At 32.6% G+C, this 59,040-nt stretch overlaps 6 protein-coding genes, 2 long non-coding RNA genes and 1 pseudogene across 9 annotated transcripts in view; 4 read left to right on the forward strand and 5 right to left on the reverse strand.

Annotated features, from left to right (window-relative positions):
* Positions 1–479: 479 nt before the first annotated feature.
* On the forward strand, positions 480–2,114 carry LOC145639341 (pathogen-related protein-like). Its single transcript, XM_081690570.1, has 4 exons — positions 480–691; positions 955–1,087; positions 1,441–1,742; positions 1,849–2,114. The coding sequence occupies exons 1-4, from the start codon at positions 554–556 to the stop codon at positions 1,990–1,992; spliced, it is 717 nt and encodes a 238-aa protein (XP_081546696.1). The 5' UTR covers positions 480–553; the 3' UTR covers positions 1,993–2,114.
* Positions 2,115–2,258: 144 nt separating this feature from the next.
* Positions 2,259–3,846, forward strand: LOC145639333 (F-box/kelch-repeat protein At3g06240-like). Its single transcript, XM_081690557.1, has one exon. It carries the CDS (start codon positions 2,346–2,348, stop codon positions 3,546–3,548), a length of 1,203 nt encoding a protein of 400 aa, XP_081546683.1. The 5' UTR covers positions 2,259–2,345; the 3' UTR covers positions 3,549–3,846.
* Positions 3,847–4,497: 651 nt separating this feature from the next.
* On the forward strand, positions 4,498–5,649 carry LOC145563754 (F-box/kelch-repeat protein At3g06240-like). The gene has a single exon (XM_081624183.1). The coding sequence runs from the start codon at positions 4,498–4,500 to the stop codon at positions 5,647–5,649; it is 1,152 nt and encodes a 383-aa protein (XP_081480309.1).
* A 332-nt stretch (positions 5,650–5,981) lies between these two features.
* On the reverse strand, positions 5,982–10,798 carry LOC145613859 (agamous-like MADS-box protein AGL30; annotated as a pseudogene). The gene is made up of 12 exons (XR_014107047.1): positions 10,767–10,798; positions 10,521–10,590; positions 9,071–9,256; positions 8,216–8,275; positions 8,107–8,125; positions 7,932–7,999; positions 7,810–7,825; positions 7,646–7,707; positions 7,261–7,477; positions 7,008–7,117; positions 6,470–6,823; positions 5,982–6,360 (listed from the first exon to the last, which is right to left on the reverse strand). The product of XR_014107047.1 is annotated as an agamous-like MADS-box protein AGL30 (transcript).
* A 7,663-nt stretch (positions 10,799–18,461) lies between these two features.
* On the reverse strand, positions 18,462–21,462 carry LOC145614717 (uncharacterized). Its single transcript, XM_081670116.1, has 3 exons — positions 20,513–21,462; positions 19,835–20,320; positions 18,462–19,122 (listed from the first exon to the last, which is right to left on the reverse strand). The coding sequence occupies exons 1-3, from the start codon at positions 20,979–20,981 to the stop codon at positions 18,839–18,841; spliced, it is 1,239 nt and encodes a 412-aa protein (XP_081526242.1). The 5' UTR covers positions 20,982–21,462; the 3' UTR covers positions 18,462–18,838.
* Positions 21,463–38,532: 17,070 nt separating this feature from the next.
* Positions 38,533–41,698, reverse strand: LOC145563764 (putative calcium-binding protein CML46). The gene is made up of 3 exons (XM_081624192.1): positions 41,281–41,698; positions 40,450–40,498; positions 38,533–38,584 (listed from the first exon to the last, which is right to left on the reverse strand). The coding sequence occupies exons 1-3, from the start codon at positions 41,696–41,698 to the stop codon at positions 38,533–38,535; spliced, it is 519 nt and encodes a 172-aa protein (XP_081480318.1).
* A 3,207-nt stretch (positions 41,699–44,905) lies between these two features.
* On the reverse strand, positions 44,906–47,475 carry LOC145615699 (cyclic dof factor 1-like). Its single transcript, XM_081670859.1, has 2 exons — positions 47,067–47,475; positions 44,906–46,404 (listed from the first exon to the last, which is right to left on the reverse strand). The coding sequence occupies exons 1-2, from the start codon at positions 47,271–47,273 to the stop codon at positions 45,202–45,204; spliced, it is 1,410 nt and encodes a 469-aa protein (XP_081526985.1). The 5' UTR covers positions 47,274–47,475; the 3' UTR covers positions 44,906–45,201.
* Positions 47,476–53,155: 5,680 nt separating this feature from the next.
* Positions 53,156–59,040, reverse strand: part of LOC145617579 (uncharacterized) — an 8,282-nt gene continuing 2,397 nt past the window's right edge. The window contains exons 3-4 of the long non-coding RNA XR_014107810.1: positions 55,556–55,655; positions 53,156–53,265 (exon numbers count right to left, since the gene is read on the reverse strand). This is a non-coding gene — a long non-coding RNA (uncharacterized LOC145617579). The remainder of the gene's footprint in view (positions 53,266–55,555; positions 55,656–59,040) is intronic.
* Positions 54,304–55,235, forward strand: LOC145616751 (uncharacterized). The gene is made up of 3 exons (XR_014107681.1): positions 54,304–54,461; positions 54,567–54,625; positions 54,730–55,235. It is a non-coding gene; the product is annotated as an uncharacterized LOC145616751 (long non-coding RNA).

Below are 59,040 nucleotides of genomic sequence, written 5' to 3' on the forward strand. Positions count from 1 at the left end.
GTTAGAAATTCACTCGAAGTTTTATAAGATCCTGTGATTGATTTTCATCACTCGCCTAATGGCTCTCTAAACACCGCACCAAATGAAAAAAAACTCGCCTAGTGGCTCTCTAAACACCAAATGTTTTTTTTTTTTTTTTTGATATTTATATGAAATAAATTTTAGGACGATGTTTAACACTTTAACGTCTACATACAGCTTATCCCCAAATCGAGTCACACCCTAAATGACTTTTCAGTATCCTGTGTTTGAGAGCAATTTTGGCTGCTAGCGTTCTCTAGTCAGCTTCATCGAAACTACCTTATATAAATAAATCAACAATTAGATTACAAATAAAAAAAGGATGTAGAAAGGTACACTATCGAATCTTTTAGTAAACAATTTGATATGGTACAAAAAAAAAAATCAACAAGGTTCCAAAAAAATAAAAATAAAAGTAATACTAGTACATGATTTGTTCTTGTAAGCCGAATCAAATTGACTAGTTGGTGATAAGTCTAACAACTCCATTATATAAACCTGAAACATAGTAGTGTTGTACTACAAACAGAAAATGGAGTCATCAACCGAGAAAGTAGACAAGTACCGTTCTTTTATGTATGGAGAAGGTGAGAAGAACACCACATGGGTGTTTGGAGCTCCTCCTAATTTCGATATCGTCGACAAGTTCTTTGAACAAGGCAGGACTAAGGTAACTTTCTTTCGTTGATATGTTGACTCGGATTTGATCTAAAATCCGACCCATTTAATACAAATGCCAAATAAACATGAGCAATTTGGCCAGCCAACCCCATAAACCAATACAACTCTTGAAAAACCGGCAAAAGATAAGTGAAGATTTTGTAAAACATGAATGTAGTACTAGAAATAATTCAAGGTTGTTGTATTCTTTACTTCGTAATTTTACACTTAAGTCAGTGTGTATCTTATGTTTAAGTCTTTGGTGATTACAAGATATGGCCTGCTGGTTCACTAGAAGAGAAAGTGCAAAATCTTGTGAAGACAATGGAAATGGAGCTCTTCCATAAGGCCAATCCCCAGGACTATAAATCCTTGGATGCTTCCAAATATACATTTAGCGTTAATGGTATCGCATTTCTACTTCACTTCTCGGCTTTATAATTCTTTTAATTGAAATCATCTAGCTAAAATACAACATATAATCTCAATATTGTAGACTAAAAGGAAAAAAAAAAAAAACAGAGTTATTAAGGTTCTTTTTATTTACATGGGTTTTGTTACATTGGAATATTACTTGAAAAGCCAAACACGGGTTTTGTTAGTTTCGTATTAATGTTTAGTTTTACCATAATGATTGGTGCATGGTGTGCACCTAAAGAGGGAGCTCTAACATCTTACATAGATATTCTAAGTTTTGCCTTTTATGGTTTATTTGATGAGCTAGTAATAATATTCTATGGTCTTAAACTCCAATGAAAGGAAGGAAGCCTTTAACATTGAAGGAAGTAGGCGAAATGGGTGGAGGATATAATGGGTTTCTACAAACTTCATTACCAGAGGAGTTACGCTTGTATGACCCAACAAAAGAGACTAGAGAATCAGCTCACCATCTCTTCAGAACTGCATTCCCTCGAGGGTTCGCCTTTGAGATCCTCCAAGTCTACTCGGGTCCACCGGTGATTGCTTATAAGTTCAGGCATTGGGCTTACATGGAAGGTCCTTTCAAAGGCCACCCTCCTACTGGAGAACTAGTTGAGTTATTTGGGTGTGCTATTTTTGAGGTAATTTTTTTAATATGACATCTTACTATGTTAGGCTACTAAAGTTGGACCAACCTAAATCATCCTTGGTTTTTCATAATTTGGCATGTTTTGTGTTTGTAAATAGGTGGATGAGCAGATGAGGATAATCAAAGTTGAGTTCTTCTATGATCGCGGCGAGCTGCTTAGTGCTCTTACAAAGGGTACTAAAGTGGATGATTCTGCTGCTGATATGAAGATGAGTTGCCCTTTTTTAAGTAAAACAGGTTAAAAAAACTGATGCAGCTGAATAAAATCAATACAGAAATTAGTTGGTCCAATGTTCAAGCAGGAAAAGATGCATTTCTGCTACTATGTAAACAACTTATTTCAATCTGTGCTGTATTTTCCATTCTTACTGATGTTTTGGTTTGAAAAAGAACTTTGCTTAGAAAAGGTCAACTGTAACAATAATCTTTACAATAACAGCAAAAAAAAAAAATCCATAAAATAATAGCAATGAATTTTAAGTGCTACTAAACAATTAGTTGGTCCAATGTTCAAGCAAGCAGATCTGGATACTCTGTCTAACATGTTCTGCTTTAAGTGCAAATTTGCTGTCAACAAATATATAAATAAAAACTGATGGTTGAACAAAGAATTCAAGCATTTTACAAAATGTCTGCTAAAAAAACTGAACAAGAAAATTTGAAAATGATTCCAGATGAGATCATAGTAGAGATATTCTCATGGCTACCTGCTAAATCCATTGGTCGATTTCGATGTGCATCAAAGCCATGGAGATCTCTTCTTACCCAACCCCAGTTCATCAAATCCCACTTGACTCGAACCAAACGTCTATCAACAGAAGAAGAATCACTCATCCTTGTTTCCAATGATTCTCACTGCCTCTACTCTATCCAGTTTAATAATGCCAACCTTATCGACGAATTAACCACTGTTTTAGCAACAAAGCTTACTTTTGATGATCACCGTTTTCTCCATTCTTCTTTACAACTAGCTTCTTGTGATGGGTTGACCATAGTTAAAGATGAGGAAGAAAAGTTTTTGCTGATGAATCCAACTACAAGGGAGATTAAGGTATTACCAAGCTCGCCTTATGCTCCTAATCCTCTTACTTGTGGACTTGGGTATGATTCAGTTAATGAAGATTATAAGGTAGTTATGATTTCTCATAGTGGCAGTGCTGATGCTCAGATGCTTGTTAGTGTTTATTCTGTTAGAAATGGTACTTGGAAAAGTGTTGAAAATTCCTCGTTCGATCATAGTGAATCCAATTACACTTCTGTTGTTTCTGTTGATGGATATATAAATTGGGTAGCTTATAGGCCTTCAGATGATATGTATGCTATTGCAGCATTTGATTTGGAGAAAGAGGTCTTTCAGGAAGTGCCACTTTCTAGTTTGGTTGATGATGATGATGACAAGTCCGTGTCAGACGATTCTGAAGAAGTTTCAGATGCTGATAGTGAGGAGTTTGAGTTCGATCAGCTGACTAAACTAGGAGGATGTCTCTGTGCCTATCCTTCAAGTATTTCGGACACTTGTCATGAGATATTTGTCGCGATGATGAAAGAATATGGTGTCAAGGAATCTTGGACTAAAATCTTTGTAAGTAACTTTGATGCTGAGATTAGGCCTCTGTGTTTGTTGGGAAAGAAACAACTGGTGCTGGTGCTGGATGAGCAGACAACTGGTGAGACATTGGTGATGTACGATTTGGAAGAACGAACTGTCAAGGATATTGTAATTCATGGCATTCCGGAGAGATTTGGTGTTGGAGGGAGCTTCATGGAAAGCCTTGTCTCGCCTCATTGCAGCAACTAAGCTGTAAGAGAATGTTAGGCTTTACTTCCTTCAGAGCAATATGTTTCTCTTGCTTGATTGTGAGATTTCTTGTTGCCTAGTTTCTTTAAAACAAAGTTGTTCTTTTATCATTTCGAGTCACATTACTATTTATATTTTCTTAGGCCATAACAAGTTCTCTTTAGGTGATTTGTAAGTGTCAGTGTGACATGTTTATTGATGCTTCTGGTGCTGTATTGCACCTCTTGTGCTGCACATTTGAGAATTCAAGTTGCAGGTTCATTTCTGCTATAATAAATATTACTGTACTTTTTATCAAGGAGATTGATAATTCTGAGCAAATTAATGAATGTAATTTGTACATTTTTATAAGAAACACCTGTTACTGTCAGGGCAGTCTTGAGCTGAGTGTAGAATATTGATATGGCATCCGAATAAGGGGTAGTCAGAGAAGACGTGGATAGTGTTAGAGTATGCATCATCTGCCAGACACTTTGTAAAATTTATAATGGGAAATTGGAAATACAAGTAGAATACATGTCTTTACGCCATATAATTAAGTAGCATTTTGCCTCAATCAGACTGTAAAGGGCTTAATATTGGAAATACAAGGCGGAAGCTTAATTAGAATACCTATTAAAATCAGATCTCAATATCTTATGGAACCGAAAAGGAAGCTATAAGCCTCGAACTACTTGAGTTATACCTCATTCTTATTTATAGACATGATGATATTTACGACTTTGCCATACTATTTGTTGTAAAATAAGAAAAACCTACGCGCCAAGAGTTATTCATTAAAATATGACCAAATATTAAACCATCATGGTACACGTTGAGTCGTTGATGCTTCTAATAAGTATTTGTTTTTGTGTGCGAATTTGCTATTAAAAAATTGAAGATTGACATTGAATTTTAGCATTTTACAAAATTTCTGGGAAAAAAAATCGAACAAGAAGAAGAATTGAAGATGTTTCCAGAAGAGATCATAGTAGAGATATTCTCATGGCTACCTGCTAAATCCATTGGTCGATTTCGATGCGCGTCAAAGCCATGGAAATTTCTTCTATCCCAACCCCAGTTCATCAAAACCCATCTAGATCGAACCAAACATCGCCCAATTGTAGAAGAATCACTCATTCTTTTATCCCCTGAATCTGGTTCACTCTATTCTACCCAGTTGAATAATGCCCACCACCTGCTCGACGAAATTACCCTTTTTGCTAAAAAACTCACTTTTGATGATCATCGTTTTACTTTCTTCTATCATCGATTGGTTTCTTGTGATGGGTTGATCTTAGTTTCTAATGATGACAAAAAATTGCTGCTAATTAATCCAACTACAAGAGAGATTAAGGAAATGCCGAGTTTGAGCTTGCTTTTTGATCTTAAACCTCTTTCTTTTGGACTTGGTTATGATTCAGTTAATGATGATTATAAGGTAGTTTTGATTTCTTGTATTGAAAAAACCTTTGATGCTCAGATGTTTGTTCATGTTTATTCTGTTAGAAATGGTACTTGGAAGAGAGTTGATGATTCACCGTTCAAACATTTCCCATTCGAGGACACCTCTGCTGTTTTTGTTGATGGGTTTATCCATTGGGTTGCTATGAGCTCTGATCGCTCATTCGTTATTGCAGCATTTGATTTGGTGGATGAGAAGTTTTACGAAGTACCGCTTTCGAGTTTGGCTGATACTGACAAGGTTGACAGTGAGGAGTCTGAATCAGATTATTCTGAAGTTTCTGATTCTGATAACACTGATGAAGAGTTTATGTTTGATGACCTTGTCGTACTTGGAGGGTGTCTTTGTGCTTTTCCTTTATGTATTTCTGATACATGTCATAACTTATTTGTTGCAACGATGAAAGAATATGGTGCCGAGGAATCATGGACTAAAATCCCAATCAAGTACTCTGATTCCGAGATTAGGCCTTTGTGTTTGTTGGGGAAGGAACAAATGGTGATGATGATTTGTAGGAGAATTAATGAGGTATTGGTGGTGTACAATATGAAAGAAGCGACTTTAAAGGATATAGTAGTTCATGGCTTTCCCGGTAAGATTGGTGTTGGAGGGAGCTACTTTGAGAGCCTTGTCTCGCCTCATGCCTCATTGCAGTAATGAAGCTGTGACTACTCTGTGAGAGAAGGTTAGGCTGTTCTTACTACGGAGCACGTACATGGCAGTTAAGTAGTATGTACCTCTTGTTTAAGTTATATTACAGTGTATTTCCTTCATGATTGTGGAATTTCTTGTTGCCATGTTTCTATGTTATATGTATGACAGTAATTTCATTGCTTATGAGAACCTTGCCTGAATAAAATGAAATCTGGATTCATAATTTCTTGGCATCTATCACTGCCATCTGTTTACTACTAGGAATAAAATGAAATCTGGATTCATAATTTCTTAGCAAATGCGAAATGTATTTCTTTATACTATGCAAACAGCAATTCTTTACACTATACGTTACTTTCATTTCGAGTTCTGTGTACCAATAGCTGATGCTTTATGTAGTAATTACATCAGTCTGAAAGATTATAATGTAGAGTAGGCTATTCATTCATTCCTAAAAACTATGATGCAAATTTATTTATCTAATACAGAAGTGCTCGAGGTGCAAATCACCTCAGCAACATTCACTTATATTGGGGTGTACAATCGCCCATAGTAGAGTTATATGTATATAGTAAATAAGGAGTAGGATCAGAAAGAATGTCAACTACTCAAGTATTATGAGGAGTATTGTCGAATAGTAGATGATTGGAATCTCCTGTCATTCTTTCGTACATAGATGGCATTGCAGGAGCAGGAACAACTGATTTCTGCCACCAAAATGAAAAATATTACAGTAATTAGAAGAGCAGGAAGATGGTGTTAAAATGAAAAATTTCTCCGAATGAAGGTGGAAAACAAAAGCAGGGAGAAGACGGAAAATACCTGGTAGTTAGAAAGGTCTCCATATCCAAAATCAGCAGGAGTATCTGGTGGAAAGTTATTGCTGGTATCATGGTACGGGAAGGTTTGCTGATAATTTTTACCAGCATCATAAACAAGAGTGTTTTGTCGTTGGTCCAAACCTAGCATAGCCTGAAGATTACTATTATCACCTGGCATATTGAGACCATACGGAAGATATGAATACATCCCGCCAAATTGAAGCCCCTGAAATGCATCCTGACCAATGTTGTCTATCCCACTTAGTTGGCCGGGGCTGTTTGCCTCCGACTTACTACTTGTGCTTGGACAACCAAAATAGCTTCCAGAAGTAGAACCAGTGCAGCTCTCTATATCCCTGGCAATGCAAATACAATGGAAATTGGATTATTATCTTAAAGAACAGATGTGCCTTTCAGAATGGACAGTAAAATTTGTGCAGGCATTGATTATCCAAAATTAATGTCTGGGTTTTGTAAATCAAAAGTTTTACACTAAAAAATGTGAGTTTCTTTGTGAAAAGTATTCATACTATATCTGACCTTTGGGTAGGTAACTTTGGCTCCTGAATAAGAGCCATATTCTGAAAACTATCACTTGGGGTCCATAATAAGGGCTGAAGCTGTTGTCCACCATTTGATTGAAAGGGCAGCTGCATGCTCTCTTTTAACTGCGAAACGATAGATAACAAGCATTTACTGTAACTTTTTCGATATGGTTGAAAGATTAAGGGGAGAGAAGAAAAGGTGATCAAAGCTCCCAAAAACTTTTCTCAAGGTGAATGGAAAACATTACCTCATTCTCCAGGGCCAAACGACGCCTCTTTTGAAAATTTTCCTGCAATTTTTTAAAGTATTTAGTACTTTATCTAGAGTTTGTCAAGGAAAATATGAGTTCTTAGTTGAGGAGGATTACCTTTTCCCTTTGAATTTGGCCAAGTGACTTCTCAAGTGAATCTTCCATTTGCATCAGAAGTCCAAAATCACTGACACAATCAGGGTTCGTCCAATACCTAAAGGCAATTTCATAAATTAGATAAATGTAACATTTAAAAACAATACTCTGAACAATATACAACCAGAAGTTGTGGCTGGGGGAAGATGCAGAAGAGTACAGAATTTGAACATGATCAGGTAGCTATATACACCCAGAAGCAGCGCGAGGAGGTTTGAAATATTACCATAGTCTTTCATGGATCTCGGCTATTCTTGTTTGTAGTCTAGAAGCCTGGTCAGTCACATCCTGTGGAAAACAATTTTCTAAAGAACCGACCCTGGTTCAAATATTAAAATATGTGCATATCATATCATAGATAATCATTAAGTACCTGGGTTCCATGCATACCTTAATTGTTGGTTTACTGGTGAAGGAAAAGAAAACACGTTGAAATTAGGAAGGCGAAAAGGAAAAGTATGCATGTATTACAACAATTCCAGCATAGGAAAACAAGAAAAATCGGATTGTACCTTGAATCAAGAAAATCTTCTATATTTACATCATGTTCGGACTTCTTCCTGTATGCTTTCTTCAGTGCCTAGACTTTCAAAGAAGAAACATGAAGCTCTTAAGCAGGCAAAGCTTGCAGCTGTACATTAACACTAAGAAAATCAACAATTGAAGTGTATTGGATGCAAGGCTTACTTCAAGACCTTCCAGCTTTCTGTTTCAGTTCAGAGAACAAGGAAAGATAGCTAGGTTAGTATGCATGTAACGAACTTTATTATCAATTTGACAAACATTCAATTCATACCTTTTTGTCCTCTCCTGTGGAGGTAACTGATTAAGCCTTGCAATAACCTCCTCGATGCTGCTACGTAAGAAAAAGTGTGCTCAGAAACCGAGTAGTTACAATCTAAAATCAACTCCGTAACACTTTATTTAACAGTGATCTGATTATTTCTGTCTGAAATCTCAGAAACCTTAGACCGAAAGTGTAAAGATCATAAGAAACAACATTTTTTGCCTCAAGGAAGAAGCACAATAATTGTAGCATCAATGCAAAACAAAAAAATGTATGTCAAAGAACATAAATAATGATTGTTTGAAGAATACTAACTACAATAGGCAACTCTGAGTATCCTACTTTCTGTTTCGGCATCATCAAATTATCTTCTCTGTATGTTTGTTTTAACTTTGTACTATCAATGCAGACTTGCAGTTTTCTAGGCCATCGTGTACTATATGGCAAATCAACTTGGTTAGCACTGATGCAATCCTCAGAGATATGGAAAGTAAAAGATTGGATGAAGATCATTAGGTTACTAAATTGTCACAAATTAAGGAACCATAAAACCTCAACTGTAAAGTTCTCTGTTACAACCTTAATGCACACAAAGTTCTTAACACTTCTATTCGACGATTATAAGAATACACAATGATATCAGGTTGGTCAAACAGTATCTATCAAGTGGATAGAGTAATAGGCCTTTCTGCATAAACCAGAAACACCAAAGTACCAAACACAGGCTGATTATAATTTGGTCAGTAATTCTCACATAAGAAAATAGGCAACAAGCAAACCTAGTATGTAATTACAATGACTAATGACTGTTAAAATGCAGCAAATTATGCATACACCAAAAATGACATAAACTGTTATAAGTACCTGTGCTTTCCACAACATAAACTAGGTTTGCCACCCGGTGAGAACATGACAAGGGCAAGGTCTATATCACACAATATAGACAGCTCTTGCGCCTTTTTCAGGATTCCATGTTTCCGTTTAGAATAAGTGGCTTGACGGCTGCTTGCATTCTCTAGTCTCTTTATATCCAGCTTAACCTTTCCCATCCTGCATCATTTACCATAAAAAAAAATAAAATTTCTTCAGATTAACCAGTGAACATCTTAGTTTCTGCCCTGAAATTAAAATGTATCAACTCAACCATCCATTAACTGAGAAAGCTGCAATACATCAACATTTCATATGGCTTAATCAACAGTTCCCATTAAATATCCATGTTTCGATATGCACCACAAGATAAGCTAACCAAGAAAGACATAAACACAATAACATCATCCCAATGCCTCTAATATAACAGGCTTAACAGTGATCCTGTTCTGATGTATGCAGCCTTATCCCTCCGATAGCAGAGAGACTAGTACCCGAAAATGAAACTAACATAGTCAAGGGTCGAACAAGAGTTGAGGATTTGTCTTGCTTGCTAGCAATAACCACATTGTAAGTGGGAAAGGCCACCTTGTCAAAAGATTATGATGGGAACAACCTTCAAGAATAGGCGAGTTCTATAACTAAATGTTAACTTCATCTGTATGAGCTTCATAGCAGTGTCTAACATTTACCATATCTTGTCAACCCAGAAGCCTTAAGGCCACATTGTCAAGTCATAAGATGATGAAAACCTTCTTTAAAAAAGGTCGAGTTTTGTAGCTAGCTAAATGTTACGAATCTAACATCTACATTAACCTGTCAACCCATAAATCAGAAGGCCACATTGTCGAGTCATGAGATGAGATGATACAATAAGAACAACCCTTTAAAAAGGCGAGTTTTAAATGTTACCAATCTAACATCTACCTTTACCTTGTCAACCTATAGACAGGAAGGCTATATTGTTAAGTCATGAGATGATCTAATAAGAACAACCCTTTAATAAGGCGAGTTTTAAATGTTACCAGTGGTGAATCTACCTTAACATTGTCGACCAATATTGTTGAGTAATGAAATGATAATCCTTTTAAAATCTCGAATTCTAGAGGCAACCTTGTCAACTTGACCTTTGATATTATATCAACATCGTTCAAATTTAAACCCAATTGACACTTCAAAATTTTGCCATGAAAACGTTGATTTATTTTTTCTTTTTATAAACTAACGCTTCCATTTAAGTCCATCCTTGATGTATTTATCCTAATCCAAACAACATATTTTGTTACCCTTTTTCATAAACATGATCAGAAAACTATAATGTCAAAATACACAATAAATAAATTATATGTATACCTAATAACCCAAACAAATCATTCAATAATAATTCAATTAAAAAAAAATTGAATGATTATAAAATAAAAAAAAAAAACAATTAAAAGAATACCCAGAAAAGGAAATACGAGATTGAGTGCAACAAAACGAAATCCAAAAATCTGGGATGAGAGACAAGCACACTGTTAAACGGAAAAATGGATATAAAATTAGTTAGCGAGTAAATACAATTATTTAGAAACCGAGGGAGTAATTTATTAAATCTAAAGCGGGTTTAAAAAGAGTGAGTGAAAGATGGGGGATGGGTTATGCTACAAATTCGGGTCATCCAGAAAAAGCGGGAGGATCGGGATCATACTTTCTCTCTTCATTGAATCCACTTTACGTTGCTCTTCCACCTTTCATTTTTCCAACTAAAAGCTGGATTCTTGTAATTTTTAAATTATATAGATAACAAAGAAAAGGATAACTAATGATGCTACATGATTTGGAAGGCTATGAATCCTATGATTAAAGTTAATAAATTAATTTTTTAATATTTTTATTAATATAAAAAAGTTATTACGGGATAAATGATATGAACAAAATTTGATCTCACTTTTAATAACTAACTAGACTAGTTGCTCACATTGATAAGAACTTTTTATTATTCATCATTCACCCTGATCTAAATAAATGTACTCCATAGTCCATACTAGAGGAATCAAAACCAACTCGACCCAAAACACACAATCCACGATTTGACCTGAGAAATTCACGATCAACCTTGATATGTGATCAGCCTGAACTCAACCCAGATCTAAATTTGACTCAACTCAATACCACACCAACATGACCCGACTTGAATTCTAACCAACACTAGTTTGACCAGACCTAACAGATACTCGATTTAATTTGATATGTATGTTTTGACTCGACCTGAATTTAATTCGACATGATTTCAAACCAAACATAATTTTAAACTTAACCTATTATTGATAAGTCATGATTAATTTGATTTAGTTTGGCTTAAAGATAAAATTGATACAAGAACTAATAATCTAACTAAATAACTAATAAGTGTTAATGATACGATATGAAAAATGATATATCAATGACCCCAATAGTGACTCAATAGTAAGGTAATAACTCAATAATTACTCTGGTTAAACGTTAAGGGGTCGTTTGGTTCGTACGAAGAGAATGGAATAGAATGGAATGAAAATACCTTATTTTTGCTTTGTTGTTTGTTTTAAAAACAAAGGGAATCAATCCCACATTCCCACCACCAAACCACCACCCCCACAGCCACCACATATTTCAATTTTGTATATTTTCCAGCCAAGAAATCGATCGCCGCCCTTCGCCAGCCCTCCACCACCCCTCGCCGCCGTTCGCCATCCCTCTCCCACCCCTCGCTGGCCCCACCACGACACATCTTCCCTCGAAAAACCTACCTTAAGCAAGAAAAAACCCTAAAAACTCCCCTCCTTCCCCGTAAAACCGCTAAACTACCTTCCCACCACCCTCGAAACCCTAGGAGGCTCGTCTGGTGGTTTTACGGGGAGGGAGGTGAGTTTTTAGGGTTTTCGGGGGGCTGGGTGAAGAGTTACGAGGGGAGGGAAGGCAATAGAGGTGCAGCGCGGTGGTCGGGGAAGGTGTAGCGGTGGTCGAGGGAGGCTCGGCGGTGGTCGGGGGAGGCTCGGCCGTGGTCAGGGTAGGGACGGTGGTGGTCTGGGCTGGTTTTCTGGTGGTGTTGGTAGGTGTGAAGGTGGTGATGTGGTGGTGTGAATGTGGGTAGGGAAAGGGAATGGGAAAGTCTAGGGGGTGGGGAATGGAGTTGGAAGGATTTGGGGTAATGAGGAGGGTAAAGGGAATGAATAAAAGTACTAAATAAACATCAACAAAGGGAATCGGGCCAGTTGATTCCCATCCCCTTTTCTGATTACCCCAAACCAAACGGCCTCTAACCTTATTTCAATATTAAATTTGATCAATCCGACCCATATTCTACCAAATCTGAAAAGGATAGAATTTGAAAATTGAATTGACCTAATGAATCAACCTTATCCTAATAAAACTGAGTTGAACTTAAATTGAACCGAAATCAATCGAATTGGAATCAACCTAACCCTGAATATTCTCATAAATAATTATGTTTTATTTTTGGCGCACTAGCCCAACTATTTACTACATTCGTTTCTTTTTGTGTATGAGAGATATCTCATGTGGTTAGAATTTCCCACCTGATTTTAGTTGTTCTTGAGACTGTTTCTTATCACCGTCCCCTTGTGGCCCTCGAAGCACCAAAAGAAAAAAGACAAAAAAATTATTTTTTATTTGTTATAATATTGATATTTACAATCTCAAATGTATGTAATTGATGATCGTGAATATATTCAATTAAATTTTCATACAGTTATAAAATAAAATACTCCGTAGACATTCATCTCAAAACGAATTTAACAATATCCCACACATGATATGATTTTTAATCTTTATAATGGCTTTCGTTCATAGTCAAAGTTTTTAAAAGTTAACCACAAAATTCGAGTGAGGGAATATATTACTTATATAAAAGTAGTTAATTTTTTATTTTTATTTTTTTTTTAAGTAGCGAGAAAAACTCAAAAACATGTCTATTCTAGAGGCAAAGAAACATTAAATGTAGAACAAGCAAAATAAAACGTAGTAATAATAAAACGTAGTAATAATAACGATATAATAAGCATATACTCGTAGTATAAGCGAGCTTATTAATAGAGCAAAAGACCATTTTCAGAACTTTTCTGCAAGCATATTCATCTTTGTACGAACGATACATAACCACAAAATTTATAGAGGAGCAACAGAAATTATTCACTCCCTCCGATCCGGCTCAGCAGGGTCAGGCTCATCATATTGATCTGATGCCATTGTTCGTTATTAATGCACCAATAAATAAATCCATCGTTCACGACATTATATAAACTCGGAGGTTTAATTATCTACTTTTAGATACATTCGGGACAAAATATAACGTGAATCATATTATTTTCAAAACTCGAGGGTGCGTGAATTCACCTAGTTTTAGAAACATTTAATAGCTTATCTTGATTGTGTGGACTTAGAATCTGTTCTGTTCAACTTAATTTCAATTCAGTTTCAATCTATTCAATTCAGCTATATACAGAGATACATACTTTGTTTGGGCAAGGGCTAATACATACTTAGCTTGCTCAACCTTGAAAGCTATGTACTGTTGTAGTTAAACGATGAGCTACAAAATTCCCTTCCTTTTTCACATGAGACCGATCGATCCACATATTCAAAGGAAGAGCTAACAAATAAAATGTTATTCGAAATATTGTCTATTGGATCGCCATGCACTTAACTTATTAGAATTTAGAACTTACTTTTTATCTTTGACTTTGAAATAAATGAAAATAAGATAAGATGAACATATCTTAATAAACTTTTTTCTAACCAAACTTTATTTTTAAATCTAGGTATGTAGTAACAACCCCTACATATATGTTCGAACATGAGTAATCTCAATCTGATCCTCGCATGCATTTGGTAATTCAAACATAAACTAGATATTGAACTTAGTAATTGATAAACCTTTCATTCATTTTTTTTTATTGTCGCTGGAATCATGAGGAAAGCTCTAACCACTTGAGATATCCAATTATCCATCACTCTCACTGTTTTTCCTTCAAATCATACAAAGACCAAAATTTAACCCAAAGTTAGACAATTATACATAGTATACTATACAATGTTCATAGTATAAGAAACCTTTGTCAAACAAAAAAAAAGGGAGAATTAAAGATTTCATATAATTCTATGATATTATATGTTCATGATAAGTTTCATTTTCCATAACTACTTTGTATGTCAAGTACCAAGTAATTATTTGAGATTTGTATGTGGATTATTTCTATTATGATCATCGATTTCTTATACCATGCCGACGTCATAATAATAAAATTAAATCAATGTAATAATGACACTGAATATTTCTGGGATTCTTTATAAAAGTTGTTTGCCACTTTAATATATTTTCTTTCTTGTACGTCCGGCCTATAATTTCTCAACAAATTATTCAATCATACACTGCACACTAGTATAATACTTCTGTGTAGTACGTACATTAATTTTATTCACTAGAGTAACGTTAAACCTTTCATTCTATGTCCTATATACTAGTCGTTGCTTGATTATAGTTGATGAAAATTGGAGCTTAATTATTGTGCTCATGGCCTCATGCCAATGCGGATATGGGCTAACCAAAGTCGATTTTGACTCGATCATATACCAAAGTCGGCTATGTCAAACAATGCGTGGAGGATGCAATACATACAATTGCACGTACCTCCACTCTGGCTTGCATTTAAATATTAATACATGCATGTGTTTGTATAAATAGATATAGATATAGATAGATTAAAGGTCTTTTTTAATACTAAAATGATGTGATATGTACCTAAGAGCATCATATAACATATCATACTTAGCTTGAAAATAATTGAAAGAAGAAGAAAACAACTTTAGATTATTATTATGGTTCAAAACGGTCCCAACCAAATAACCATATCTAGATGCAATAGGTCAAAAATTATACTTCTTTTTTTGGGTCAATTATCATCAACAATTCTGCAAGACAAACGTGTGTATGCCATTGAAACTCAATAAATTCTCTAGCCAGTACCATAGTACAACCTGAAATTTAGTGCTATAATAAACAATGCATGGTAAAGAAAAAAAACATTTCATATGATAGATATTTCACCACAATAGTATGATATTGCAATATCACAAGTTGGATGAAGAAAAGTTTGGCAGTTTATGTTTGGCTCTTTAGTTGGCCCAATTCATTTATAATAATAATGGGCTACCAATATTGTCTTAGATAATTTAATTCAAACTGCAAAAAATATGAAAAAAGAGTACTAAAATGAAATATAAATTAATTATAAACTGTCAAGCATATAATTTTGCCTCTAACAGTTTGCTGTTTTCATTGGCCCATATATCACATGTCTAAAATTAACTCTTTATATTTATTTACTATGTATATATAAATAAATAAAAAAGGACTTGATGAGAAAACTCAAAAATAATTGTTGTATATATATTACTTGGCACAAATGCAGTGAGTGTGTACTCCAGATGAAAATGAAATATTAATAACACCGAGTATTGGTTTCTGAGCTGTGAAATGGATAGTTACATAATCAATGTTCCCCTTTTTAAAACTTACATAAATAGATGTTGGCGAATATTTATACTGGTCCTATTTATGAGCTATTGAAACCAACCATTCAACCCTAATGGGGCCAATTAGGACCATTGAGTCAAATTAGTACTAACATTTGTGTGTTGGTTTTCCGCCTTTGTTCATATAGGAAGATACATACTCTCTCCGGCCCTTTTCAATACTACAGATTGTGGTAGCTAGCTTGTTTTCATTTTATATACTTACTTCATTCACTTATAGTTGCTAAAAATTGATTAAAAGTAGGAGCTGAGAGTTGTATGTCAAACGGTTTCAACAAAAAGTAAATGGAGATAATACTGTGTATTTTGTAAGTTCAATTTACTATGTTAAAATTTTGTTTCTAAGAAAGTTTGGGAAAACAAATGAGTGAATAATAAGTAGAAGGCAAATATACTCGGAGATATAAAGTAAAAGTTGAGTTAATATAAGTAGAAGGCAAATATACTCAGAGATAGTTTATAGTTAATAGAAGATTTAATGAAGGGGTAAGAGGTTTTAATTATACAATTGTTCGCCAAGTGAATCTAATTTAACTACTTAAAACGCTCAAAAGCGAAAAGTGATCTTAGTTTATCTTTCAGTTGTTGAGGACTGGAGGGAGTAAGATTAATCTAAGGGAGTGTTTGGTTCGAAAAATGAAAACGAAGTGGAAAGGAAACGAGAGTAAGAGGGGGGGAAACCGGAAAATGAGTCATTTAGGGTTCGTTTGGCATCGTTGTGGTTTTCTGTTTTTTTGTTTTTGGTTTTTTAAAAGTATACAATATATGTCACATAATGAATCAAATATTATTTAGAATTATTAAAATCGTGATAATTTTGAAAACTGACAATAGAAAAGTGGAAACACCTTTTTCTTGTTTCCTGTTTTTGGTTTTTAGTTTTCAAAAAAACAGAAAACTGAAAACCAAAAATGATGCCAAACAAGCCCTTAACTATTACTTTTTCATTTGTTTAGTCTAACTATGGAAAAGGTATTTGTTACCCTAAGCTTTTGAGAGGTAAATGATGAGGGGTAATTGTTATCCTTAGGTAATAGTAATTGTTACCATGCCTTCAAACCAAACACATGATAACAGTATCGATTTAATCGAATTCGTTTCCAATCCAAAAAAATACACTAACCAAACGCACCGTAAATTTATTCCAAATTCTATATCAAAACCCAAAAAAAAAAAAAAAATTGATAAGTTACCTCCCATGTGGTTGGCATGAATAAATCCTTAAAGATTCTGCTCAAGGTTAAGGATGTTGAAGCGTTACCATCATATTGCTTCGCAACTGCTGCAATTTCCCTACCTCTTTGTTTAAGACAAAAGCTAGACACAAACTAAATTCTTCCCCACACTCCTTTTAGCTAGCTACCTTCTAATTTTCAAAGCTTTGTGTTGTCTTGATCCTTTATGTTATTATCATTCTCATCAATCATCATGTTTCATGGTTTTCACCACCACGTAAATACGAATTTACGGCCACTCTAGAGATTGTATAGGATTGATAATAAAAATTTATACTATCTCTAAAGCCCGAGGAAAAGATAAGTTATCTCACTACGCGTTACCCCTACATTATCTATTGTAGGCAAAGATAAGTAATTAAGTATACACCACCCGTTACCCCCTATCTAATAACCTAACGTTCATATGTAATCCTCAGCTCAATGGTACAACTTCAGTATTATGAACACATCAAAAATTTATTTGTTAACCATAAATCTTGACAGAAAGAAATGGTGTTTTAAAAGTAAAATGTCAATATAATAAACTTGATGTGAACGGAGCTAGGCTTATTTTAATTATTCTCTTAAATGTTAACCATAAATCTTTTTTTTTTTTTTTTTTTTTTGAGGAAATAACCATAAATCTTGGTATTGTAGTTTATACGACAATCATACTCAACCAATAAAACACAAATCAAATTTATGGATTTTGACCCATATATATTCATGGAAATCACAAAGTAAAAGTTTATGAGGCAAATAATGATTGGAGTTATATGTAATTAATTAGATAATCAACAAAAAAGCAAAAATTAAAATGGCTTTTATCGATCCTAAATTGATTCGATTGCAATCTTGCTCAAGTAATATTTATAACCCTATAAATAAAGTTTCTCTTAACAAAAGGTGTTTCTTAAGTGACCTTAAACATAAACCCAATTGTACGGTAATTATCTATCTATATACACATATAAATACACATATAAGGGTCTGTTCATTTTAGCTTAATTTCAGTTCAGTTTAGCTCATAATTTTATTCTCTCATAAAATATTCATTTCAGCTCTATTCAGTTCTGTTCAGCTCCAATAATTAGTTTAGTTCAGTAAATGTGAACAAGACCTTGGTCTATTCCTCACAATTAAGATTTACTGAATTGAACTGAATAGTTTGTGAGAAAAGGAAATTAGGAATTAAACTTAACTTAAATTAAGCGGAAGATAACCGCCCTAAATTGCATTGTATCATGTTATTTACGGGGTTAATATTTCTTTATATGACTTTCAAGAGAGATGTCCCTTGATATTAAATATATGTGACCTTATGAGCGTGATCCAAAAAAAAAAAAAAACTTTATAATAAAAATAAACACATAATCCTAGTAAATAAAGCTATCACATCTGAGATCAGTTGTTACTTTTCCAACACAAGATGATGATTATAACTTAACAGAAAACCATATTTGGACCGTTGGTTCTCCTGCAAATTTAAGACCTTCTATCCATCCACAACGTATTGCAAGAAAACATCGACAACGATGGTTTTCATTTTCCAACATAACTTCAACTCTTTAAGCTAGCACAAGTGGCCTCACCCATATAATAAAAATTAAACTTATAAATAATGTCATGATGATTTATGATATGATATGATTAAACTGTCATATTTTTTAACTGATACAAGGAAAACACCTCCCACTTTTTTTTACCATTAATAGTAATTTCTAAGTTAATTTAAAAAAACACACCATACCACATAATCGATTCATCATATTCTTTCTGCATCGTTCCAATTTTATCAGAAGTTTTTGAATAGATAGACTTGTAGACGATCATATCATATCCAATCCCTTAATTAACACTATCTAATTTCTACAATTTTTTCTTCCATTTTCTTAGGGACAATAATAATTAAATTAAAAGTTAAGATTAAAAAAAATGAAATAAAATTAAAATCTTCTAATAATTAATTTAATTAAGTAGCACCAACACCAAGGAAATCTATGAAAGGTGGTGAAGAAGAAGTAGGATTATCATCTGATCTGCCTCCAGCTGCTCCAATTGAAGATTGTGAGGAGAGAGAATAAGGGTCTGTTTGGGGAAGTGAAATTAGAGGAGAACTATTATTGTTATTATTGTTGTTGTAGTAGTAGTAACAATAGTAAGACTGCTGTTGTTGTATTTGCATTTGTATTGGCCTATCCAAACAGCTGCTTTGACTGAACATGCTCACCATGTTTTGGTTATTATTATTTGGACCTGCCCAAAATATTATGCACAAATCAACACATATACAGATATACTAAAAATATTATAATGTAACAATATTTGAAAAAATAACAAAGGAATAAATGTGGTATGATATCAGCATACATATAAGTATATATGTTGGTTAGTTTTTAAGATTTGGTGTATCTTATGCTTTTATTCGATCTCCTTAGCATAGACCAAGTAAAAGTATGTATGTACATATGGTAGGGGTTAAAAGAGTTATGCTAGCTATATATTAACTGTTGTTTACCTAACTCATTATTAAATCGATATTAACATTATCTTAACTTGTTTTTCTCTCGCGGTTTTTGGTTTATTTAATCTCATGTTAACAATTTTGTTTCTCCAATTGACTCTTTTTACGTTTTTGTCATTTAACTTGATAAAAAACATTAACTTATGAAATAGTCCATAACTAAGCGATTTAATTTTATTCTATCATTCTATGTATGGGAAAAACCGTTATACTGTTTTACTCATTAATCTAGATTATAATTCCTAATTTTCAAAAAAGGTTATTAATTCATGAATTTAGATATAAAAGCACGGCGTACAATATTTCTTTAAAAACAACACACATAAACATATAATTGAACAAAATCAACCTAGAGAGAATAACTCTACAATCATACCAAATATTAAATTATTATTATTATTTTTAATTTTTGTTGCAACTAATATGAAACGGAGGTAAACTAACCTGAGAAATAATCGAAAGGAGACTGCTGCCCACAAAACCCATTACCATTACTTGGAAAAGAAGAAGATTGATTATTGTTGATCAAATTATTAACTCCACCATAAACAACACCATTGTAAGCACTAGGAATTTGCTCATCTTCCTCCATAGACGACGACGACGAAGAAGACCTCATGGGATTAAGATGATAACTGTTAGGAAAACTCGACGACGAAGACGGTAGTGGTTGTTGTTGTGGATGAACAATAAGATTTCTTCTCCGACGATAGGCACTAGATTGTTCCCTATACTTTCGAGCCATAATAACGTGCCAATGATTTTTAACAGCATTATCAGTTCTTCCTGGAAAGAGTCTTGCTATCATTGCCCATTTGTTACCGTACACTCTATGTGCTTGCATTAGTCTCTCTTCTTCTTCTTCTGTAAATGCCCTTCTGTTTATTCTTGGGTCTAATTGGTTGAACCACCTTAACCTGCAACTTTTACCTGCAACATTTCATTTTTAATAAAAGATTATCATAATAATTCATAAAATAAATATTATCATCAATACATATATACTAGCCATGATATGATGATGTCACAATATTTCCAACAAAATATCTTGTAAATAATTTCAGGTAAACTTTTATTATTATTATTACAAAGAATAAATAGAAGGATAAAAATAAAAATTACCTGATCTTCCTTCTAATTTTTCAGCAATGAGGTTCCAATTTTGAGGGCCATAAATAGCAACAAGTTCCTTGAGCTTACTATCTTCAGCAGGTCTCCAATGTCCTCTTGCACAAACCTTACTACTTTCTTTAGAACAACCCACTTTATTAATACTATTAGTTTCATTATTAAAGTTATTATTTTCATAAAAGTTTTCATCTTTATTATTAAAATTTGCATTGAGATCCATGCTAGAAATCCCATGTTTTTCAACAAACCCATCTCCAAAATCACACACTTTACCCTCAATTACTTCTTGCTCTTCATTAATTTGAGTGTGGTCTGATCTTGGGATCATAAAACTACCCAGAAAGGGGAAACCCCTGCTCTTCGAGGCGGTCGGCTGTTCCGAAGCAGCCGGCATTGCCCCGAACGAGCTGGGTTTCCTAAGCGAGAGCGAGGTTAAATCTGGGAACGCGCTCATACCCATTTACGAACTGAGTAAACTAATCTGTAACGGAGGAAGTATTTTTTTTTTAAGGGGATTCTAATAGTTGTTGATGAAGGAATTGGAGTGTGGTTTTGGTTAATAGTAACAACAACTACTACACTTGTTGGCCATGCCTACATTTGTTTTTCTGACAAACAAATTTTGTAGGAAAAAAAAAAAACTGTTAACAAAGAAATTGTAAAAATTTCTTGAATTTGTTGCAAAATTTTCTAGAGAGAGAAAGAGATTTGAAAATCAGGATTCAGAAAGAAATGAAAGGAATGATTGGTGACAAGTTTTGGGCAAAGAGAAATATAAGGGGGTAGGAAAAATAAATTAAAGGGGGGATATGATTTGATTTAATTTAATTTAATTTAATTTAAGAGAAGTTATATGAATATGTGAGAAGAATTGAAAAATGGGAAGTGTTTGTAACAGAAACCTACAACAAAGCCTTTCTCTCTCTATCTCTATCTCTATATTGATATCTCTCTATTGCTATCTCTATCTCTATTGTTGAGTTAAAATAAATACTACTGGTTCCAAGTTGTTAAACACCCTGCTGACTGATGACCTTTTGATGTAACTCCCAACCAAAACAAAACAAAATTTTAAATAAGGAGTCCTTTTTTGGTTGTGTGTTTTTTATTAATTTAAGTCGTAGGATTATTTACTCATATTTGAGAGATAGTGTCGATTTAGGATCATTTAGTAAGGGGTTGTTCTAACTTAATCACATACACTCAAGAATGTAATAATGTTAATTTTTTAGAGATTGAAATTGTTTTAAATTTGAATTTTTAGTCAGAGTCGAATAGATTTTAAATTACTAAGTAATTATAAGGACCATGTAAAAAGAGTTAGTTTATGGGTTTGTTGACTGAGTAGATAAGGTCGTAGCCTTAAAAATGCATTACTCCGTATTGTTTTGAGTTACATAGTATATTAATTAGTTGGAATCTGATACGTTTCCGATTACTGGGTAAGGAACCTAATATATATACATAGTATTTTTTTTTTAATAACAAGGTCATAAGAAATTCAAAATGGTAATAATTATAATAAGCAAAGTTGAGCTACTTTATAACAGAAAAAGAGAAGAAGAATAGAAGTAGTAGTGAGAATAAACAAGTCAAGGAAGTTAAGTGAGTCAAACCTTCCAAAAAATTGGCAATGGAGGCATTGATGACCAACCACAGGAAAGAAATGAACGTGTGTAGTAACTAATAAGCCCCACTTTGCAAATCTAGTTTAGATTAGGTCTGACTATTTTTGTGTTTGCATTTTAATGAATCTTCAAAAGTTAGGCAAAACGGTCCTAAACTTCACACACGTGTGTGTGGAATTTTAAGGGATTATTATTCAGAAGTGTATTATTACTAGTACTCTTTTCATTCTATTTTTGCAATTCACTTTTCTATTTTTTAATAATTAAATTAGAGTTGCTTAGCTCGGAAAATTTTTATTTAATAAAAAACAATTAGCAAAAGAGGAAGTTATGCGAGGTTTGATTGTCATTAGAGTATTTATATTGGGTCCAAGGATCATGTAAGGTTTTAGATCATATTTGGTTTAAGTCATGTCAAGTCTCAATCTAGCCTCCAAATTGAGTTTCAATTTGTGTTATGTTAGATTGTTTATCATCTCGGGTAAAAATTGTGATTGGTTTAAGGTAGATATATTCGGGCTTGAGTCAGATAATTGATATCTCTCGACGAACCGGTATCACTTAATATTTCACTGTGAGCAACACCAAGATCAATCTAGACCACCAATAATAATATGTAAATTAAAGTTAAAACTCAAAAAAAGGGTTTAAAAAAATAGGGTTGTCTCTCTCTTAAATGACAAGAATGTGACGGTTTTGCGCAAGCAAGGGGTATGTTATGTAATGTACAATTCTGGAGAGCTTTCTAATCAAAAGCCCACAAAAATAAAAACTAAAGAGGTCATTGACATCAGATTTCTGCTAACATTAGTTAATATAGGCTACCCCCTTTACTTCTCTCTTGGCTCACAATCTCAATCAATCATACATTATCTCTCTCTTTCAATCTCTTTCTCTGTCTCTTTGCTTTTCAGTTTTGTAGAGTTGGGCACCTGAGCTTGACCCACCAACCTATAAGTGAAGTATTTATTTTGCCTCTATAGTGCTCTATCTTTCCCAATTTTAATTTCTTGTTAATTAATCTCTTTAATCTATTAAGAATTTAAGAGTACTTACGAGTTGCTATATGTGTTCAATTAAAGTTCCTAGTGAGGTCGTTGTCCCAAACCTCATGAAAAAATTGCCAGATTTATGTTTCACAAAGGTTACCGCTTCTATAGAATCCGTCTTTTCTTTATCTCCTCGACAATCAGCTTTGGGGCAATCGCAGCAGGGAGATCACACCTTTGCTTGGTTTCGGGCGGTTCCTATTTCAAGGTTAGGTCAGACGATGAACGCAAAGACATACCGATGTGTGTTGTGCTACCGGTTGGGTGTTCCATTGTTCAATGTCTCGACGTCGTGCTCTGCTTGTTTAAGGGTCTTTACTAGGGATATTTTCGGTAATCACGCGGTGTCGTGTGCTGGTATTATCGGTATTAAACATCGACATAATGTTTTTCGGGATACCCTTGTTGATGTTTGCTACAGGTTTGGGATTTCAGCGAGAAAGGAGGTTGGCATTGGATTATCTAGAGGGAATGACGGGGCCTTTAGACTTGCATATGCGTTACTTTATTCATGGGATTGTGGTCGTGATGTATGTATTGATTTGACAGGGTTTTCTCCTTTGACTCGGTCTGGGCCGATGCGGCTCATCCGAAGCGGATCAAATATGAATTTAGTTGTCAAACAATTGGATATGAATCATTCCCTTCTCCTTTTATTCGATCACTTGGGGAATTAGATAAGGCTATCGCGTTGTTGAAGCGGTTTCAAATATTCTCGATTACTCAAGACATTGGGGCTCGTGCTGCTGCTCATATTTTTACTAAGATAGGTTTTTCTATAACTAGAGGATTAGGTGTCCAGATTGTATCTCGTCTTTCCACTAATTTTCTATAAGTTGTAAAATTTTATATGTTTTTGAGATATAATAAGGAAATTTTGACAATTATCACCTTCTATTATGTCCATTTTAGCAATTACCACCTTGTATTTTTTTTTTTTTTGAAAATTACCACCTTCTACTTTCAAAAACATCAAAAGTTACCACCTTCTTGCCCCCCAACTACCACATGACGTCATTTTGGGCTCATTCTTTCCCTTCCCTCCCTATTTTCTCACATTTCTCATTCTTATTTGGATTCTCATCTCCCTTTTCACTTTTTTTCCCCCAAACCACCAATAATTGTTCGTCAATTTTGATTTGGAGGAGTGAATTGAAGTGTTTTGGATTGTTTGGGGGAAAAAAAGTGAAAGGGGAGATGAAAATCAAGTTAGGAATGAGAAATGTGAGGGAAATAGGGAGGAAAGGGAAAGAATGAGACCAAAATGACGTCATGTGGTAGTTGGGAGGCAAGAAGGTGATAACTTTTGATGTTTTTGAAAATAGAAGGTGGTAATTTTCAAAAAAAAAATACAAGGTGGTAATTGCTAAAATGGATTAAACAGAATGTGGTAATTGTCAAAATTTACATATAATAATAATAATAATGTTCGTTAGTTCCTTTGAAATTTTCCATTTTATTTGTGTTGTGTTCATATATTTTAATGCATATAAAAATTTAAATTATTAGTATATCTAATTTTATACGGAATATTAGTTTAAAAAAATTATAAATTATACTTGTAGAAGTTTTCTGTCAAAATAAAAAGTTACTCATATACAAGTAGAAGTATGGCATTTTAAATTTATTGAGAGTACCAGAACAATAGCTCCCAAATAAAATTTTATATAACTATATTTTTAATATTGGAAAGAATTTTGGAGTATGCTTTAGGGTGGACGAGTAATAATATTGAAAAATGAAAATTAAAGTTCCATTGATAAGTCCAATCACCGAGTAAAATGGTTGAGGGTTATTTCTTTGTTTCCTTTAGAAGTGGATGAATGAAGGAAAAGCAAGCTCTGCAAATGCATATTCCCCAAAAAAACAAACTACTATTTAAACCAGTTAAAAGGATGAAGGTATATTTCCATCTAAGGAATGTCTTCCTGCTTGCTTGTGTGTTATCTCACCACTGTTTATCCCCTTCTTGGAATGTTTATCTTTTAGAGAGATAAAATGTCATGTGTCATGTTGTTTTACCTTAACAATAACATGGTCAATTTTATTTTTTTAAACTTTTGGATATTAATAATCAAAGTATTTACTAGTACATTAAGTTATTTACGTATCATGCACATATGTCCATAATTCATCACCAATTACATCAATAAGGGCATGTTCTCTTCAGCTTAATTTCAGTTATTTATTTCAGTTCAATTTAATTCTTAATTTCCTTCTCTCATAAAATATTCAGTCCAGTTCAGCTCCAATCAATTCATTTCAATTCAATAAAATCAAAACAGACCCTAACTTAGTTGACTCATGACATATACTGTAGGTCTAAACTGTGTATAGGTTGACCTTTTGAAAATTCTAGTCTAACTTGACAAGTAACTCATGAGTCCAGCCTAGATAATTCCAAAGCATGTTGACTTGACATGCATGATGTTAGGCTCGTCGCAACCCGGCCTACACCGTCTTTAAACCAAATGTTGCCTATGTTACTCGAACTCTTCATTTCACCACATGTATCCGTATCGGACCCTCGACACTCGTACTCGGATATGACTATGACACCCGAACGTTTCACTTTTAGTTCAAAATTATGAATTTTTTTTTACAAAATAACCGAGTCGAACACTTGTACATGTACCTGGGTCGAACATGAGTTCCCGAGTCCAAGTTGCATATATATAAAACCCTAGTATTTCTCCTATAAATTGTATAGGTTTTTATTGTATTAGTAACTAAATTGTGAACCATTAAATTTATACAGTTGTTTTCTTACCAGTAGGGTAATAATAAGCTACAACAACACAGCTGTCCAAAGGACATGGGGTTTTACTATTTCCTTCTCAATTTCCAAAGTAGAAACAAATTTGTAAATACATTAGTCAGTAGAAAAATCCGGTGACAAACATTTTTCATTAAATGCAAGGGTCACTTTGCTAAAATAACAGAATTGACCCCAACAAATAAGCATAAAAAAGGGGGAAGAGGGCACTGTAACTACAATCTTTACTGCGAGTGATTCAATAGGTTCAAGTCAAAGCTTCATAAAAAAAGTCCTGTTTTTTTTGTTCAAAAATCAAATTAAGGGTTTGTTCTCTTCAGATTATTTTTAGTTCCAATAAATTTAGTTTAATTCAATTCATTTCTTATTTCCTCCTCTCATAAAATATTCAGTTCAGTTCAACTCAACTCATTTCTTATTTCCTCCTCAGCTCCTCTCATAATAGTTAGGGCCTGTTCTAATTGACTGAACTGCGCTAAACTGATTGGAGCAAAGCTGAACTGAACTGAACTAAATTAAATTGAACTGTATATTTTACGAGAGAAGGAAATTAGGAACTGAACTAAAGGTGCTGAATTGAACTGAAAATAAGTTAAAGAGAACAGGACCTAACTATTATTAGAAGAAAACTCAAACAATTTTGAGGTGACATGCATAAACTAAATTATTTACAAGAAAACTGATATTTGTCTTAATGGTTCTAATTATTGTACTTAAACAATGAATGACCTAATTAAGGGCCTGTTTATATTATGAGAATAGACAAAAATTACAATTGTCTTGCATGCACATCATTGTTTAAACCTCAACCTCATTTTAAACAACTAAACAACTCGTTCATTTGGAAAGCTATCCTCTGTTCTCAGAATTTCTCCGAAAATAAAGGTAAGGAAATCTAAACAGCTCGTGATAATCAGACTTAATAATATCAATGTGAATACGGAGTAGCATTTTACCTAATGAGTGCACAATTGAAAGAAAATTTACTATGTACTCCATATAAATTATTACTTGAAATACTTTCCATTTCATGCTTGTCAATACGTCATTTTGAATCATTAATTTTCTTTTATTGCAAATATGTGAAAATTACTAGAATTTAATATTAATAAAATATACTTCATATAGAATAAGTCTATTGAAATAAATATAACAATATCTTACATGACTATAAATCTTCTTAACAGTAAACTACAGAGTATTAAAACTAATTAAAGTAAAATACAGATACTACTGTACTTCGTATAAAAGTCAAAAAATACAATTATACGTAGTATAGAAAAGTCAAAGGGTAAAAAGTGTTAAAAAAAAACGGAGAAAGTATCTGATAAAATAGTTGTGAAATATTTGATGACGTCATAACCTGTGATAAACAAATGCACATTGGGAATCCGCAAGTAGTTGTTATTTTAATGCTGTTACGCCTTCAAATTGACCCTGCAGATGAGTTACTAATGCCTACTATTTTCCTATTTTTAGCCATCTAATTTATTATCCTGTTTTCAAATATTTGTGTATTCTATCACACCAATTCACCATAATTTACCCCAATTTAGGAAACAGTCCTCTATCCAGGGGTATGTAGTTGTAATTTGAAACCAAGGAAACTACATTTAAAGATATTTTCTTTAAAAAAAAAAATGTTTTACTCCGTATTAATGAGAGGTTAGTTTGCAACAAAACATAAAAAATATGAAGGTAGTATTTGGTAACTAGCTTATTTGAGCAACATTAAGAGCCTGTTCTCATACGTTGAAATTCAGTTCAGTTCAGTTCAGCTCAGCTTAGTTCAGTTCAGTTCAGTTCAGTTCAATTCAGTTCAATTCAATTCAGCTCCTAATTTCCTTCTCTTATAAAATATTCATTTCAGTTCAGTTCAGCTCAGCTCAGCCAGTTCAGTTCAGTTCAGTTCAGCTCAGCTCAGCTCAGCTCGGCTCAGTTCAGTTCAACTGAGTTCAGTCAATGAGAACATGCCCCAATTTATTTCACCAACATTAGTTAATTTAAGGTATTTGGTGGGAAGCTTATTTAAAGAGCTTATCCACTAAAAAAAATTTAAGCTCTATTACAAAAAAGCTCTTTTTAGAAGTTTTTTCAATTACTAGTAGCTTATTCAATATCTTACGGTAAATGACACTTATAGCTCCATTTAAATTAAAATTCCACCACATTTTCCTACCCTAACAATTAGCTTATTAGTCATTTCATACTTAATAAACAACTTTAAGCAATCATTCATTTACTAAACATTTTTATTTAATTAGCTAATAAAATAAGTTAGTCAAATCAGTTAATACAACCAGCTAGTCAAAATCAACTAATAAAATCAGGTTCAGCTTTCAGTTTTTCACCAAACACATCCAAAGTATAAACAGAAGTCACTCACTTTAGTGATTGTAATATTATAGTACAAAGTATTATTTATGACGTGGTTTAATCCAAACTTTTTGTTGCTCATTAATTCAAGATTAATCTCCACCCAATATAGATCGATCAATGGCCTAGCCTTTGATTGTTGTTCGTTCAAGATTAATCTCCACCTAATATGGATCGATCAATTACCTTTGCAATAAGCTTTCTAATGATATATTATAAGCTCAAAACATGTGCATATTAGATTTGAATAAGATACATCATTTTAAAAAAAATGACAATTATGTATTATTAGTGTCATAATTTTATGCTTTGATCCATATCACTTATTAATGACTCGTACAAAATTTCAATCTTTATTTAATATTAACACCAATATGCAATCCAAAACAAGAATAGTTATCTATTAAGAATTGAGTATAACATCTGAAATTTTGTTAAAGATTTACTAATAATTAAGTGTATTTTTTTAAAAAAAAACATTATAATTTATTAAATTATGTATTCAATATTCATGCATAGCTAATGATATAAACATTTGTCATATTACACAAAAGCTTCAAAAAAAGGATCAAGAAAAATTAATCTTAATAAACTAAAAGCTAAATTTTTATTACATCGATGAATGTACAGAGCTTTTTTGGTGCAGCAGGTCACACCGTGCGGCCTGCTGACAAATCAGTAAAAATAACGGATTACGCAGTATAACGGGGTTATTATTCACTCGCATAACGGGGTTACTGGTTTTGTCAGGGTTACTTGTATTTTTTTTTTCAGGGGTTACTTGTATTTTTTTTTCAGGGGTTACTTGTATGGATTACTTATTCAAGGGTTACTTGTATTTTTTTTTTCAGGGGTTACTTGTATTTTTTTTTCAGGGGTTACTTGTATTTTTTTTTTCAAATGTTACTTGTATTTTTTTTTTCAGGGGTTACTTGTATGGATTACTTATTCATGAGTTACTTGTATTTTTTTTTTCAGGGGTTACTTGTATTTATTTTTTTCAGGGGTTACTTGTATTTTTTTTCAAGAGTTACTTGTATTTTATTTTTCAGGGGTTACTTGTATTTTTTTTTTCCAAGATTTAGTTGTATTTTTTTCAGGGGTTATTTGTATTTTTTTTTTTGGGTTATTTGTATTTTTTTTTCAGGGATTACTTGTATGGGTTAATTCAAGGGTTACTTGTATGAGTTATTTATTCAAGGGTTACTTGAATGAATTACTTATTCAGGGGTTACTTATATGAGTTACTTCAAAGGTTACTTGTATGAATTACTTATTCAAAGGTTACTTGTAAGCCCCATACCAAACCAGTAACACCCTACAAGTAACCCTTGAGCAAAACTAATTATAACATCACTCTACAAGCAATCCCTAACCAAACCAGTAACACCCTACAAGTAACTCTTGAGCAAAACTAGTAACACCCTACAAGTAACCCCTAACCAAACCAGTAACACCCTACAAGTAACCCCTGACCAAAACCAGTAACACCCTACAAGTAACCTGACCAAACCAGTAACACTCTCACCAAACCAGTAACACCCTACAAGTAACCCCTGACCAAACCAGTAACACCCTACATGTAACCCCTGACCAAACCAGTAACACCTACAAATTCTCATAACCAAACTAGTAACACCCTACAATTTTTGACGTAGAATGTTTGATCTAAGATTCCACGAAGAAAACGAGCTCACATTTCTTTGATTCTCATCAATTTCACTACTTTAAATGTTGTTGATGATTTTAAGGATAATTAATCACAATTTTTCACAGCAATTTAACAACCAATTTCTACAATTTCGGGCTTTAATTGCAGCAATTTGGCAAAGACGAGAGAAAAAAATGAGTGGAGTAGAGATATGGTTGTTGGTGATGTGTGGTTTGGCTTGAAGAAGAAGCTAAGAAAAGAGGAGAGAGAAAATGGGTATAGTAGAGATATGATTGTTGGTGATGTATGGTTTGGAGAAGAAGATAAGAAAAAAATAAAGAGAAGAGTTGTGGTATTTTTTTTAAAAAAAAAATTAATAAAATTTGTGATGAATTTATATTTTTCACATAAATTTCCAAATATATATACTTCAGTTCTATAGATTAAAATCATATGAATTTGATTAAAAAATTATATGCAGTCATTTTCAACAAAGATCTTTCTAGTTATATATCATCATTATCAAGATATCTTCTCCACTAGTAAAATTAGATCTATAAAAAGGCATATATTTGCACCCAAGACGAAAACAAGATGATGAAAGCATCAAAGAATTTTCATGATGAAGTGAGATTAGTTATAGGTAAATACAAAAATATTTGTGTAGAGTGAAAAGGACAAGTTTATGTATGTGTCCCTCAAACTTCCATCATCGCATGTAAACTAAAGTGTAAAAAAGCCCAAAAGATCAAACAAAAAGAAAAACAAACATAAAGCAAAAATACAAGAAACAAATAAGAGTAACAACTGTTATTTCTTTGCGCGCTTTTTTTTTATTTTTTATTTTTTATTTTTTATTTTTATTTTTTAAGGACGACTACTTTATACAAGTATATTATTGATTATTCCTCTAATTTCACACTCTCTTCATTCCCTTTCTTAATAATTGCAATATTAAGTGTTGTAGAGTAGGGATCAGACTAAAAGGAGAATTTTACACTATAAAGTATAGTTAGTGGGATAATATTATAATACATAGTAATGTTAGTTCTGTTCTCATTGACTGAACTCAGCTGACTGAATTGAATTGAGCTAAATTGAACTGAACTGAAAATAAACGTATGAGAACACGCCCTAACACGGAGCGCAAGTTTTCTTTTCAAAGGCGATGAGAATTGAAGCCACCTAAGCGACTACAATGCAATTGCATTATTAGAAGATTGTGGTATTTGTGGCAAGAGCTGAATTGTCAAAATGTCAAATACCATTTTAATCATCAATTCACACATTGATGCCTATAAGCCATTCCACTACACACAAATCATAATTTCTCATTTTAAAAATGAGATAAATAAAAGAAAATAAAAAAAAACCTTATTTAATTTGGGACCCAAGATTTTAAAGGTAGTTAGTTAACATCTCAATCCAAATGTAGTAAATTTCACAATCAACACATACATAACGTTAGTTGCAGAAAACATAGGGGGCAAGTAACAGTTCATTAAACTCTTCATAGTCATACATAATATAATAAATAATTTAAATATAAATAAATAAACTAAATAAAGTATGATATTGACATTAATCAGTTTAATAAGTTGGTGCAATATTGATGAAATGCATGAGACTAATTACCATGTTTCTGGGATTATTAGTTAACTTCCTTAAGATAAGGACATCCTATTTGCATTTTTTAAGCCACCTTGCCACATAATGAATTTGCATGCGCCCACATAATTTATGTATATAATAAAGTTTTTTAATATAATATGTTCAACTAACTAAGCTAAACTTATATCATATCTAGTACGTGAAATTGACATTCTCCTTAAAATACTTTTTTGGATAAGTTGGAATAAATGGCTTCACTTTTAAGTAGGTAAACAGTTTATATACATAATTTAGCTAAATAATATATTTTAAAGTGTTTAATTTCCAACCCAAAACATACTTCCCAAAATGGTAGGCCAAGTAGTTGGCCTTGTTATATGGTTTGCTTGTATTAACTAACTTGTGCATACAAGTTAGAGGCATTTCATCTGTCTTTTCCAAATATAATTATAAGCATACATGGAAATTTCTCACCCACCTAGCTTATAATTTGTGTATAGTTATTCAAATTCAATAACAACTTCTGAATACATAAATAAGTAAGTGACGTGGATTAAATAGTCTACTTAGTTAGTTAGAACTATGGTCACATCAGACTAACTTTTAGAGTAGCTAATTACTATAATTAGGAACCATTAATATATAAGCACAAAAAAATCATATTTATGAGGATACTTGTAATGTAAATACCGAAATTATTATTGGAACAAGCAGTCTTAAAACATCAAAACCTACAATTAAACATTGAGTACTTGTGAGTTGTGACATTTGAGAACCTAAACCCTACTTGTAAGTCACTACCACACGTGCAAATGAGAGATCCAGCATCATGAAATATAAGTTGGTTATAATTTGAACCATATAAGTTGGGATGAGCATGCATTTAGAATGATAATAACTTCCACCCCAACCCCCTTTTCCCCCCTTCCATGTAAAAATCAAGGTGAGAGAGAATAAATGCATGCACCATAACTTTCTTTGTACTAAATCAAACCCAAAAAAGTGATGAAGTAAAAATTGCATGAATAAGATTGAAGGGGGGTCACATAGAATATATGAGTTGGCCCACCAATATAACAATGGGGTATCCCCCATAAGATTCTGTTAAGAAGCTGCTCCCTTACAAGCCAATTTTAAGGGGCACTCAACCAACTACATGGATGGCCTGGGGTCACAATTATGCCATATTCCTTCTTATTTTGTTTGCCCCATTTTACAACGATATTATTCATCTATATTTTTAACTGAAAGGAGTTGATGAGTCTGAAATGAGTGTGAGGCAAAAGAATAAACGTTAAAGAAACAAAATTAGAAAGAAAACCGATGTAAACATTAAGGGACAGATAGAGAAATATCGAATAAAACTAAATGGTAAGACTTTAGTGTTTAGGGCAACAAATTAAAAAGGAATAGGCGTTGGTTTCCTTACCATCAAACAAATGTGGGAGAGATAATGAAGGGCGGCCTATTAATATGAATATATAAGAAAGTCGGTTACCCTTGTCTGTGGACAACATCTAATGACAAAATTCAAACATTATAACAAAAACCCATGTGAGTTAGATCCTAAGCACTTAATGTTTGTTAACTTTGTCTAAAGACAAACAACAAATCAAATGACCATACTTAGCTAATGTATTGTTTCCCTTTTTTCCCCAAACCTTCACTATCTTATCATGTTTTCATAATTTCATTTTATCTTGTTTCTTTCCATATATCCCTATTCAATTCTATCGACCAAGACAAATATTGACAAACAATGTTTTCCTACTTGCTAATATTGTCTTAATATTTTCCTACTAGCCTAGCTTGGAAGCATCAATGCCCATGAAAACCTTTGTTTATAATAATAATAATAATAATAATAATAAGATCAAAATTAAAGATCTAGTCCAAAATTTTCTCATTTGATTTGATTTCAAAATATAAGAGGACAAAAAAAAGAATTTAGATAAGTTTAATAATCGTACCTAGTATAATTTGTACAACCTTAGTGGTGAGAATAACCGGTAAATTGGTAAGAGTACAATAGTAACAGTGAAGATTTGGAGACTAGAAAACAGTCATAAAAGAAAGGGTAATCATGTGAAATTATTAGGGTTTCATGAAATGCCAAACAAAACAGCAAATTGTTCACTTTCAGATGCAAATCATGCAATAGGCTTTCAGAGAGCAATATACTAGATTAGGACCAAGTCTAAGCTAGAACAACAGGCCATGATGTACATTTAACTCTTGTGCCATTATTTAATTTGGTCAAGCACAGCCTATGAACGTACTAATGGTACTATATGGATATATATGGTTATAGGGTCAAGCACTCAAGAGCCATGGACATGGTGCCAGGTTAATCAAACCACGTTTCCGGTTGTACCTTGTAAATTAAAGTGTAACAAAATATAGTCGTACCTATATTTTGTTTAGGCCATTTGCTCACAAGAAAGATATCTGGACAAGAGAATAATCTTTATTGTACCTTACGATGTATACAACTAATTGTTTAGAGAAGAATTATTGGTTGGAGGATCAAGGGAAGTAAATAATTATAAATCATATATCAAAAATGAGCTGCCACGTTTTAAATTCCTTCAAAGTTGGGGTAAAATAAAATGCAAGAATCCTGAAGTAACATAAAGAGGGGTAATTGCAATAATGTAACGTCTGAAGGAGGGCATCAAAGAATTCTTCTAGGAGAGTTATTTGTGAATAAAAACAATTATGGCTAGAAACAACTTTTGATGCAGTGAAAACTTAAATTAAATCACTAAAATAAATCCAATAATATTTGTAATATGATTAATTAGTTTGGTTTAACACACTCTTGCATATGCACTAGACTCCTTGTTGATTCAAGAAATAAGTGCATACTAGATCCAAAAGTGTACAACCTTTAGATAGTATGGTTAAAAAATTAGTAACGGTCTAACAGGGTGTCATGAGAGAAAAACGACTACTATAAAGGATCATATATATTGTGAAATTGCATTCTAAATAAAGAGGTGAACATTACCGTATTTAATATGACAATACATCGATAAATTATTTATGAACGAGGGAACGAGTAGGGCTAGAAAGAATTGATCAAGTGTGCAAAAAACTTTGAGAAAGCAACCCTGAAACATATATGCGCATGGATGCCAAAGAAAGAAATGAGAAAAGGATAGAAATATGCATGCAATGTTGATCTCTGAATAAAGTTATCTTCTTTATCATGGCTTCTAGCTAGTACACCTGTCATTACAATTGATAACAACATTCCTGTAAAAGTAACACGGTAAAAACAAGTTTATCATCATCCAATATGTGCCTAGCAACAGTATATTTTGTTGATTATTTTCAATTCTACCATACAATTTACTCCTTCCTTTTTCAATGTCGAACAGTACTACCACTCTCAGCTCGTAATCTCGTATGACTTATTATTCCATCAAAGTTAAATTTATTTTGCCTAATGCACATCTAGTTATATTGCCGCGCACTTAATTAATTCAAAAAAAGATTATATGTTCAGAACAAATGTAACAATATAAAGTAAAATAGGTTAGCTATATATATGGCCCCGTTCTATTGAGCTTCAACTCTGAGTAGAACAGAGTAGATTTCAGCATAGCATAGCAGATTGAGTCAGCATAGTTAAGCATATTGCTCTAAAAAACAGGGCCATAGTATGATACTACTCATGACCAAATAACCTACAATCAAGATATGACACACTAAAGATAGACACTAAACATAGACCATACAGATGGACACCATTTCAGTTTCAGATTCCAGATAATGAAAATGAGAGTCATATTAATATTATTATCATTATTATTAGAGGACATGTATATATCAATAATATGCATCATATACAAGTATGTGTTTGTGGATGGGCTGCTTTCTAAAGCATTATGAAAGTGCACTACACTAAACAAGGGATGTACCAAAACCAATTACATGTCTACATTTAGCCAATTATAATACTAAGACTGTACTGTACCTAAAACTATTATGGCTTTTTAACTGTCAGTAATTTCTCCTCTTTTTCCTTTTTCTGTAACAGTATGACTTCACAGTAGATACTTACTGCTAAAGTTAATGACTTACATTTGCATTTACTACTACATATGGTTAAAATATGATGTAATAAATATATTTATTTATATATTTGGTTTTTTTTTGGAAGGATGTTAACAGCTCAATACATAGTAGCTTCAATAAGCTTAAAGTATATCAACAGGAAGCCATTATATCAGTGGGTTTCAGTTCATCAACCTAAGAGTAACTCCAATTTCTAATAGTGACTTACAGATGATTCATTATTACTGCCAATGATTCAGTTACTTTATCTTTTGGGTGTTGGTGTTGGGGTTGAAAAAACTATATCATCATATCATTTCCGATTTTCATTTATTTGAACTTATTATCTAATATTGCGTGTGTAGAGTATGAGTGCATTAGACAAATGTGTAATTAAAGATATTTAAAACTCATTCAAATACAAATGACACATAAGATATCTTTTACTTATTATAATAACATGCACCAATAAAATGAATTCTCCATTTGAAATAATGTACTTCAAATTATATTACCATAATGTATCCTTTAAACTCTTTAACATCCTAATCATTTGTAATACATGAGCATAAAAAAATGACTTTAGAGAATATAAAGATAAAAAAATTCCCTCACTAATCACAAAAGAAAACAAAAAATAAAGTAAAGGGGAATGGAAATTGTAGTTCCTTGATGAAAAAAGTGTGTCATAAATGATGTAAGAAGTTATTTAACTGTGTAATGCAGAGTAGCAGTAATAAGGAAGTAAAAGGACAACCTTTGATTTAGGGGTCAAGATTTTCTTTTCATTAAGTGGGGAAATAGTTAAGCGAGTAACAGTTACTATCTGTTGTATCAAACTTTAACATTTTATTTTTCATTTTTTCTCCTACTCACTTTATTTGTATAGTTTGTTTTTCTATTCTTTGCAAATTCAAATAAGCATATGAATAGTACCAATATAACATAAGAATGATGCTCCGTAACATATTTGGATAGTGTTATATGCATCCTTGCATATATATAACAAAATCACACATAAATCAGTTTTGTATAGAATATATTAATGTTTGATTAGGTTTAATAATATTTCTGGTTTAACTCTATATTCTATACAGCATTAAATGATTAAATTCAGAATAAATTTTAGCTTGTGAGAGTAGGGGGAAAGAAAGGACAGAAGATTGTACCATTCCCACGTGCGATAGACCCAGTTGTTTAAAACAAACAAAGGCAGGCCCAACGGTTGATATAGTCCTTTCTGACATTACCTTAACATAATCCTTTCTTTCTACAACAATTATTTATCTACATACACCCCTTAGCTATTCTCTTGGATTCCCACCATTATTGGCCTATTGCTCTCTTCCCTCATCTATTAAGTTTCATATATGCTATCACCTATGTCATCAATCATGCCCCATATAGGTGGCACTTCCCTTGTTATATTATGTATGTTGGGCCGCTTATATGCCTTGAATATGTTAGCCTCTAACGCACAATGTTAGCCTATTATCATTGAGTTACCCTACCCCATAATATAACCACCTCTAATTGAGGCCATGATGACGCTAGTCATGCTTAGAGGCGGACCATTGTTATGGCAGGCGAGATCTTGACCCTCCTAAATTTTTCATAGTTGTTGATTATAACAATATAAAGTAATAAAATCACATAAAAATTAAAGTTTTTGCATAATAGTTAACTACTACCTCCGTTAAATGCTATGTGCAACTTTGGGGATTTGTGAGATATAAAATATTCCAAAGTTGCACATAACATTTAACGGAGGTAGTATTATTATTTTGGTAATGTTATATGTAGCCCAAAGGGCTATATATAAGCATTAAGTTAAGTCTTGAAAATTGTATAAAATTAGGAATTCATGACAAAAACAATCGTAAATCGGTGTAATTAGTGTTTATATGTTTTATGTTTTATGATTTCTTAACTTTTTACGATTTTTAAGTGTAAATTTAAAGCTTATATATAACCATAAGGGTTATGTATATTATTTTCCTTATTATTTTTTAAGCAATAGATTGGATGATCAAACTTGTCTCACCAACTTTTTGACCTAAGATACACCACTAGTCATGATGGAAAACAAGAGTTTATGACCCTAACAAAAGTCACCATCTTACCAACATGGATGCTCTCATAAGTTATAGTACAATATATCTTCTTCATAGCCGCTCCAATTCAATTGCAAGTTCGATCTTCTTCGGGCCATTATTATCAATGTTGTCTACCAAATGTCCCACCATTGTCAATATCATGATTACGAGTTTTGCTCGCGTTTTCATTAACACCATAGCTTCAGTCTAGGACAATACACTGCCACCTTGATTGGATCTTCGTAGGGTCTATTGAAGTTGGTTCGAAACACAAACGGCTCCAACCTGTTTATTTGGGTCACACGATTTCGAAATAAGATCATCAGTAGTTATCCTAGTTCGGGACGTGTTAGGAAATACTAACACCATTTCTTATCTCATGTTTTGTCCGAGTTAATTATATATTCCACTTTTATCATCCTAGTTAGGACACTACGACTCAAAATCAAATTCCGTCTCATCACTAGCCTTTGTAGCTCTTGCCGTAATTCACTACTGTAATAGTGAATCACAGCGATGTCAAAGCGTGTGAAGCATGTTTGCAAGTTGGTAACATCTATACACAGCATCACATACATAAACATATGTAGAGCAAAAATAGACAAGGCAGAAAAACCATAGTACAAACAACATTAACTAGATACAGAAAAAAGGGGCCCACTTATAAAAAATATAAAAATGGACCTACATAACATTTTATTAGCACCCACATTATAGCAAGTGGGCTGAAACTGTTAGGTGTTACTGGGCAACCATATTGTCTCATTTCACAAACTTAGCCTGGCCTCCAAAAACTGATAGCTGTTCCTGAAATCTGTAACAAACTCAACAGTATTATTAGTAATAGTAGAAGTTCCAATCAAACTTCATTAATGTATGATTAAACTTGAGGATGTACTGTTTTTAATTTGTTGTGATTCACTACTTTATTTTGATTATGTAGGGTATAACACAACCAATTTTTGGCTCTTGTTTTTGCATGGATGTCACCCTTTAACATTTGCTTGTCTAATCTGTTTTTCTGCCCCTTCAATTAAATTAGTCCCACCTTAGCTTGTATGTGTATAGCTAGCTATTAGAAGTGGATAGGTGATTGTTTGAATAGGTTATGGTTTGTATCGATTTGATTCAGGGTATATTCGCTCGGGTGATGATGCATCATTGGAGTTGATTTGATAACTGTTGTTAGATTTCGGGAACACCCCGATACCATTGATTCAATATATATAGATCTACATGACTAGTCACAACTTTGCTAGGAAACCTATTATGACAAGGATTACAAAGTACAAAAATATTCAAAGATGCCCCTTATCAATTGTATACTAGTATTTGGTTCGTGTAATATTTATGTGATGAGTCACTTGGCATACATACAATTTAAGGGTGATTGAGATTTTTTAAAGTTGAGTCATATAAGTGTCCATTATCGTTTTTCTTATTTTATAGTAGCACTTTAGGGCCTGTTCAGATTTATTAAACTGAGCAGAACTAAACTGAACTGATTAGAGCTTAATTGAATTGAACTAAAATGAATATTTTATGAGTGAAAATTCTATAATGGTCGTTTGAAATATGACTATCATAATATTTTAATAATTATATAGTTCACAATTAACGTATTTTTATCCAAGTAATTAAATATATTACTCTATTTTTGCTATAAAATATATTATCAACATTTTTTTTAATTTATCATATTTTTAGTTTTATTTATGTAATTTTTACTCTTATTTTATAGTTTTTCGAAAAATAATTATTTTATGTTGGATTAAAATTTTCAAAAATTATATTTGCATTGTAGAAAAAATGAATCGCTCATATTGTTTATCATTAAAATAATAAGGTAGTCATATTTCAAACGACCACTGTAGAAACATCCATTTTATGAGAGAGGGAAATTAGGAGCTGAACTGATTGGAGCTGAACTAAACTAAACTTACCTGAACTGAACTGAATTGAAATTAAGTAAATGTGAACATGCCCTTAGTCCTAAACTCACTTAACACTTCTCATACTATATATTATTATATTTTATCTATTTTTAATACACTCAAGTCTAAGTTGAGTCTTGAATATGAGTCCTGAATTTTCAAGACTTAACTTGAGACTTAGCTAAGATGTCCGTGGACTATTTTAATGTTGAATGCAGAAGGATGAAGTGGCGCCTGAAGAAAGCAAATGGAGGTTCCCTGAGTTAGGCCCCGTGCATAATGCCATTGGCAGCATCACCCGTGCGCACTGAGTTACTGACTAGTGTCCCTTGCTAAGCTTCATGCATGTAGAAAGCCCATACTTATTACTGTCATTGCACAAGTATTAAATTTCAAATCATGTTAACTGTTAACAAACTAAAAAATATGCCTTTACTAGAAATTTCAGCCCCATATGATCTGATCATGTACTGTTATATACTGTGTGTAATTTGTGTATTCTGTAAACAAACAATAAAATGTGGACTAATATGGTTTATGTTAAAAATTGATCAATTGTTTTAAGTGGGTCTTGGAATGGGCTTGTGGAATGATTTTTGGCTCTTATCAAGGCCCAATATAAAAAAAAAACAATAATAAAGAAAAAAACCCAATAAGCCCAATCAAAACTATTATATAACCCCTGTAATGTAAAAAAACTGACGAGTATTCAATGGCGCAAATTTTAAGATACATAATGGTGTACCTAGAAATAAGTGCACCATGCCTATACTTTTTAACATTTAGTAAAAAATCTGAATAATTGCAAATTTTGAACATGTAGTAAAAACATCTGAACATTGCAAATTTTGAACATTTAGTTAAAAAATCTGAACAATCGCAATGCATCACGTCTATACTTTTAAATATTTAGTAAAAAAATCTAGACAATCGCGAATTTTGAACATTTAGTAAAAAAAAAAATCTGAACATCGCAAATTTTGAACATTTTGTAAAATAAATCTGAATAATCACATTTCACCGCGCTTGTACTTTTGAACATTTAGTAAAAAAAAATATGAACGATGATAAATTTTGAACATTTAGTAAAAATATTTGAACAATTGCAAATTTTGAATTATTACGAGTCAGACAAATGTTGAAAAAAGTTTGTCTAACTCGTAATAATTCAATAGATATAAAGTGAACATTTACGTATACAAAATGAACATTTTTTTATAAAATATGAACATAAAAATTGCATGTTTATGTTTACTTTTTGTGACGTGTTCATATGTATAGACGTGGTACACCTATTTCTAGGTGTACCATGGTGCATGTAATACTAATTGTATTCAATGGTTTTCCAATTACCAGGCTAACCTACGACGGTTAAATGATGCAAATTAAGGATGTCATAATCTCAATACTGAAACTTCTTAATGTTCCGATCTTCCTACTTCAATAACAAATTACGATGAAATAAAAGATACAAAAGAAATCCGAGCTACATAGTGAAACATAATACGGAGTATGAAGATATTGATACAAACGTAGTCATAAGGAGTAGCTAGTAACCTAGTTAATTAACACAAACAAGTGTGCATAAACGCGAGGAAATCATTAAAATCCAAAAGTCCATCATTATCTCTATCAAAACCTCTAATCATCTTCTTACATCTTTCAACATTTGATCCTTCTTTGAGATACCCTAAACTACAAAGAACTCTTCTCAATTCCATAGCATCAATAAACCCATCTTTATTTTCATCAAAAACTTGAAAAACTTCCCAAATTTCCTCTAAACATGGCTCCTCTTCCTCAAACAATCCCTCAAAATCTCCCTTGTTGAATACATTCATATCAATCGAATCCTCGATTACTCCATTACACATTCCTAGACTTTCCATCACCATATTAACATCATTAACACTAATGACTATCATTTCAGCATTACCATCACAATCGTTTATTGGCCTAGCCACACTAGTATTCGTGACACTACTCGACTTCATTAAGTAGCATAACTTCGTATAGGAGGAGATGAGTGTATTTGAGAGTGAGCTTAAGGGTTTCAAGTAATTGGATAAATGCATAATTGTTGTTAAACTAAGTATGAATGAAATAAAGGTTAGTTCCACCATTTGAAATGATAAAAAAAAAACTATGTTACCTTAGTGATGACTTAATTGGTGTATGACATGCATGTATACGAACATATATATATATATATATATATTAAGGCACAAGATAATTTATTTAATTATTCTTGGAAATTATGCAACATTTTCCATGAAGTTGCGATGATAGTGAAACGAAAGTAATTTAAAGGAAATGTTTAGTCAATCTAATCTTCCTCCCACTTTCATATCATTTTACAGTAATCTTTAAAGTAGGTCAACAGATAAAGTACGAGTAATACTTTTTTGGAGGGAAGTACGAATAGTACGTACTTAGAAATCGGGAAAAAAAAAAAAGGAAAATTATTTATGTTTTTTTAGACTAATAAGTCTTGCAAACAAATGCCGACTTATTTCAAAAAAAAAAAAAAAAAAAAAAAAAAAAAAATGCCGACTTAATTCCCGTTTCACATTTGCATTGTGTTATGTTTTACTTCGCCCTAAATAAGGGATTTGCAAAAGACTTCCAATAATGCTTGTTCACCTTTGATCTTCTCTTTTAACTTGAATAAACTTCGAGTCTTTGACATTGTATGTACCTTGGTATATTAGAAATAATTGAAATAATTATCATGTGAATTGTGAAATAGTGATGAATTAGTTAAGTACATCTTGATGCGTATTTTATCCTCAAATATTCAATTTTAAAATTTTATTACTCCCTCCATCATATAATATATTCATGATGAAATTTGACCAAAAATTCTTAATATTTAATATTCAACGACAAATATAGTCATGTGAAATAATAGCTTGCTGGAAAAAAAAGTTTATCCATATCTCTCTCATTGGCTATCTCTTTAGAAACATCTAATAAAACAGCCCGTCTTGTACTGTGTGTGGCCGGCCACTCCGCGTGGCCACTTAAAGTAACCCCTATAATATTGATGAAGTAATCCCTATAATACCGATTGAGTAACCCCTATAACACTGACCGAGTAACTCTATAACAATGACGAAGTAACCCTTTAACATTGACCAAGTAACCCTTATTACACTAGCGAAGTAACCACTATAGTGGCCAGCCACATATAAGACTTTGTGCTAATAAAATTGGAACAATACACAGAAGATTGGCATGGCAGATGAAATGCACAAATCGAGAAATATCTCTCTCATGGGCTAAACATGTATAGATTTCATTAGGCCCTGAATCGTAACTATCACCGAACATAATCTTTAGGCCCAAGGTTCAGATGAAAGCCATGGGCTGGAAGGTGGGCTAAAAGTAAGTAACTTTCATCTTGTTATATTCAAGCATAATTATATACGAATTTATGCATAATTATCATAATTTTTTTTGAATTTATTTTCGGAGTATATTTTTATTAGGTCTACCTTTTTATAAGTGATATATAATTATAAATATTAATAGTCAAAGTTATGCATTGTAAATGTGTTATGTAATATTTTATCAAATTTATTTTATAACTGCATAATTTGAATATTAATTGTAACAAAAAAGCATTTTGATCGTTCATAAAAATTCATAATTTTTTGTCAAAAAAAAAAAAAAAAAATCATAATTTTTTGAACCGCGTTGAATCATTTTTTGTAAGCGTATCAGGAATCAAGAATATAATTTTTTTAGTGTCTTAAAATGAAAAGAGTGGATTTTTTTGGTGGTTGTACAAGAAAAGATGCTTTTGGTTTTGGCCTTTTTACACCCCAATTCGAGCTTATCTGATACTTATGTGAGGGCCTACTAGACTTTTCAGTCGACCTTTTTTACATTAAATGTGTCATAAAAGAGAAAAAGAAAACTTAATTTGATTATAAAAACTAAATTAAAGTGGGGATATATGCTGTGTTGGCATCATAAAGTCCAATGGTAAGCCACCTTTTGATTTGTTGCCTCTCTGTTAGGAGGAATTTTTGAACTTAACCGTTAGAGACTCTAATAGCACACGTTGGTATTTCACATGATACCAACAATAAATTATATCGATACCAACGAACATAAAATTGTTTTGTTGGTATCAATATAATTTGTTGTTGGTATCATTGAATAAAGTGGTTGGTATCATAGTGATACTATCTAAAGTATAATAAAATATCAGCATGTGTGATGACATTATTTTTTTCAAGTACGGTAAGAGCATCTCCGATCCAATGGTAAGCTACAAGGGCTTGTTGCTTATCTTGATACATCAAAATTTTGAGCTAGTATGTTATTAAGCTACAAGGTGCTCCAATGGTGAGTAATAGAATGTTGTAGCTTGAAAAAAATAAGTAAATAAATTAAATAATTTTATTTATACACATGTCATAATATAAGTGGATGAAGTATTCTTTGAAAAATCAAGCAACGTAGCTTGTTTGAGCAACGTTGCTTGATATAGCTACATCAATATTGTCACTCCAATGATAAGCTACATGCTTACATTTAATTTAATTTGCAAGCAAGTCCTTTTTATAAACCATTGGAGATGCTCTAAAAGTGAATGGACGATTATACCCCTTGTGTTAGAGTCATAAATGACTCTAACAGTTAGAGTCCTAGAATTCCTCCTCTGTTAGAGGAGTTTCTAAGGACGTTAAAAAATCCAACATATGAAAAAACAATCTCACTTTCAAACCACATTAAAATTTAGTACGTGTTAAAAAATAATCTTGGACGTACTGTCAACTTATCATGTATTAGAGGTGATCATAAATTTGATCAAGATAATCTTTTACTGATTATAATCGCCTGATTTAAGTTAAAGGGATAAACTAAATTACATACCCAAAAAGCATGTTTTGGACTTGTAAAACATGCCTTAAAGATGAAATATTGTCTAAATTACTAGCCAAAATGAACAGCCCCAAAATGAACCTTAGTTACATCGAGTAAAGTGGGGGAAGTCAGAATGATAGCTCTATTAATATGTATATATATTAAAAAAAGGTTTTCGATGATATATTGGTACACTTAGTAAAAAAAAATAATTTAGGCATATATATTTATTTTTTTTTAAAACAATTTTAGGCATATATGATGCCAAAAGTAGTTGCAACTTAGTAAAATATTTCTACAAAATTTAAGATGAGATTGTAGAATGAAAAAAAATAGGCTTGAATATATACACAAACTTAGATAAGGGAACATTAAAAAGAAAAGGGTTGGGGACTTGGGGAAAAAGGCTTCCCTTAGCTAATGAGAAGCCAAATTATAAGCAGAGTACATTACTTCCTTTGCTGATTTGTGCAGCTTCTTTTTGCACACCTATAAACTCACCAAAATCTATTTAATTCACTATCTAGTTACATCACATAGTGATCAAATTCAAGTTATTGCTTCTAATTTTTAATTTTGTACCTGTAAATAAATTTACTCTAGCATTGCTCATTAGCTTTCATTGAGCAACTTCATGAAATGCTAGGGACCTTGAAAATGCCGCGGGATTGGCTTGTAGAGCCAAAGATGATGCTTCAACACCAGATGCATTGTTGTTCATCTCATAGTTGTTAACATCTTTAGCTCGTTGTAACCCTCCAAAAAATGCTACTCTACCAATTGAAGAGCTAGCATTGTGATTGTTGTTCTTGACTCCTAGAGCAGACCATATTGAGCTCTTAGAAGCCTCTACAGGATCACTGATCTTCAGTGTCTTTGGCATCACAACTCTTGAGTTTTCGAGTTCTTTATCATTGGAAGACTCGTTGTTGTCAGTATTCGATTGCACCAATGTCCTGCCCTCCCTAGAATGTTTTCCTAGGGAAGAAGAATTATTAGGACTAGAATTTGTAGATGACTGATCAGAGTTCAATGACTGAGTTGGTATCCACTGCAGATTGCAAGGTCCTGCAGCTATGCTGTCACCCCACTGAGGTGAGGATGTCGAGTAGAACGATACAGGAAACCCTGATTGCCAAGAGACAGGGTTCCAACTGTAAGGAAAGCATGGAACCGGCTGAGGACTCTCTATTGTCACTCCATTACCATTTGCTTCCTTCATGGAAATCAGATTAGGATTTGAGAATGACACCGAGTTTTTGTTTTCACTCTCTGACCTGAAAAACCCATTTGAAATGAAATTCTGTGAATCCTTGGAATGATTAAGATGTGAATCCATCCCAAAGGCAAGAACTGTCCCATCTGGCCTCATTACTTGGTGAATTAGGCCATCAGAGGCACCCGGAATCACTAGATGGCGGTGATGAGAAGCCGCAGGATTCTTGTTCTTCCGTCTTCCTGCACCCACAGGAACATTCCTCATAGAGCCACCAGCAGTCCAGTATCTTTGACAGCTTTTACAGAAGTGGCGCGGTTGGTTAACATTATAGTTGTTATAGTAGCAGAATTTTGTGTCCATGCTACTACACCTAGCACAAGGGACAATTTTATCAGGTTTTTTGAGAGGGTTTTGGTCATTTGACTCAGAATTATTACTGCTTGCTTGATCACTTTGGTCTTGATTTTTCTTAGGTATGGTACAAGTTTTCGGCTTTTCGGTGTCTGTTGAAGGGGTTGTTGGCGTTTTAGGCTCATCTAAAACTGAGGTACAAGATAGTTCCTCTTCTCGCTTGGTTTCCTTTGCTTCTTTTGTTATATTTTCCTGAATTACAAAAGAAAGAACACCAACAAACATTAGACTATTTTAGCATATGACTAGTGAATTCAATAGGACTATGGTAATCTTGCTCATCTATCATTCTACCATATACTGAAATTACATGAACATAACACCAGAAAACAAAATTTTTGGGATGATTTTGGGTGAAATTAAAACATTTTGATAATACAAATAAGAACAGCTTGAAAAATACAAGAACTTGGTTGTCTAAATTATTGATTGAAACATTATTATCGAAAAAAAAAAAAACAGAACTAATGGATACAATTAAGAAAACATTTGATTTTTTTTTTTTTTTTTTAAAAAGATGAAATCAGTGATTTAAGGATGGACTTAAAAACTTGGTAGACTACAATATTTACAAGGATCCAAGATTTTGTTTCAGATTAGCTATTACCAATTGTCTAAAACTTCACCAACAAAAAAAAAAGCGACTGAATTTAGGGAAAATCAGTTTCATGATATTCAAAATAAACCCACAAATTATATCACATTCAAAAAATAAAAAAAAAATTGGTACTCGTAAAATCAAGGAAAACAAAGAACAACCCAGTTCAAATTCATGAATTTCACCAAAAGGGTTAATCCCAAAATCGCAACTTTACAAAGATTAAAGTACAGAAATTTCATTTTAAAAAACAAACCTCATATCCCCTGATTTTGTCCTGTTTAGAGCAGAGAAGATTCTGATCGCAAGTACTTTCACAATCATATTCAAAATCATCTCTATCAGCAGCAGCAGAAGAAGGCTCAAAAACCGATGCACCAACAAAATCTTCATTAATATTTGAACCCACTTGAATCGTCTTCCCAAAAAGCTTAATTGAAAAATCATCATAATTCTCTGACATATTTATTTTATTTTTAGGGCTATAGAATAATTTTACGTAATTTGTTAATTTATTGACTGGTCGAGTCTGAGGATGATCAGTAGCAGGAAGAGAGGGGAAGAGAATATATAAAGAAATGAAAATTAGGAATTGTGGGGGTGAGAATTGAAGGTGAAATGCCAAGTCATCAAAAGAGAGGAGAGATTTAGAGCCACAAAATGAATGTGGGGGTGTTAGGACTTAGGAGAAGATCTTTAAATGCTTTAAGAGAAGAGTTTTTGATTCCACAACTTTGACAAAGAAAAGAAAAGAAAAGTGTCTACTTGCCCTTTACTTTTTAGCCCATGTCAGCATTTTCTCTCCTAAATCTTGTTTACCATTTTCTTGTCTACACTATTTCAAGTAGTGGCCCAATCCTCCTGGCATGCATACTATAATTATAATTAAAATAATAAATTGAAATATGGAGTATTAAAATAGAATAAATATAATAAGTTAAATTAAATTATTCACCTTTTCCTATCTTTGCCTTCATTGGTTGTAGGATTATATTATGATCCTTTTTTTCTCATCCATGGAATTTTTTTTATTGAAATTTAATGAACCTTTTTCTTGCACTTTAAGTTTTTTTTATTCATACTCACTTTTTAGTCTCTTTTAGGTGTGATATGATGATTTACCATAAATTTAATAAGATAAGACTATGTTCTCTTTACTTTAGTTTTTAATAAAAAAAAACCCTGAAATTATTTATGAATTTAAATTACTGTTGAGGAATTTTTTTTTTTTTATTAATTTTCTATTATATTTGTTCTTCAAAGTACTTGTTTTTATTTATTCATTTTTACTGACTTGATCGAAACTATATTTAATGAAAGCTATAAAGTCGAAGGCGGTGTGTTATTCTCCTATATTAGTTTGGCGTCTAGCTTTTTTTTCCGTTTTCGTTATCTCATATTAAACGTGCGGGTAATACTCAAACCCATAATGTTGCAAGATGGGATTGCTAGAAATTGTAATAAACTTGTTTCTCTCGGTCCTTTTCCCCAAAGCTTGATTTCTTTGGCGGGATTTGATCTCGTTTAATGAAATTCTCGCAGCTTGGTTTCAAAAAAAAAAAAAAATTAAATAAATAAATAAAATTGAATATAGGTATGTCTTTAATTTACCTTATTTTGAACCAGTAATGTAACAATAAAATCTAGTGATCCACAACTCCAGACCACAAAGGAGATATGAAGAAGTAGTAACTTTCCAGCATATTACTTTTGCAAAGGAACCTGACACATGGCCACATAAATCCCCAGCCAAAAAACACATGACACGGCGAATAAAAAAAACATATACAAAAGTGGTAAAATAATTGATCCCTTGGTTAGAGGCACACATACAATGTAAAGTAGAACATCTTTACTTCCTCCATTTTGAATTAGTTGTAATAGTAGGCTTGGCTCATACTTTAAGAAAATTATATATACTCGTATATACTATGCTTATACGCTTATAAATACGAAGTATAAAGTATTGTTAGTAAGAGATAGAATTCCTTCAAAAAAAAAAAAAAAGAAAGTAAGAGATAGAATTAATAACTAAAGTAGTGTGAGTGGGGTCAGTAGAAAAGAGAAATAATAAAATATTTGTAAAAGTGTGGTTAGTGAGGGAGAAAGATCATAAAATAATGGTGAATTCTTTCCAAATATAGTAATGATGCAACTAATATAAAACGACTAAAAATAAAAAGTGTTGCAACTAATGCGAAACGGATGGAGTATAAAATTTCCCAATTCATCTAACAAAGTTAAAAAACTAATAATAACAAAACCATTAAACCAAGATCATGACTTAACATACATGATAATTGCCTTATATGACCACAATTTTTTTGTCCAGTTAGGCAGAAGGATGAGTTTAGGCAGATGTAGCATCATATAGTTATCTTAATTAAGCAATAAGTTTGAGTTTAAATCGAGATTATAGTAGTAATTTTTTAGCAAAAAGCCGAAACTGGAGTTAGGCGATTAGATATTTATGTGAGTAGTGACCACTAATTGTAGGTTACACTAATGACAGATTAGAGATCGACTAAAGATGGGTCATTTATAGTAAGAGATTAAAGGCCATTGAAAAGAAACTCTTTAGAGCAGCAAAATTTAGTACATTTCTGGGTAGCATAAAAGTTGTCCTGCCAAACTTGAATTGTCTGTTAATTATAATTTGGAGTATTCTAAGATGACATAGGATTGAACTACGTCATAGTATGACATATAGTTAAATGATGTCAATAAGATGAAGTTAACTAAGAGTTAGGTTGGACTAACATGAATCTATAATTGATTGAGTTTATCATGTGAAAGGTAATTGTCATGGAAAACTAAATAGAGATTTCTCAAGGACAATGGACGAGGTGTTTATATCAATTCAGACCAGGCCGAATTCACCAAGCACCAATTTGGAGCGATTCATTCCTGTTTGGTACTAAGGAGTCTGGAGATGTTTGGTATGCTCGACTTGGTCACATTTCTTATAGGGTGTACAAAAAATTCAAATTTATGCTCAGATAAAGAATTTTTTTTATGCGTATGTCAATATGTAAAAAATGATATTCTTTATGTTTGCAAATTGCAAAAATAATTTTGGGTATTCGTTATTTAAAAAAAAAAAAAGAAAAAGAAAAAAAAAAGAGGTTTCTTGTATACTAGTATAGATACATCAATGTGAAACAACGCATCATTTAACTCATTATACACAAAGTATAACATATCTATGGTTAATTCATGCTCCCTTCTACCTCTTTTTATTGCTCCATAAAGCAAAGTTTACAACTTCACATTATTAACAAACTATGCAAAAATTATGCACATGGGATTACAAGTGGTGTTGATGAGAAGAGGAGAGAACAAGGAAGGAAATTTACTAGATACAAAATATCTTACCCTAAAAGAAGCTTTCTTAACGCAAAATGAAATCTTACTTCATGTACATTGGGACGTGGATGAGCTTTGAACCCGGAACCTTTTTGTCACTCTTACCGGATGCAGATGAGATCTATTGACACTATGTAGTGCAAAGGTGAGCACTAACCTTATTTGATTCATCTAAAAGTTTCTAGAATATACACAAATGATCCACCAGCTTAGATAATTTGGGCCAACAGCAACACTAATGACAAACAACAAAACAAATCAAGTTCATGTTGTTGCAATCCTCAGGACAGAACAAATTCTTAGGATAACAGTTATAAGAAAAATACTTGTATAATTGTAGCATTTTGATTAAAAAACAAATACTGCAGATTTCTAATAAAATTGACTTATACAGGTTTAACTCTATTTGCCAGAAATTTACACTACTAACATCTTCATTTGTGTTGTACTTTGGTATGGGTGTCAGATACTGAGATACAGGCATACATCCATACAGGTAATACATATATGAGTCTGACTCTCTGACATACCACGAGTCAAAATTTAGTATGCAGGAACACTGCCTGAAATATGTACATAACAAACTTTTTAACTAGAATAATCTGTATCAAGAGATAGAGTACCTCAGAATTGTTGTCTGAAACTCTAAAAGTTAATCTACTCCCAAGTATATTGCACTCCTCTAAGCCAGTCTCCCCTGCATCTGTCCATCATTCAAAGTGGTATGAACTATGAAGCGTCCGACTGCAAGGTAAAGTCTCCATACCAATATCGTTCTCTTTTCCTGTCAAAACAGATGTGGCAGCTAAAGTGCTAATTGGAAGTAACATACTGTCAACAAATTAATGGCACCAGTGATTTTGAGAGTGAAAAAGTAGAGGTAGACATATGATGTAGGTATGTTCAGTTATATGAGTTTACACCACTAACCTGTGACGGCTGTGAGATAATATTTTTCTTAAAGGCTAGATACCTATAGAATCAGTCACATAAAACCAGTTCAATTACAGAAATGTCTGTTTAGACCATCTCCAGATAATTGTCTATTTCAGAAAATTTGAGTAAATAATATAATGTCCCTTTGAGTCTTAAAACCAATCAGCAGTAGGAGGAGCTAAAGGAAGAACAAGTGCATACAAACTGAGTTGGACCACCAAAATAGCCTGTGGTGACTGAAGTGACTGCAGTCAAAATGCTACTCACGAAAGATTCACTCGATGGACCAGGCCACTTTCCTATTGGATTACTACAACTGAAAGATATGTATGTAAAGATCAAGAGTGCAGCCAAGTTGGAACTTCAGGAACTCGAAGGTAAACAAATTTCTTGAATCTTCAACATGATTACAGAAAAAATAAAGTTTTTTGGGGGTTCAAGTCTAATCTTATGAGTTTCATTTCTTTTCATAAGCACATCCCCTTCCCTAGTTAATTGTAACAGCAATATAGTAACACATTAACGTCAGAGTTCATCAATGACTTGCTCTTTTTTCTCTTAATATCTGCTCCAAAATTGTTTCCTTTTCCTTTTCCCTACACCTGTACTTTGATCTTTTTCAGATGTCATTACCTTTTCATTATTTTCCCTTTATGGTAGCAAAACTAGCTATACACAGCATTTCGTTGACAGTTCAAAGCCATTATTGCAAGTAGAGACCAAAGTGAACATGGGTTGCATTGCTGTATGCTGTACTTGGAACTCGTAGATATCGTTCAATATTAGATACAAAATAAGCTTCAATTAAATAAGTTCCCAGAGTTTAAGTGTTTAATGATATCAAGACCCTTTGTCAAAAAAAAAAAATGATATCAAGACCCTACTTTGAGCTTGTAAAATGAAGCATGACAGCAAGAGGTACCTGAAGCATGTAAGCCATCATCTGAATCTGCATTAAAAAATCCTGGCAAGCAATTACAATATTGTAAGTTAAAGCAATGATCAGAATCGTTGCATAAATCCAGAAGAAGCCTTGCATAACTGTTACCTTTTTTTTAAAAGAATAACTGGTACCTATTTCAAAGGATCTCAACTTCAATGACAAGCTTTTTAAATTTTCACCAATCCTAAGTCATCTTTCTTATAAATTTTTTTAATCAGAGTAATCCATAATACAGGAGAATTCCAGTTTCAACAAACCAAATATATTTAGTATCATGGCCTATTTTTTGGGACTACGTAGAATAGCAATGTGGTCTCAACGGAGAGAATACAACACACAAAAGTTTCTGCCTTTCTAGTATGTACGTGGGGGAAAGGGTGGTCCAAATGCCAAAGATTCACATTAAAGTGCTCACATCATTATGTATGTATTAAAATCAACAAACTCAAGATTGCATCCTATGCTTCCACATTAAGTTGGTTCAAAATATGTTAAGTTATCAACAAACTGGTCATTCACTCCACTTCATACTAAGATTCCAGATACCTAAACGAACCACATCTATAAGCCAGCACCACTGTCTGATAAAGGCATGCAAACTCTCACCACACATTACTTAATGACATAGCTGTCCACTCAATAAAGACCTCAAAAAGCCAATCAATTTCTGGCCTATGGTTTCATCCTCAGTTGCAATTGACATAAACTCGATATCAGCCATCAGTTTAAATTTTTTTTTTTTTTTTAATCTTTTCTTTCCAAGCAAAGATTTTCGAACATCCAATGGAAATCAATTATAGAGTATCTATTAGTAACTAAATGTCTAAATCCATTTTCCGAATTACCAAATCTGCAAGTTTTATAATAAAACTTATCCATCTTTTTATAGCAAGCAGGAATTTAAGCATGAATAATACAGTTCAGCTAGTAAGAAAGATATTACTATAAACATTATTATGAGAGAGGATGGGACGTGTAACAAAGAGAAAACTCAACAAGATAGCATTAAAAATGTCATAAAGATATATAGTAGCTATATAACAGATGATGTTGGTAACATGTGATTATGCTTCTAGGTGTTTGGAACAGGAACAGAAACAGAAGACAAACCTGTAGGTTTTGGCAAATTGAAATTTTAGCATGTACGGCTACTAAGATAATGCTGAATGCCCAACTTTCTGATGTTGGCCGACCACAAGGATAACATCGACTACAAAAGGTTGAAAAACTATTATAGTCTATTATAGAGATGTGAAGAGTTTCAGAATGATTTCAAGCCTATGATAAAAAAATGTTCCTCATAAAATTTCTTAAACGTGACAAAAGGCGACTTACTTGCATCTCATTGAAAACTAACGCTTATGTCAACATAACATCATCCTATAATGGAAGGGGAAGGGGGCTTCAAAATGCATTGGTAGTACTGCATTTTCAGTTTTTCACAACCACAAGGTGAAGTAAGCTAGTAAAACTATGGACTATCACTTCAGCATACTTTTTTACAAATATATATGTAAGATCTTACAATCTATAATCTGATCCAGAGTATCTCCATCAATCCAAAGAAAATCTGGATCCCTACAATCGTGCATAATGCATTTATTTTTTCTTGTCTCGTAAGTTTTTTTTACTGTTAAGGCACCAAAAAATGCTCATAAGAAGCTTATGTTTAAATTAAACCAGCTCGGCCTTTAAGCTAGGCGTAAGATAGGCATGCAGTAGAGGAATGATGAATGAAGAAGTTCCGAAAGCACCTAAGTTTCCTGAGTCTGAAATTTCCAAAGCTTATTTTATCAGACACTGAAGGGACTTTAAACAGGTGGTAAATACAACACATATTGTTGGAAAGCTACTCATTTTCCTCCACTTCTATGGTGGGTTCTACTTTCCTTATCAGTGACTGACATATTATTGATATCTTCCACTATACATCAGTCATCAAACACGCCTCACGAATCATGCACGGAAATAATAGAGAAAAAAAATCCCAAGTGCCTTTCAGAATCACATCATAACAAAATATGTCCAAATTCATATGATTCATCCAAGGAAGGCAGAGATAGAAAGTGCGCGACACACTTAACCTTTCAGAAACATCCAGTTATTATCCAAAAGAACCCCATAATTTGACTTTTTTCGCTTAATATGAAAGAGCTTATCTACATTTGGACCAAAAAAATTCTTATAATTAATAAAATAATGACAAAAATCTTAAGCTTCCAAACATATCTTTTCCTATAAATATGTCAAAGGTATAAACCTCTATAGATATAGAATAGTACCCCAACTATCATCGGGTAATACCTTAAGTGAAGCAAGACATAATGGCATCCCACATGCTTCATCTCTTTGTGCTCATGCTCGCTTGTTCTTACCTTCTGATGTCAAATGCTATCCCAATGTCAAGTAATAAAAACACAGCTAAATCATCTTAAAGTTTCACTAATGGTTGATCATTTTATATCTTTTCCTTGGCTGATATTTGTTTGATTGTTTGTGCTACGATTTCAGGGCTAAACAATCTCCCGAATAAAGAAAGAGAATTTGTAGTAGCAAGAAGCATGAAACAGGTATTTTTACTTCTATGTATGCAATGGATGCATCACGTATGATAGACTGACAGTCATTTGAGTCATTTCTATTCCTGTTGTAAATTTATTCTGTTTTCTAACAGGATCAGATGATATCAAAAGATAAAGTAGCAGAAGATTTTATCGAGGGTAGGATGGATTTTGAGAAAAATGATTATGGACCACCGTCATCTAATCCAATCCACACCCCAAAACCACCACATTGATGATGCCAAATTGCCAATTACACTGCTTATCTCTACAGCTATTAAGAAAAACTACTCCGGTAAGTGTATAGAATGTCCATATGATGGCAAGTTTGAATTTTAACCCTTAATTCAGGGAAGAGTTCCATTAGCCAACACTAAGTGTCTAAGTGTAAGGGTCAATCATCACTCATGCATGTATTCTCAACGGTTTGTCTTCTAGGAATTTACATAGCCGACCCTATCTATATCGGTTGAATGTACAGGGTTGGACAGTTAAAAGGCTAGTTTCTGTATTCTGTGACACAGAATTGTCATAACCTAGTCAGTGTTATAAACTTCTCATGTAATTCTAGATCTTCTATTTTCGAATAAGAATTATGTCTGATGATGATAACATAGTCTCATGAGATACTTATCTAACAAGATTTGAACTGTCAGTTTTTTTAACTTTAAGCTTTTGGCTAAAATTAGTACTAAAGTGTTTACAGAACAGTGATCACTTATTTATGATTCAGACAGGGTGCTTTTACCGATTTCTCCTGTTAATATTAACACAAGTACAATGAAGCTGGAAAAAAAAAAGGACAGAAGGGCTGTATAACAGAGAAAAAACACAACAGAATGACAAATGTTACAAAAATAATGAGTTGCTAGATATAAAATTATATAGGTAACATGTAATTCTGTTATACTGAATGTGAAACAGAATTAGAATACAAACCTGGAGCTTTTGGCAGGTTGAATATTAGCATGTACAGCTACTAAGATAATGTTCAATGTCCAACTTTTTGATGTTTGCTGACCACAAGGTAAAAGTTCTGCTGCACAAACCATAAAATTTCCGAAATGTGAAAAAAGGCGCCTTACTTGCATTAAATATGTGGTAAGCTCATTGTGAACAAATACTTATGTAAAAATCCTATTTTGGAAGAGGTGGGGGACTCATTTTCACAAGTCACAACCACAAGGTGTAGTAAGCTAGCTAGTAACTCTATGAAAGTTCAGCTTCATATCACCTATTTAATAGTTGTAAGACACTACACAATCATATCAATTGTCATTGTAGAATTGACGCAAACTAGGGTCTCAATTCTAACAACCTCACACACAGGTTGTTCGCATCAATTTTCAGTAACTTGATATGCTAAGCAAAAGAGAGAGCTTTTAGTATTCTTAAACAGATGAGCTAAATATCATTTATATTTTTTTAAGTTGGACTATCACCACTGTAAATTTGCAAACATGTAATACCTTACAATTTTACAGCTCAACTTAACAATCTGATTTTGAGTATCCCACCAATCCATATAAAGATCGGATCCCTACAAATGGATTTGGTAAGAATGTTTATTTTCATCTGTTAAGTAAGTTGATGTTAAGCACCAAAAGTTTATTCGCGTTCAAAATACTCAGAAGAAGAATATGTGCAAATTAAGCTATTAGACCAGCTTTTACTTTAAGCTATACATACATATCAATCACATGCTTCAGCAGAGGAATTTTGAATGTAGTTCTGAAAGCACACAAGCAAGTTCCTGAGTAAAAAGTTTCTACATGCTTATTTTATCAGATATATAGTGGACTTAAACAGGTGGTAAAATAACACACATTATTGGAAAGCTCTACTCTTTTCCTCCACTTATTATTACTTATATGGTGGGTTCTACTTTCCTTATCAGAGTTTGACATACGACGTATTATAATTCTCAACTGATGTCTTCCACTATACATCAGCCATCAAACATGCTTCATGCACAGATATTACAGAGAGGAAAAAGAAAAAAAATCCCAAGAGCCTTTTAAAACCATATCATAACAAATTCATATGATTATTCGAAGGCAAAGACAAAAAGGGCATGACAGACACTTTACTTTCAGAAACATCCAGTTATCCTCCAAAAGAGATCCATTTTTTTGGCTTAATACAATCTCTATGACTCATTATTGATTTACATCAATCACAAGATATTAGATATACATCAATGATTACAAAAGCTAATTTAAAAAATATTTTTATAATAATATTAGATATGATAACAACTAAGATACCAAGAGATAGTGTCATAGTGTGTGCTTGCAATGTGTTAATTGGAGGGTAAAAATATAGTGTTGAATGCTTAATTATGTTTATGAGATGATACAGCTATGTACAGTGTTACAAAATGATTCAAACCTAATACAATCATTATGATTTATTAAAAGATATACTTGACCAAACTACAAAAGATATCAATATTTACATAACAATATTTGGTAAGATAATAGCAAACCTGTCAAGTAATACATGATACAAATCATGAACAACAAATAATATCTGTAACATCAAAAGCATCAACTGTGCACTATCATATCTTAAACTTCCAAATAATGCCTACAATATAAATATGTCAAAGGTTCAAACCACTATATTTTTTGATGCAAAAGGTTCAAACCACTATAGTACCCCAACTACTGTCAAAATATACCCTCAAGTGAAACAATATAAGAGGGGTCCTGCTTCTGGGACGAAGTCGTAATGGCAGGCCACAAGCTTCATATATTTGTGCTTATGCTCGTTTTTATTTATTTTATTTTTTAACCTTGTTTTGTCAAACACAGTCCCCATTTCAAGTAATTCAAAATACAGAAAAACTATCTTCAATTCTCAATAATAAATCATTTTATATCTTTTTCTTAATTGACTAATCTTTGTTTGATTGTTTGTGTAATTATACTAGGGCTTAACAATCTCCCAAATATAAGAAGAGAAAGTGTAGTAACAAGAAGAATGCAACAGGTATTTGGGTAGGTGAAAGAATGAAAAATTGAAAAAAAAAAACAAGTAATTGAGAGAATTGAAGGAGAGAGAATATGAAATTAATAAAATATGATTTAGATTGAGTCACTAGTTGAGACAAATGGATTAAATATTGTAAAAACATTCCAAATAAGAAAATGGAGCAAGTATTTTAAAATGACCGATAATGGAAAGTGGAGCAAGTATATGCAATCGGAGAGCTTTTAGTATTCTCAAATAGAAGAGCTTTACCATTTATAATTTTTTTTCCCTGCCACGAATGTTCACTTTACATGACCAAAGGAGATTCCGCCTTAAAACCATATGCCAATGAAGAAAGTAACCCCTTAGTGTTTATAAAGTGGACACAACTTTATCTTTTCTTAATGTGGGATACACATTCCGAAACTCATCTTCACTTTTATACTATTTCAATGCGGAACAACACTTTCACTCACCTGTGGGTTTGCTCATAGACTTAACAATCTGATTTTGAGTATCCCCACCAATCCAAGTAAAATTTGGACCCCTACAATTGGATTTGGTCATAATGTAATTTTTATCTGATAAGTAAGTTGATGATAAGCACCATAAATTAATTCGTGTTTAAAATATTTAGAAGAAGAATATGTTCAAATTAAACCATCAAACCAGTTTGTCCTTTAAGCTATACATACAGAACAATCACCTGGGTGTAGCAGAGGAATTTTGAATGAAGCTCTGAAAGCACATAAGTTCCTGAGTTTAAATTTTTTACATGCTTATTTTATCAGATATAGAGTGGACTTACTCAGGTGGTAAAATAATCTATTGTTTGAAAGCTACTCATTTTCCTCCACTTGAGTATATGGTGGGTTCTACTTTCCTTATCAGAGTTTGACATACTAAGTATTGTAATTCCAATTGATGTTTTCCACTATACATTATTCATCAAACATGCACAAAATTCATAGAGGAGAAAAAAAATTATATCCCAAGAGCCTTTTAGAACCATATCATAACAAAATATGTCCATTATTTAATATGATTATTTGAAGGTAGAGACAAAAAGGGTATGACAGACACTTAACTTTTAGAAACATCAAGTTATCGTCCAAAAGATATCAAAATTTTATTTTTTTGGCTTAATACAATCTCTATGACTCATTAATGATTTACATGAATCACAAGATATACGTCAATTGAATACAAAAGATAACATGAAAATATTTCCCTAATAATATCAGATATGATAATAACTAAGATAAATTTTGTACGTGCCATGTACTAATTGGAGGGAAAAACAATAGGGAAAGCTCAAGTATGTTAATATACGGCTTTGTATGCATTGTATAGTGTTCAAAGAGATTCAAACCAGATACAATCACTATGATTCAATGAAGTTATTTTTAAGAATATTTACATAACAATATTTGATAAGATAAAAACAA

Source organism: Chenopodium album, chromosome 1 (genome assembly GCF_948465745.1).
Source record: "Chenopodium album chromosome 1, dcCheAlbu1.1, whole genome shotgun sequence".
Taxonomy (NCBI): domain Eukaryota; kingdom Viridiplantae; phylum Streptophyta; class Magnoliopsida; order Caryophyllales; family Amaranthaceae; genus Chenopodium; species Chenopodium album.

Excerpts from the sequence above, each read along its gene's own strand:
- LOC145639341 (XM_081690570.1), top strand. The coding sequence starts at position 554 with ATGGAGTCATCAACCGAGAAAGTAGACAAGTACCGTTCTTTTATGTAT. Across the intron at positions 1,088-1,440 it reads ATATACATTTAGCGTTAATG|GAAGGAAGCCTTTAACATTG; the intron begins GTATCGCATTTC and ends CTCCAATGAAAG. Across the intron at positions 1,743-1,848 it reads TTGGGTGTGCTATTTTTGAG|GTGGATGAGCAGATGAGGAT; the intron begins GTAATTTTTTTA and ends GTTTGTAAATAG.
- LOC145639333 (XM_081690557.1), top strand. The coding sequence starts at position 2,346 with ATGGTTGAACAAAGAATTCAAGCATTTTACAAAATGTCTGCTAAAAAA.
- LOC145563754 (XM_081624183.1), top strand. The coding sequence starts at position 4,498 with ATGTTTCCAGAAGAGATCATAGTAGAGATATTCTCATGGCTACCTGCT.
- LOC145614717 (XM_081670116.1), bottom strand. The coding sequence starts at position 20,981 with ATGGGTATGAGCGCGTTCCCAGATTTAACCTCGCTCTCGCTTAGGAAA. Across the intron at positions 20,321-20,512 it reads AAAATTAGAAGGAAGATCAG|GTAAAAGTTGCAGGTTAAGG; the intron begins GTAATTTTTATT and ends GAAATGTTGCAG. Across the intron at positions 19,123-19,834 it reads TCCTTTCGATTATTTCTCAG|GTCCAAATAATAATAACCAA; the intron begins GTTAGTTTACCT and ends TATTTTGGGCAG.
- LOC145563764 (XM_081624192.1), bottom strand. The coding sequence starts at position 41,698 with ATGAAGTCGAGTAGTGTCACGAATACTAGTGTGGCTAGGCCAATAAAC. Across the intron at positions 40,499-41,280 it reads CCTCGCGTTTATGCACACTT|ATTTTTTACTAAATGTTAAA; the intron begins GTTTGTGTTAAT and ends GCAATTATTCAG. Across the intron at positions 38,585-40,449 it reads CATGGTGCACTTATTTCTAG|ATTTCAGGAACAGCTATCAG; the intron begins GTACACCATTAT and ends AGTTTGTTACAG.
- LOC145615699 (XM_081670859.1), bottom strand. The coding sequence starts at position 47,273 with ATGTCAGAGAATTATGATGATTTTTCAATTAAGCTTTTTGGGAAGACG. Across the intron at positions 46,405-47,066 it reads ACAAAATCAGGGGATATGAG|GAAAATATAACAAAAGAAGC; the intron begins GTTTGTTTTTTA and ends TTTGTAATTCAG.